This window comes from Tasmannia lanceolata, unplaced genomic scaffold (assembly GCF_043159265.1).
Source record: "Tasmannia lanceolata isolate RefF3 unplaced genomic scaffold, GAP_Taslan_0.1 ptg000004l, whole genome shotgun sequence".
Classification (NCBI taxonomy): domain Eukaryota; kingdom Viridiplantae; phylum Streptophyta; class Magnoliopsida; order Canellales; family Winteraceae; genus Tasmannia; species Tasmannia lanceolata.
In genome coordinates this window covers 3,699,585-3,771,673 of record NW_027518681.1, presented here as the reverse complement: position 1 = coordinate 3,771,673, position 72,089 = coordinate 3,699,585, and the positions used below count along the sequence as shown (strand labels likewise).

At 38.9% G+C, this 72,089-nt stretch overlaps 3 protein-coding genes across 5 annotated transcripts; 2 read left to right on the top strand and 1 right to left on the bottom strand.

Annotated features, from left to right (window-relative positions):
- The first annotated feature begins 8,076 nt into the window (after positions 1 to 8,076).
- On the top strand, positions 8,077 to 21,317 carry LOC143875727 (uncharacterized). The gene is made up of 3 exons (XM_077377330.1): positions 8,077 to 8,520; positions 20,710 to 20,771; positions 20,885 to 21,317. The coding sequence occupies exons 1-3, from the start codon at positions 8,433 to 8,435 to the stop codon at positions 21,077 to 21,079; spliced, it is 345 nt and encodes a 114-aa protein (XP_077233445.1). The 5' UTR covers positions 8,077 to 8,432; the 3' UTR covers positions 21,080 to 21,317.
- Positions 21,318 to 29,506: 8,189 nt separating this feature from the next.
- QWRF2 (QWRF motif protein (DUF566)) lies at positions 29,507 to 59,189 on the top strand. 3 transcript variants are annotated; one of them, XM_077377676.1, is made up of 7 exons: positions 29,507 to 29,658; positions 32,693 to 34,219; positions 41,072 to 41,191; positions 57,062 to 57,178; positions 57,272 to 57,361; positions 58,472 to 58,579; positions 58,803 to 59,189. In XM_077377676.1, the coding sequence occupies exons 2-7, from the start codon at positions 32,768 to 32,770 to the stop codon at positions 58,869 to 58,871; spliced, it is 1,956 nt and encodes a 651-aa protein (XP_077233791.1). In that variant the 5' UTR covers positions 29,507 to 29,658; positions 32,693 to 32,767; the 3' UTR covers positions 58,872 to 59,189. The 3 variants fall into 3 exon arrangements, with proteins under 3 accessions (XP_077233791.1, XP_077233792.1, XP_077233789.1); XM_077377677.1 differs by lacking the exon at positions 29,507 to 29,658 and adding an exon at positions 32,414 to 32,504; XM_077377674.1 differs by lacking the exon at positions 29,507 to 29,658 and having other exon boundaries at positions 32,436 to 34,219.
- Positions 59,190 to 69,372: 10,183 nt separating this feature from the next.
- LOC143875726 (LOB domain-containing protein 39-like) lies at positions 69,373 to 70,559 on the bottom strand. The gene is made up of 2 exons (XM_077377329.1): positions 70,220 to 70,559; positions 69,373 to 70,113 (listed from the first exon to the last, which is right to left on the bottom strand). The coding sequence occupies exons 1-2, from the start codon at positions 70,401 to 70,403 to the stop codon at positions 69,626 to 69,628; spliced, it is 672 nt and encodes a 223-aa protein (XP_077233444.1). The 5' UTR covers positions 70,404 to 70,559; the 3' UTR covers positions 69,373 to 69,625.
- Positions 70,560 to 72,089: the final 1,530 nt, after the last annotated feature.

Below are 72,089 nucleotides of genomic sequence, written 5' to 3'. Positions count from 1 at the left end.
TTGATTTTCCTATTCCTTGAGCTAGCAACTCAGGGTAGTAGTCTGTGTTGGCATCCAACTCTTTTTCCTGTACAATGGTAAAGAGAGAAGCTTCAATGACAGCATTTTTGTTTGACCATATGCCATGCTGCAGTTCACTGTATAAACTTTGGGATTTTCAGTGCTGCTTGGAAACAATGAACAAATGGAAACTTCATTATGTTTTAACATTAAGATTGTGAAAATAACATTACCGTGGTGTAACCCTTCAATTATGTAACATCCCCGAAGTCCAGAACATTCATCACAGGATTCACTTCTATATGACAAATTAGGGGTGATGTTACATGGGGATTGAGTTAGTTCAGGATTCGTCATGAAACTTATAGATCTCTTTTATCTGTTTTTTCCTCTAAATACTACCACAATTTTATAATTACAATATTAGGATGTAAAAAAGCTAAAATTTGACAATTGATTAAAATTTTTTGGCGAATCCATAGATCTTTCTATTTTAGGTTTGGCAAATCTGAAATGCGATATCCGTATCGGATTCTAACACTCAACCGATGCAACATAGAGTAAGGGTATCATATGGGCAATGAGGATAGCGATTGAATTGGTTTGTAGACTGTTCCTTTAAATATCATGATCTTATCTGAGCCCTATCCTCTGAATTGTGCCATTGATTTTTGCTGCTATGTCATTCTTTTGTTTGTGTTTGGCTTTGGTCCTTGGGACCAGCTCAGTCTTGCTGTTGTAGTTATTTCTGTTTTCATAATAAAGTTCCTCCATTCAAATATGGGTCTTATCAGACTTTGGCAGTGCAGTTTTAACTATGTATTCTAAGAACATCTATCAAACAGTTAAAGCTACACTTCCATGGTTCCATGCATCTCCTAAACATTTGATAATTCCTGTATGTGGGTTAAACTAAAGTTTATTCACCCCCATGACATGGTTTTAATATTCGACCAAAATCCAAAATTTCAGGTTTCGGTGGAGACCGAAATCGAAATTGGGTATACCTGAAATTTAAGAAATTTCACCCAAAAAATCTTGATTTTATTTATTATTTAATATTATCTGGAAATTTCGGCCGGCAATTTCGCCCAAAATTTTGTAGGAGATAAAATATTATTTTATTTGGTTTAGTTGGATTTTGACCGAAATTTCGAAATTTCAGTTTCGGTGAGGGCCGGAATGCATTCCGAAACCGAAATTTGAAACCAGCCCCATGATCAACCAAAGAAAAGAACATTCCGAAGTGTACTCCCACATTTTTGTCTTGTACCGGTGACTGACTCCTAAGTCCTATCTACAATGTGAGAATAGATTCCCCATCTATTCTCACATTGTAGATTTTGTAAAAAGTGAAGAACATCCTATAAGAGTTTGGTTAGGTATTTCACATTTCCCATGTCCTCGTGAGAACAAACAATTAGGGCCCGTTTGGATACCCCTTGGATTTGGATTTGGATTTCCAAAATTCATGGATTTGAAATCAAGGATTTTAAAATTCACAAATTTATAAATAATGCCGTTTGGATGACCACGTATAGATTTGGATTTCAAATCTAAATTAATTTTTTTTGTTTGGATGCTCTTTGGATTTGAATTTGAAATCTAACAAAACCAAAAAGCCCTAAAATACTTAATATAGGGGCATTTCAGCCATTTTCCATGATCCAGGGTATTTGGTCATTTTCATCCGGTATAGGTGTATTCCGGTCATTTTGCATGACCCGGGGGTATTTTAGTCATTTTACCTAATATGCCGTATTTTTATCATTTTTATCTCATGAGGGTATTTTTAGTCATTTTTCATGAGCTATAGGTCATTTTTATAAGGTTATTTTGACCATTTTGTCATAAGGGTATTTTAGTCATTTCGCATTACTCGGGGGTATTTTGTCATTTTTACCTAGTATAGGGGTATTTCTAGTCATTTTACCTAATATGGCATATTTTTATCATTTTTATCTCATGATTTATTTTTAGTCATTTTTATGAGCCATGGGTCATTTTTACTTGATCTAGGGGTATTTTAGTAATTTCCTATGATATTGGGGTATTCTAGTCATTTTACCCTGTATGGAGTTATTTTGATAATTTTTATGTCATAAGGGTATTTTAGTCATTTTGCATTACTCGGGGGTATTTCGGTCATTTTGCCTGAATCGGGGGTTTTCTAGTCATTTTACCTATTACGATGTATTTTGATCAGTTTTTAATGTCATGTGGGTAATTAAGTCATTTAACACTTTTTTGGTATATTTTGGTCATTTTAACCCCTTCTGGGTTAGATTTAGATTTATAAATAACCTCTCGCAGAAAGGATTTATAAATCCAAAAAATTACACTAACATGAGGAATTTGTAAATCTTGTGGATTTCACTCAAATCCAAATCCAAATGTCATAAAGGCTTGCCAAACGGCGAATTTGGATTTAAAAATCCAAATTCACCTCCAAATCCAAATCCAAGGAGTATCCAAACGGGCCCCTTAGGGCTCCAGGGTTAGTGAAACTGCTGCATTAGTAAGTGAAACTGCTGCAGTTTCTTTGGCTTTATCCAAAAAATTGAACCATTAGAATCCATAATTCCAAAGCACGACGTGAAATTTTTCCAAGATTCTAAAAACTCCTTGAGATACATTCTTTTTTTATTTTTACCGCAAACGTATTATGAAAATATCATTATAAATTCACAATATTATTTGTTGGCCTAATTTTGTTTTAAAATTTAAAATATTTATTTTCCTAATTCTTTATGATATAAACAGCATGATAATAAAATTTTGAAAATATCCCTAGATACACCATTCCAGAGAAATTCCCAAGAAAAAGATCCCAATAGTTCAAATCTTAATATACTCACACAAACGAAATGTTGACGTTGAGCTTCAAATGAATTTTAGTCACCTTCAAATGTAGCTTGTTTACAGGTTGCTTATTGTTGTTTTGCTTTGTTCCACCTATTCATGAAAAAAGACACTAAAATTAAGTGGGTTGGTTTTGTTAGAGATAGGGCATGGTCATCTCTTCATTCTTATGTTTAAGCTTAGGTTGAAATTTCAAAATCACCCCTTTAGTTAGTAAAAATACATGTCTTGACCCCTCTTCCAACTATAAAACTCATGATATACTTGTAAAGTAAAATATATTTGAAACCTATTGAAATAACCCAAAATGTCCCAACGTGGAAACAATTTGGGGAGAGGGTATTTTTGTCCCGAAAATATAAAATTATTAAATATTAATTACATAGTTCGTTTCCCAATTAGAGAGAGTTAGAGTTTCCAAAAGCCTGCAGAGTTAGGACTCTTAAAAGCAAGAGTCTATAAATAAACCCTTAGGCTTCAGATTTTGGAACTTTAACCCTAAAGAAATTGTGTAGAGCTTTTGGGAGAGGAGAACAAGAAAAGTGAGGAATCTATCTTCCAAGAGGTATGCAATTAAAATTAAAATATGTTTATGCTTTATTTTACTCTCTAAAGAGATTCAAATCTCTTAAGAATAAAGATTATAGTATATTTATGGTGATTAAATCCAGCCTTGTGTTCTTCAATTGAAGAACCATTGATTAGGGTGGAGGAGAATTAGTTTTTCCTCGAAGATCTTCGCGTTCTTTCGCGTTAGATGCCTTAATCAATTAAAGAGATTAATAAATAACTTGTTAAGATATTTAACATGTTTAAAGGAATAAGAAAGAAGGGTTTTCGAGTAGAAAATCCAGAAGAAAACTTGTGTTCTCGCGGGTTTTAGAAAAACCCAAATAGCAAGTTCGGACGCTCGAAGGGCAAGGGTCGAGCCCCCGAATACGAATACCTGAGAGGTATCCGAGAGGAGAAAAATCTCAGAGGCGCCAGAGGGGGTGGCTCAGACGCCCGAACACACCAGGAATGGTTGATTTTTGAAGATTTTTCCAATAAGTTTTGAGGGCACAGATCTGCCCCGGAGGACATAAATATTGATCCAAAACGTTAATTGATGATTAATATGGACTGTAGGTGATACTACGCACTGATTTAAAAATCTTGTTCGTGGGAAACGATTCACACGAGTACCACAGGTGAGTAGACTTGCTCTACCACAGTTATTCTACATAATGAATATGATTTCTTATGCAAGTTATGCATGCTCTTGATTGTTATTGGCTGTGTTGGTATACACAAGGGTCAATAGTCATAGTGTGGTATTGACTCCTAGTTCTGATCTACCATACGCACGTATGTGCCAGTTGGACTTCTTAGTCGCAGTTTTTGCATCAGGACATGGTGTTGTCCAAGTGAGGATGCAACAGTTAATGTCCGTTGAGACAAAGTGTTAGGCTTGATTACTAGTGTACGAGACTTTTTCTAGACCGTCGAAAAAAAGTCGCAAATCAAGCCGCAGTATCATCTTTCGCGGTATTTTCGAGGGTGAAATCCTGTACGGGATCGTTGGGATTTGGCTTCCAACGAGTTAGTAGGCATGTTCCGTTGACTACGTAGTCTAACAGTACTAGTCTCACTACACTAGGTGTCAGGCACAATTAAAAGATACAGTTATGCATGGTTATGCCAGTTGTACAGTTTTACTAGCTAGATTGCTATGCCAGTTACAGAATTACATACATTGCCAATTACTCCGTTTTTATTAATTGGTATTAAGTTATTAGTGTAGACATGTTTAATTTCACTGGGCATTAGCCCATTCCACGCATTCTATGTTACAGGTGGAGAACAATAGTCAGTAGATGCTTGATTTTGCAGGCTTGGGAGTGAGCAAGGGCGACAATTTAAGATTTATTATTTTTAGTTATTCAGACAGTAGCTGTAGTTGGAATGAACAATTAGTTATTTAATTTGGTTTAAAGTGATGTAGTCCGTTGGACAAAGATATTAAGTTTCCGCACTGATTACTCTGATAGATAATTAATTGGTTAATTTTAGTAGCTCTGTTTATTGCATGGTTCTAGTATGAATGCTTTACATATTCGTGGTTGATGAATATGTGGAGCTGTTGTGTGGCTAGATCGAAAACTCAGTTTGGGGCGTGACACCTATTAAAGGTTAGAGTCAGAATTAGATTAAGAGTTCTCTATTTTGTGAGTATGAACTCTAAAAAGGCACCCAAATATCCTGTAGTTAATAGAGAATTTTTTAATGAGGACCTTGGTGAAATTTTCTTTTGGTCAACAATGTCGATTGATCCTCATGTATTCTTATGTCATCGCTTATGAGAAGCACAAACTTTTGGATAATGTTTAGAATACAAGGAGTTATTGTGGAGAAAAGAAACGGAAAAATTTTCTTGGTCAAAAAGAGAGAGAAAAACATTTAGAAAGCAGGGGACATTGTATATAATATCTTACGTGCAAATAGAAAATTGCAATGCACATGAAGAGAGCATGGGCATTAAGGCTACCAACTTCCCATGATGCAATTCCTCTTGAATACACATTTCATGTTGTATTTCCTTGTATCCATCCATGTTTGGGGTGGATGTAAATGAAATATTGTAAATTTGAAGTAAAAATGCTAAAATGTGTGTAACTTACTAAATAAATTAGAGAGAGTAAATAAATTTGCAGTAAAAAAATGTTGAGAGAGTAAATTAGTAAGTAAAATTGAAATGAAAATACTGAAAAAAAGACACTAATATTAGGCTCTTTCCTGTTAACCACGCTATTTGGGCACCATATGGACGGGCATGCTTACACGCAAGTCCATTGTTATTGACCCGACTTGATCTGATGATCTCAGTTCTTTGATCCACAGGCCATGTTTAGGGTTCTGCTAAGAAAGGGATAAACCCTTGATTTTTATAGGGCTTGATCTTACTAATGGGATTTTTGTTACTATGGAATACTTCTTCGAGGCAGATCTTGGAAAAGCTAGGGAATGTTTGCCAAGAGTTAGGGAATTTTTTTTGGAAAAATACATGTATGTTTCTTATTACAACACAAATTTCATCTGTCAAATTCGCTTTTAACTTGGAAAATATGCTTGTAGTCCGACAAATATGCATGTAATTTGAAAATTTCGCAAGAATTATTGAATTATTTGGGCCGTTTTACAAGTTTAAACCGGGGCATAAGAAAAATTCGAGATATATTCGAGATTTTTCTTTTAGTTTTTCATAGACTGATATGTAAATATGCTAGGAAAATATGGATCACCTCATGATGGTCTATAAGATCATCGGTCTTGATTCCACATACATGTCCCCATGTGGGACCAAAGTTGTTAATCTAGGCGATATCACTCATTCTTAGTTAGTCTTTCATAAATTATTAATTTTAGAAGTTTCAGTGTAGTCCACTCACTCTAGATCATCCATCTGAAATGAATGCTTACATTTCAATTTTATTTTGATGCTCACATTTACCAAATTCATTGAGGCAAATCTATGTATTATGTCATTTATCTTAGGGGCCGTTTGGATACCTCATGCATTTGTATTTTGATTTGGATTTGAGTTTTGGATACAAAACACATCAATCATCTTCATGATCATGTTTTAAGAGAGAGAAATAAAGAGATTGAGGTAGGGAGGGATGTCTCGCTGCTGCCGGAGCAACGTCGAGGAGCAGCGATGGTGACGGAAGTTCCCACAAACGTTGATTTCCAAATAATGTGTCGCAGAAAAGATTTGAAAATCGGAATTTTTTGCACTGTTGTAACTAATTTGGAAATTCTAAGAATCTGATCTAGTTCAAAATATCAACTAAATCCAAATCTAAATCTTGCTGGTATCCAAACGTGGTCTTAATGTGTAATCACATCAACCTCTTTCCAATTAATTGGTATGAAGTTAATTATTATATATGAAAGAAAAAAAATGAAATTTCCAGCTCTTTTTGTATGCCTTTTCCGAAAAAAATGAAGGGATTGAATGCTATAGGAATACTGGAAAAGGGGTGGAAATATCATTACCCTATATAAATGAATAATTATAGGGAAGTGATAAATCGACCCCAATATATCTTAATTCGACCCTACATCTCTCTCCACTGTAACATATATGTGCAATTCCTTCAAGTTTTTCTGTGCATCAGCTTATTAAATATCACATGATTTATAGTTGTTGCGCGTGCCATTGTGCAGTGGGGGCCCCACAGTCTGAATAGGCCAAAGTTCAAATCAGAGATCTAGTTTAATAGTTTGCTTTCGTGCAAATTGTGGGGCCCGCATTATTCACGTGACCATGTGGGTCCAAGCTTCTTACAGTTACACCATTGTTCATATGTGGGCCCACTCCGATGATCGTACCCTTGATTTTATCAAGTGGTTCTTGGATTGGAAATGATATTTCCCCCCTTAAACGGATAAAATCCCCCCTCCACCAACGGTTTCTGTGAGAATGATTCACTGCTTGAGGATAAATTCACCCCCTTTAATGTTTTTCTTTGCATTTAAAACTTAATGGATCACGTTAGGGAGGGGGGGGTGGGTTATCAGTCCCCTAATCTAAACCATTTATTTAATGGAAATCCTTGGATTGGACGATCAGATTGATCCAAAATTTTGAAGTTTGGCCCACTAATAGTGGGCCCTCATATCATCCGTTACTGTGCCCGATCCCTTCCTTAAAAATCTCTTGGAAAATGATATATTTACCATGTTATCTTCCCAATCCCACCCCTTGTTGTGTAAAAAGAGTAGTCATAACTCATAAGTAGTAGGGTGCAACTCGGGCTAACAAATCACAGGTCGGGTTGTGTCTGAATTGAGTCGGGTTAGGGTTGAAGAAGTTGAAGTTGAAGTTGAACCCGAGTCGGGTCAGGTACCGGATGACAGTTCAGAGTTTTGGGTTGGGTCTCGTTGAAGAATTGGGAAATCAGGTTAGGTATGGGTTGAGATATTAATTTTTCAGGTTGGCTCGGATTAGCCTTCATCGGGTTGAGACTTGAGAGTCGAGCCGGGTCCGGGTTTAGAGTTTTGGGTTGGGTTCGGATTGGATTCAACCTGGGTTGGCTTCAACCCGACCAAACCCGACCCGAGTTGCAGCCGTATAATACACCATAAGGGGGTGGCCCAGTGAAGAAAATGGGGCGAATATATAACTTCCATATATTGTAGTTGTATTAAGTTGTTATGCAATATGAAAGCTCGAAATCCACGATATCTCTGCAACTTCAAAAGATGACGTGCCCAACGCCTGATCTCCTCACTCTGCTGGCTCGTTTTTCACAATAACCAGCATTTATTTCCCTTAAGAGAGAGAGAGAGAGAGAGAGAGAGAAATGGTAGAAAACCCACGACTCCTCCTTATGAAAATTCTTTGTAAACACTTCGCTGAGCTCTGCTCTACGGATTTTCTGGAGGACTTTGGAGTAACTGAGTGACGAAGGGTAACAGTTTTTTTTTCTTTATCATTTGTTCCATCATGGGTTGAGTTGCTTAAAGGAGCTTAGAGATTTGATTTCAAGGTGAATGAATTTGGGGTCTTTGGCGGTGGTTTTGAAATGTCTAAGGTTTTCGGTTTTTGGGTTTTGTTCATGACCTTGGGAACTGCTTTAATGGTCCTTAAATTCAGCAGCAGCTCTTTTCCAGGTATATTTTTCTCTCATTGCATTTTTAATAGATAATATGAAAAATTGAATATCTTTTAATATCTTGAATGTTTATTGATTGGTTTGGACTTATATTGCTGCCATTTGGTTTAGTTTGTTGATTTGATTGAATCTGTTTGGAATGTTTGTGGTTTGTGGGTTTATAGTGGTAGTTTGAAATTTTTTATTTTTAAGGGTTTAGTTAGCAATCAATATAGATAGACCATAAAATTTTCATTTTATCTATTATAAATGATTGGTTTGGGCTTACATTGCTCCCATTTGGTGTAATTTGTTTATTTGATTGAATCAGTTTGGAATGTTTTTGGTATGTGGGTTTATAGTGGAAGATTGAAATTTATTATTTTAGTCCAATTTGTGGTGTTGTATGTTGGACTTGTTTGTTATGTTGATTGGGATGATGGGATCCATTTGAAATGTTTTGGGTTTGTGGGTCTGTAGTTATAGATGGAAAACCTTTTAATTTTTTTCTGTTTTGGTTCTTGAGAGTAAGTGGCTGATGTGGAAGTCTGTGCTGCATTTTTAGTTCAATTTGTGATAATGGAGAGTTTTGTAGGCTGTTTGGATGCAGGGGAACCATGAAAAAATTATTGGAAATTTTTTTTCTATGCATCCAAGGAGACATTGGATTTTTTTTTTCAATGGGAAAAAATTTCATTTTGTTTTGTGATCCAAATGGACACATAAAGTCAATTAGGCCTTCTAAGATGCTTGGAATATTTAGAGTTGAGCTAGGGACATTCTAACTAGAGGGGATCTAACAGTACAAGTTAAAATTCTTTCGTATGATTTGCTTTAGGAAGCCAGTCCACCCACTTATGGCCATAGATTAGATCCCTCGGTCTCACTGGCCTTGAATTGTTGGAACTAACTTGTACTTGCTCTGCTCCCGTCCCTACTTTTGCTTTTGGCTTCTAAAGATTTGCTTCCCTCTCTTCCATTTTGACTAAGAGTGTGGGGTTCTGTGATTAAGGTTTTAAATTTCAGTTTCAGTTTTGATTTCGATCACCATGGAACCATAAGTGTTTCAGTGAAAATTCAGGTGAAAGTCCTGCAAAATCATAGAAACATATGCAAATGATTGGATTTTAAGATGAAATTTCTTATTAAAACTGACCCCACTTGTCTTATGAAGAAGCAACCCTTCTTTAGCCTTCTAACTACCAACTCAGAACAATTGGTGTCAAATACAATTGATTTAGGTATGCATCAATCAGGAGTTACACCTTCATCTCTCATGGCCTCAAATACAATAGTTCCAAGTTTGCATTGATTGCAAAGTCCCTGTAGGGAACTTAACCGGGTAGAACTCACCCCTAAAAGCTAGCCGTTAGAGGGAGGGTACCTATTCCCTTATAACCCATCCACATCCATTTTACTTATCCGATGTGGGACTATTGCTTTTACGTGGAACCCCAACAGTCCCTATCCCATTTTTATCATACCAGTGTGTGGAATTCTTTGTGGATGAAGTCCTCATTCTCTTTCCATGTTTTAATATAATCTGAATGAATTTGAGCATTTTTTTTTTGTGAATGAATTAGAGTATTTTGCAAGGTTGCGAGGGCAGGAATCGAAAGCGGGATTCGATTCGGGATTCGAAAGTAGGAATCGAAGGCTCCTGGGATGGTTGGAAGCGAGATTCGTCGGGGAATCGCCGGAGATTCGCCAGGAGTCGCTGGGGAGTTGGGATTCGCAGGGAATCGCCTGGGAATCGGGTTCCTATAAAGTGGGAATCAGGGTTTCCATAAATTGGGAATCGAGGTTCCCAAAATTGGGAATCGGGGTTCCAACGGAATCGATTCGGGATTCCCCAGAATCGGGGAATCGAATCGAATCACGATTCCGATTCGCGATTCGGGGAATCGCGAATCCCCACCCTCAGGTACGAATCCTGCTTCCCTAGTATTTTGGGCAAGAAAGACTTCAACACCCAACATTTTAAAATTGTCTTCAGGTCAATTGTTTCTCCAAGCTTAACCATCATTAAATTTCTGTAATGCTACTATGTTACATGTAGCTCCCCGTATATGCTCCGTCGCTGTCACTCTGCAAACCTCAATTTGTCATCAACCATCAATTGAGAATTAAGTGGTTCTAATGCTTAGACTGTTCCAGACTAAAGAGGTGAAATTCCTAGTTTTAGTTTGCTATTTACTACTATTATTAATTATTGTTAGGGAATGATAAGTCTGGTCCATTTTTCCCCTCATCCTCCTTTTACCAGTTTTGAGTTTCACAACTGGATTACTTTTCTCCATTTTGTCGAGCTGAGCTAGAGGCGGAGAAGAAAGAAAAAGACTTGGTTGGAGAGTCTTTTGGTGCTGTGGAAAAAGCCATATACCTCGGACCATTGTTCAGTACATCGGTAGTTTCATGCTGAAGCATACTAATGGGAGGAATTCATGGTGGACATATAAAGAAAAGGTTGGATACCAATAGCTTACAAAGCTAAGTTAGGCTAGGAAGAGGGGAAAATGACAATGCAGGAATTTTCAGGAGAGCCAATAAAAGTGAAGCTCAGTAAAACCTCAGAGGTTTGAGTGGAACAATCAAACATCATCCTAGAAGCTTCCAAAACCCATCTGTTTTACAGTACTAGGAGCTTGCTTCCGCAGGATCTATAAATCACTTTACTCTGTTTTTGTCTTTATGTTCTTGTATTCCCATTTAAAGCATATGCAGCCAAGAAAATGAGTGTAAAGCTCCGTCCTAGGTTGGATTTTACCTGTTGCGAACTTTACAACCATTGAAGGGGCAGAAGAGGGGGAAAAGGGAGTGAATTTATCATCTTTCGTATTGCTATTGCTATTGTTATTGTTTTTTATTTTTTTATTTTTTATGGGTAAGCTGGGGTTAGGCGGACCCCCACCAGATATATATTAATAAGAAACAAGATACAACAGGAAGATAAGAAACAACCCCTATCACATACGACGGGGAAACAAGGACATGAAACTAAGAGGCTGTAGGGAAGAGCCAAACAAACAAGAGGGTATTGTTATTGTTGTTGTTATTATTATTATTTCAAATAAGAAAAAAAAAGACACACCTTACTTATTGTTGAGTAGTGTGTTATCGTAGTTTAGTCATTACTTATAACATTAGGGATATTGTAGTCATTGTTGCCCTATTTGGGGCCTATATATATCATTTACATGAGGAGCTCCCTAGTGGAGACTCTCCATATCTTCACTCCTCTTCTTCTTCCTCTCTCTAACTGTAACTCCATTTCTAACATGGTATCAGAGCTAAGATCCTAAGGGAAAGAGGAAAGAAGAAGAGTCCCTCTCTTATCCATCTCTCATCCCACGCATCTCTTTCTATCTCTCACACGCCGTATCCCTCTTCCTCTTTTGTGTACTACCCCCACCCCAACCCCCTAGCTCCCATCTCTGTCCTCTCTCTTTTCCCTATCCCTCATCCTTTTCCATCTTCCCAAAACCCTCCAAAACGTGAATCCATAAACCCTAAACCTAAATCCATAACCCTAAACCTTCATCTCTAAACCCTAACCCTCAAACCCTAACCTCCATCTTCTGAATCCCTAAACCCAAAACCCAAAACATCTTTTTTGTAAATACCATTTGTGAATCCATCCATCCCAAAGAAAGAAAGAAAACCCAAAAGATCCCTACCTGTATATTCTTTTCCTTCTTTTTCTTCATCCATAACATTGTTTTTTGTTATTTTTTCTGGGTCCTAAATCCATAAATCTCATTTTCTTTTTTGGTTCTCCATCCCAAAATCTCATTCTTCTCAAAGTTCATACCCTTGTTCGGTCCTTTCTAGTTTCTTTCATCTTTCTTTATGTTTTAAATCCTTTTTTCTTTCATGTTTTGAGCAGTGATTAAAAACGCGGATGTGAATCAGAATCCAGCTAAGAAAAATCCTTGTCGACTCGCGTGGACGCGACCAAGAACGCGTTTGATGCGGTCATAACTCGGTAGAGGCAATGGTGTTTTTATTGACTCTGTAGGGCAAAATGCGGAATGCGGATGTGGTGCAACGTGGAATGCGGCCAAGGTAAAAGAGAGTCGACTCGGGCAAGTTCCGAGTCAAGTATTTTTAAACACTGGTTTTGTGTCTCTCCCCCCAATCCACTCCATCCTAATCTTTGTCCTTTCTCCATCCAAGAGGGTTATTGTGTGTTGAAGGTTATCTATTCTTTATTAAAATGTTCAAGAGGGTCATTGTGTGTTTAAGGTTATCTTTTTGTTAAGGTTATCTTTTAATTGCAAGTTGAAGGCCAACCTTCAGCCTCAACTTGAGGGGGAGTGTTGGAGCCCTCATGCAGTTTCATGGATGGAGTGTGTTGTATCATTATTTTGTTGTTGTCTTGTTTTCATATCTTTCTTCCCATAGTCTTCTATGTTTTTGTGTTTATGTCAAAGGCGCACACCAAGTGTTTAGTAAAATGTCTAAGAGAGGTTGTGTGCCTTGAAAGTTCTTTTTTTCTCATTGCATGTTGATTGCCTTCGGATTCAACTTGAGGGGGAGTGTTATCATGTAGTTGTGTTAGTATGTAGTTCTTCTTTTGTTATCTTTTCTTGGTATTGTTGGTGATTCTATTCTTTGTCTTCTTCATGTTGCCTGCTCCTTGATGTATTTCACCACTCTTCGACTGTTAGTTTTATTCTTCAGCTGTTTCTTCTCTTCGTGTTCTTAGCGTAGCTTTTACGCATTCATCTTATTTTTCCGACTTTATGCCTTATCTTCACCGGGCAATGGTTTCCCCATCGTTGGTCGGTTCACTGACGATGGTGTCCCCGCCGACCTAGTCTCACCGGGTGACGGTTCCCCATTGTTGGTTGGTTCTCCGGACGATGGTATCCCCATCGTTGGTCGGTTCTTCGAGCGATGGTTTCCCCATCGTTAGTCGGTGTGGACCCCGATCGGAGAGAAGCGGGGGACGAGCCCCCGAAAGTCTCTAGATCATCCCGTGAAAAGGAGAGGTCTACCAAGGAACTCTCAAAAGAGTGCCCCTCACAGCATGAGTGGCGATGTAAGGTGAGATACCTCTTGATTCGGGGACCAGCCCAGATTCGAGATGTACCTTAAACAAAGAAGAGTCGCCATCCAAGGAAGTGGGCCCTAGATCCCATACTATGCTCTGTTGCAACGGATAACCAGAGATATAAAAGAAGGTTCGTGTCTGGTTACGAATTTGGAAGGTCCGAAGAGCACCTCATCCGCCCAAGTGCAAACACATGGTCTCTTATGCCATTTACTTATTGATTTTGAAGAGTTTTGGGTGAAAGTCATGTGAAATGGGAACACCTATCTCCGAGAAGACGTCTACCTAATCATGCATGTCTCGGAGATGAAAAGTAAGCACACATAAAAGAAATGAAATAAGTGTCACCTAAGAATAGCTAGGTTATGAGTGTCATACCTAATTGGTGTCTAAGTTTTGGTGTGCAAGAACATGCATGCTACAGCTAAAGGTATAGGGTCTGTACATGAAAGTAAGAAAACACAGCAAAAACACACAACACAATTCAATTCTATACACGACTCGACAAGACGAATCCTAAAACTCTAATGCAATACTTGACTCGGACCAGAATGACCATCCACCCTGGCTGCTCTACGTATCCCGGCCTCGGGAAGAATCAGAATCAACGTAGTTCGATTACCTATTATAAACTACGATGCCTAACCATCTAGAACCGCTATCCTAGACTCGATCCACTAGACTCGACTGATTTTTAAAGTTTTTGCACGATTTACTTAAGTTCAAGTGAATTGTAATTTTTAGGACTCTCTATATGCCCTAACTAATGCAAGTTGATTAGCCTTAAGCTAATGCAGGTGGGCCCTACATCCTATGTGTAGCTAGGCTGTGCAACCTAATGAAAACCATGGGCTGACTATATGCTTCATAGTCTAGCCATCAGTTCGACTAAATGTCTAACCGATTAACTTGAGACTTCCTAACTCTAGGGACACTTACACGACAAGACACACCATATCAATACAAACAGGACAGACTCCTAACTCTAAAACACCCCAAATATCTAGGACGGATTCCTAACTCTAGGGGAAGATCTTTTTGAAAAGGGTTTTGAAGAAGTTTTAAATTTTTGGAAGGTTTGACAAGTTTATTTTTAAAGGTTTGGCTGGACTTGGGATATAGATCCCAAGCTGCACTACGTACCCTGTGGAAAGGGATCAAGCCAACGTAGTTCAGAACAGACTTTCCTAACTATTCCTAATGACTCAAGATTTTTGGTTTTTCAGATGTTTTTGATGTTTTTGACACAAGAGGACAGAATCCTATCATCATAAGGGTAGGACAGACTCCTGATATCCCGCAAAGGTTGGACAGCATCCTATGCTTTGCGGGGGGATTGAAAAGAATCACGAATCTGCAAGCGTTGGACAGCATCCTATACCTTGCAAGATTGGATAAAATCACATGACTTGATGAGAGGTTGGACAGAATCCTAATCCCTATGATGATAGGACAGACTCTTGAAAGACTGAAGAACTGACTCCTATGCTAAAGACTGACTCATATACGAAAGGACTGACTACTAGTGTACAACCCTAAGAGGGGAGTGTTAATGAGACTAAGCTAGTCTCCTAAAAGAAGAGGAGATAAAGAAGGGTGTTAGTGAGACTGGGCAAGTCTCCTAAACATCGAGGTGGGTTCCAAGTAACCTTATCATTGCCCTTGCAATGATAAGATAGAGATCAAGGCAACTATTAAACCAAGTCGGTCTCTATCTTAGAGATAAATTCTATAAATGAAGCTAAGGAAATCCCCTATGGCTGACTCACTATTGAGACAAAGCCTGTCTCTCAAAAGGATTTGACTTTTCTGCTGACATATAGCTTGTCTCTCTAAAGGTGGGCTCTAGATGACTCTTTCATTGCCCATGCAATGAATAGGGCTGACATTATTAAGAGAGTGAGGGCTGCTATTATCAAAGAGGTAGGGGCTGCCAATATTAAAAAAGGGGTATGGGCTATTATGGTGATTCGGATGGGTGGAGGTAAGTTACATCTGTCTCAAAATTGTTATATTCATTTGATCGAAAAAATATCAATATTTGACATCCTGCGCTATACTTTTACACCTGGACAAAATTCTTTTTAACAGTGTCACACCTACCTATTTAAATGTAGGCTTTATGAATATCATTATATGAATATCATTACATAGAAGTGAATCAACCATTAAATCTGATGAATGCAAAAATATACATGACTGAGCCATCATCATAACAAATAAACGTAAGCATCAATTCTTTAAGACAACTCAACCTTAAGTACAGTTCTCAAAAGCTACATTATTAAATTATTATAGTTCCAAAAGAGAACTCTAATAACTTGCTCCTCATAAAAAAAAATTAATTATATGCTTCGCAAAACAGGGAGTATATACTTTCATAACTTTCAAGGGGACAGCAGCTATATACTTCTAAACAAAGATAAATCATCACTAGAGAGTGTAAAAGAAAATCCTACAGGACATCAGTTATATACTTTTTTTAGCAAGCATAAAATAATATATGGCTATCTGAGGCATACAATCATGTACAGGAACAATCCAAAAGATTCAAGTCCTTCCCACCACTTTATTCAACGAAATAATTCCTTTATGTTCACTGTTGTCTGAACTTGTGCCACTATTAATATGTATAATGCTAATAATGAAGAGAGGGCTGAACTATCAACACAGAATATGGATAGAAATAGCAAGTGCAATTGAATGTGCTGATATTTGTACTACTACACTTTCACTCTGACAAATGTCTGGATGACAATCATTAAGAAAATACCCTTACTATTCATTGAAGATGACAGCTTAGATAAAAGAACCAAATGTTCAGATGCTAAAGAAATCTTTTGATAAAATCTTTGGACTATATATTTTATTGTACAATGAACACTATTCTGCTTACACTCCCATTTAAACAATATGTAATAATTTCCATTCCAATACAATTTTATGCAATGATTAATCTTCAACTAACCTGCTTCATCTATATACATATTTATCAACAGACTAAACAAATGAAAAAACAAAGTGAGCTTATATAACTTTATTACCACTACATCTGAAAACACAAAGACTTTGGCGCCCTATGATGAGATCCCTTATAGAATTAGCTACAAATATACCAAAATTAACCAAACAATAAATCTTGAACTTATCTTATTTCAGTGCAAAAATGTTCAAAACCTAAATACACTCGCTTAAACATTCACAGCTTACAAAAGCTTTACATGTCAGGGCTTCAAAGCAATTTACCCGTGATAACAAGAATAAAATTGTAACAGAAACGAAAAGTGTATGACCATAATCAAAATTTGAATCTAATAGAGCCTGGGATAAGACATACAAAAAGGATACAACATCTATGCTTATACAAATAACTTCACAAAAAAAATCATGAAAAATTAGAAACAACTCAAACACTACTTTGCTTAACATTTATACTAATTTGTCTCCTTTTTAAAGATTATCACCATCATGCAACATAAAGAAAAGACACATGTACTTATTCGAAAATGATGATGCACATATTCCTATGTTTAAGCCCAATGATATGTTATCACAATTTACCAAGGCTAGTAAATAAGCTAAAATCATTACCATAAGTGATATCTTAAAAGCACTGATTAGATGGCCATACAAAGATTTTTTTGTCATTTTACATACAAAGCTTCTTTTCTTTTTAGATAAGAACCAATATTCAAAAAATGATTATGCCTATCTATATGGAACCAAAAATCTAAAAGAAAGAATCCTATTAAAGACAAGGCATGCACAGACTCTATTTTATTATTATTATTATTATTTTAAATAAAAAAAATAAAAAAAATGGACCAAGAACTCTTCAAGTGATGAACGAAATTCACTGAGAGAGTAAATTATCTCACAGACTTAAGATTTGTCAACATGGTGGAACTCATATGCCAAGCTTATCTGAAAAGAACCAAGACGAGGAAATGAAATCATTTGGTACACATAAAAGTTATCAATTGACACTTGTCATTAACGGACTATAGTCATATGGATTATCCCAAATAACAATAATATGAAAATTAGAATCAGACATATGAAGCAAATCATGACATAAGAAGATCAAGATTTTTTTTTAATCCCTTATCTGATCCTTTGTCGAAAAAATAATCTCAAAATCAAACTTTGCTTATTAAATCAGCTTGACAAAAAGAATATCAGAATTTTGGACATTAACTCCATTCAAAATACATTTCTTCTTAATCTTATCTCAACATTAGTCTAGAGCAATGAAAATATTCAATCAAACTTCTCAAAAAAATGAAGAAAATCTAGAGATCGAACACTGACTCTCATCCAAAATGTCATACAAGACAAATCTTAGCATCAAACATTGCCACTGACAAATCACCATTTACAAAATCCTCTATTTCATAAAAATAACACAAAAGTGAAACAGATGCTACTGCAAATTAAGAAAATTTCCAGTAAACATCTAAGGTAAGCATAAAACAGATTTAGGGAATTAGAACAATTCTTACAAATTACACAGATCATTTAAACACTTTAACAACAAAAATAAAAAATAAAAAATCGAGGTTATTTAGAACAAATTAACAATTACAGAACATCTAGTCACTAAATCCATCAGAAAAAAATAAAATATTGAAAGTTAGGAATAAACTTACCTCAACCAGAAGATACTCTGATTTCCTTTCAAATCAACAACAATCGAAGCACAACGAAGCTTGTGTAATGCGAATCACCTCCTTCTCTTCTTCTCGATCTACTCTCATTCTTTGAGCTATACCTTTTTGCAACTTAATGATATTCGAGTTTGAAGTCAGCAACGGTGTTGTCTTCAAGATTTAGGAATATGTATGTATCCTCAAGAGAATTCACCAAATGCAGTTGACTTGAACAAATCTAGGTTAAAACAAATGAATCGGCACTAAAATAGCTAGATATCGAATTGTAACACTATAAGAACTTGGAGCTTCGAATCAAGAATTTAAAACTCTAAACTTAGGGCTTAAAAAAAAAAAAAGATATGATCTTGAAAAATAAAGAATCACGGTAGAAAATGAAGGTTCATGTGAGAAATAGGCATAAGAATGAAGAAATGAAGCCGGCCGGAGCTCGCAATCTCACCAGAGATCTTTACCAGAGAAAGAAATCATGGCCGGAGAAGAAGAAAGGACGAGGAAGATTAAGGTCAGGTTTTCTCTCTTCTCTCTCTCTCTGATTTGGTTTTTAAGAAAACCCTAGATCCCTACAAATGAAAGCTTAATTGGGTATTTATAGGAAAACAAGGGTTGCTGATATCTACACTCCAATTTGATAAAGCGCGCGGACAATCATGTCCCATATGCCCCATGATTCGCACATTCCAGGATAAATCGCCCCCCTTTTCTGCTTACACTGCGATACTTACTCGCTTCGTCTTATTTGGCAATTCTGCTCGGATTCTGACGAAATTTTGCGGGGACTTAGATGTGACCCTAACCTAGCCTAGGGTGTAGTTTGGGACCCTAATGGACTGATTTGGTAGGTTTTTGCACAAACACGGAAGGTTTAGGGCACGGTCAAAATGGGGTGTCTACAGTCGGTTATCTTTTTCCTTCAGGCAGCGATGTTCATGCCGTCGACCTTCTTTCCAGACGATGGTGACCCCATTTTTGGTCAGCTCTCTTTAGGCGACGGTGTCCCCGCCGACCTTTCTTCAAACGTCGATGTTCATTTTGTCAACCTTATTTCCAGACGATGGTTTCCCCATCGTTGGTTGGTTATCTTCCCCCTCATTTTCTTCCTATCTTCAGGTGACGATGTTCATGCCGTCGACCTTGTCTCCAGACGATGGTTTCCCCATCGTTGGTTGGTTATCCTCTTTCTCTTCTTCTTATCTTCATGCGACAGATTCCCCATCAACCTTGTCTCCGATGGTTTCCTCATCGGTAGTTATCTTCTAGTGGTGTGGTTCTGCTTAGCTAGTGCTCCTACTCGTGGTGCTTCACCGTTTCTCACGTGCGTGCCTCTGGTGTGCCTATTTTTTATTGCTGGACTGTTGCTGGTTCCTACCATGGCGCCTCTATTGCTCGTTGATACGCGGATTTGTTCGCCGTGCTCTCATTCAAGGGGAGGCCCTGTTTGATCGCTCTCGCCGTAGTGCTACTTCTGGGGGAGCTGCTCTTTTTTGGTGGTCGTTGATCTCACTGCTGTACTCATGTGGTCGATGTTATCTTTTATTATACTTTCATTATGTATGCACCACACTGGTTTGAGGAGTGTTATACCAAGCTGGATGTGTGTATGAGATTTTGTTATATTTAGTTGTTGTAGTTTTCTTTGTACCAAGCTGGAGTTCCATAGCATATACACTTTAGCTTGAGGGGGAGTGTTGAGTAGTGGAGACTCCCTAGTGGAGACTCTCCATATCTTCACTCCTCTTCTTCCTCTCTCTAAGCCTAACTCCATTTCTAACACTTATATTGCTTATATATGTATATCTTGTAACATGTTTGATGATGAACGGAAGCAATTGAGTTAAAACTCCCACATGTTTTTTCTCTACTCTTCTCTACTATTCATCCCATTCTCAATACAAAAGCAAAAGGAGCATAATCATCAAAAGTTATATATTTAGAGGATAGGAAAGTGGGTAGAAACCACTGTTTAAAAAAACTCCCCAAGTCAATCACCAGCTCAGCCAAATTGGCTCCCTTTTACCTTGGCTGAATTCTCGTTCGTGTCCGAGTTTTGCCCCACGTAGGCAATCAAAACTCCTTTAAGATGATACGAAGAAACTGTTCCTCCTTGGATTTTGAGGTTTTCACATAGCAGAGTAAGTCTTCTAATTTGTGATTCCATCAATCAACTGGGCAGTTCCTAGATGCAACTGATTTCTGGTTTGGGAAGTAGCAAGGCGCTGAACAATAACCTTGATTATAAAGTGATTGATTTAGCTGCACCAAGAAGTCCTCTGCATGGTGTGGGTGTCAAGGGTATATGGCTTGCTTCTTACTCATCCTTTATAGCCTGGAGTTTGTGCTTTAAACTTTGGTCCTGGCTATGAAAATTATAGTAATTCAGTTCTGATGGTTAAATAAATAAACTCAAGTTTGTTACCACTTGATCTCCGAGTAAGAGTTATTTCTTTTGATTACTGAAACTTACCACTTGCATTTAACACAGATTTGGTTTACCCTGTTCGTGGAGAAAGCATTACAACAATGACTACTCACAGGAAATTGAAGGTACAGAATGCAGTCTTCCACCAGAGTTCAATATAAGTTGGGCAAAAGGCCATGGTTCCATATATTTGCTTTTATTTTGAAAGAGAGAATAAACTTTTCTTGTTCTTTCTTAGGAGAGTGGCATCGCCGAGAAGAAGCCCGAGTTAGGCAATGTAAACTTGGAAGACTACCACAACATCGACCCGGTTCCAAGTTCAAAGGCATCGATAAAATCTGGACCAATCGAGCATGGCACTCCTCTCATGCCTTCCATTCCACAGCCAACACCTCCCGCCCCAACTCACCCCAGGCGTGGCGGGGTTCCTTAGCCAAACTGGATGGTTGTAGGTAAACTTTGTAAGCTTTGACTGACCAGTGAAACTGTTCTACTAGTGTGTTTATGCCAAACTGAATACTGTAATAATTTGGTTTGTACTCGGTAGGGGATGTTTACAAGCCTAGGATCCTGTTTTGAGTTTCTGTTTCTAGTACAAGCATGTATAAAATCTACCCACTGATGTTCATGCTTCTTGATCATCTTATCTATCATATTTATAGTCATCATCATACTCTTCATTTTCATCTCTTGATTTTCTTTCTAACAAGATTTTGAAAGGAAGAGTCTCGTAGAAATATCTCTTGATTTTCAATTTCTTTCGTTGCTAGATGGCCGGGTTTTTTGTTTTGAAGCTGGAACATGTCTTTAATAAATGAACAGGAATAGAACCTCAAGGATAGTGAAACTGCTCTAGCTTCATTGCAGATCCTTTATTTTCATTCTTGTTTTCCCTCAGTTTCCATTCACCCCTCAATTTTAAAATTATGCTATGTTTTTAACATAGAAAGGTAATTTACATACATTGTTTTAGCAGTTTATGTAATTTGCAGTTATTTTGTGTTTTTTTGAAGCTGAATGCACACTGTTATTGCCTCTCCCTTGCTCAATATTTACTACCCACATTAACAGACTAACAGAAATGCGTAAAAAAAAAACCCAATATACATAAATTTATGGTTGGACAGCCCACATCCTGCGTCTTCGTTGCATATATTCACAATTTAACAGGTTCTCCAAAGCCTATCAAACCTATACGCATAATCACTTCTATGCATATATTCCAAACAAATATGTTAGCAGATAAAAACCTGTAAAAGACCTGAAAATTAGATATGAAGTGTGGTTTATAACGAAAGAGAAAAGAAGGAATATAAACAGAAACTTACCAATATAAACATAAAAATGTCTATGGATGTTAAAAGGTAATGATAAAAGATAGTGACAAAGAGAAAGCGTTTAAATCCGATTAGATACTTAACGAACAAAGAGCTATGTTGTGTGGGTATTTACAGCAGTAAACTCTCCCAAATGTCATAGGCTTTTGTTAGAGAAAATCTGAGGCCACTTTTCCTAAATTTCCAATTTTCAGCTCCTTTTTTACTCATGAAAAAGTTAACTTGGACCAACTAGGTTCAATTGTTATTTAGAGGGACATTCAATTTAGGATGTCCCTCAAAATTATCGATAACCATGCAATTTTTTTTTTGGTTTTCTTGTGCAGAAAACATAAGCCCGCGTCTTTGCGTTTATGGCCTGTTTGGATTGCAAGAAAAACATTTTTAATGGATTTTTTTTCTCAAGAAACTTTTTCCTTTTCACAATTAAAAGGCAAATGATATGCTTATGGTTAATTTTTGAGGAAAAGGATTGTACGCTCGAGCGTACCATAAGCTTGGTACGCTCGAGTGCCCCAATCACATGGGTCCAACATATTTTGTGGTGATCCAAAGCATTCATTTGCAAGGCCCTATCATAGATAGGGTGTGTACCAAAACTCAGCTCCATTGAATCATCCTAATCCCTCCAAAAGTGGAAGGCAAAAATGGGCAGATTTGTGGACAAACAGTGTCTGTCCATTTTGACCTCCACAAATGGATGGGTTAGGATGATCCTATGGAGCTGATTTTTGGTACACATCCCATCTATGTATGGGCCATTCAAATGAATGCTTTGGATCATCCTAACAAAGTGGGCCCACATGTGATTGGGCACTCGAGCGTACCATAAGCTTGGTATGCTCGAGCGTACAATCCTTTTGCTCTAATTTTTGGGGATATTATTATAAATTGAAGGTCCTTCTAAGTAAAAATTGTGTAGTAAGATTTGGTTCAACTGCATATGAAAAAATGTTACGAATAATTTGGGAAAATATGTCTCATATTCAAACTAAAAAATTAAAAAAATAAGAAGGGAAATAATTATTTACCCAAAAATACATTAATTTTGGCAGCTTGTTATTCCTGTCTTACCATGGCTTGCTCTTGTTGGATAGTAGTCTCAAGGAGCTGTTCACTTTGGACCCAATGCACCGCACCAACCATGTGATTGCTCGTATCCTAAGTTCATCGGCCGCTGGTTTGGTCACTTGTCTAGATTAGACTATTACAGAGGTTTGAGTTTTCCCTCTATGGGCTCTCCTGTTTTAACAAAGTGAGTGGATTGATGGAGTGCAACGAGCGTAATCAGTCATTCTCCGAGTCCACTTGGTGGAGCTAAGATGACAATCAAGAAAGAGGGAATACAACCAATGTAAATTGTATTAAATTATAACAATCTTTAAAAGCTGATTAGAGAAGTATTGAATAAAGGGATTTGCTAGAGTCCATCCCAGAAGGCATTTCGCGGATGGCCTATTGCATGTGAGAGCATCCACGTCATGAATGAAGACAAAATCTGCTGAAATGTGAGCCATCCGCGAGATGCCTTCTGCGATGAACGCTAGCAATTCCCTTGAACAGAGGGTACAGTGCCATTAATGAATCAAGCTCATGGGAATATCATTTCCCATATTTGGGCCTCCATATGGGAAAATACAATCTTTTGAAAAATACTGGACCACATGGGCCCTCATCATGTTATAGCAACACTTTGTGCATAAAATCTTAAGAACTTATTATATGCACACCCTTGTTTAATGAGAGAGAGAGAGAGAGAGAGAGAGAGAGAGAGAGAGAGAGAGTTGGGAGTGCCCCCTCTAGCGTAAAATAGGAGTGATACATCACATCAGACTTGGGAGTGCCCCCTCTAGTGTAAAATAGGAGTGATATATCACATACCCTTTTCTTATTTTAAAGTTGGACATGTGCTAAGGAAGATGGGGTTGCGATTCATTAAAAAGAAAGGCAATTATCGTGTTACACATGGCTAAGAGCCCAAGAGGAGCAAAAATAAATAAAAAAGGCCACAATGAAATGACATTTGTTTTGTTGTCAATGATTAAAATTTCATCAAACACTATGGGTTCAATTTGGTATGGGAACCCAATATTTACAGGTGTAGGAATGTTCCACTATTTAGTGCGTCCCACACTTGATTAATCTTAACCACCTAATGAATGGGCCTTGCTTTAGATCTCATATACCTCAAAAATCAGGTCTAAAATGGTGGGCCCCCTTTTCATGGGCTTGGTTGGAGATCGTGGGATTCACCTTATAAAAAAATGGGGTAAAATGATAGATCCCACCTGATACATGGGTTTAAGTGGAGTTGGTAGGACCCACCATGTCAAAAGACTCAAAACATGGTATAAAATGGTGGGTCCACCCATGCTTGACTTGGCTGGAGATTGTGGGACCACCATGAGTGTAAAATAGTGGGGCTCAACATATGCAAGGATGTAAAATGATGGGCCGCACCTTATCAAAACATGTGTTGTAAAATGATGGCCCCACCCATACTATTCTCACTTTTCTATTATTCTCTAATCTGATACAGTAGAATTTGTTTATAGCATCACTCTCCACTGCCTGACACAAAAGAGAATATAAAGAGAGAGGAAGGAGGAAGAGAAGAAGAAGAAAGAAGGAAAGAGGAGGAGAAGGCTCTGCTGTGGCTGTACTCATGTACTATGTGGAAATCTTCTGAATGAGGACCCATTAAGCTTTCTACTTTTACCTACCACTGATATCCCAAAAACCGAACCAACCAACCAACCAAAAGAAGGCGCTTGCATTATCAACACCAACCCCATCTTTCACTACATCCACATCACTTGAACATCTCTTTCCCCTCAAGCTAATCTCATTACCTATCTTCATGTCCTTTCTACATCAACATTCCTTTCTAGAGTCCACAGTTGTTTCGAAAGACCATCAATAGAACTTACCATTGCAAATAGAATCTCTTTTAGCTCATTTCACCCCCTTTGCTTTAATTGTAGTGGGGGCAATGGAAAGCAATGCTGGCTTCTTTCCATCCTATTTCTTCTAATAGGCCATAGGCTTCCCCTTTTGAGTGGGAAAAAAAGGCTTTAGACAGACATGGGCCAACGACAAAATCATTTTCATGAGTTTCTAATTACTTCAAACATGAGCTACTTATTAGACTTTCAGTTAAGAGACATTAAAGAATATTTTTATATCATAATGAGTATGTTTTAAGTCTTAAAGAGCTTAGAAAACTCAATCATAATCATTTGCTAAGCTTAGAAGGCTCAATCGTAATCATTTGTTAATAAATCTATTGTTTAACACCTTTTGATAATGTTGTTTTGCGAATTGACCTGTAACCATAGTATTCGTCTGCTTGGACCCAAGTGCTTTTCTCTATCAATATGCATCCACTTGGACCTGAGTGCTTTCTTTTTTGTTGATTTGATGTTACTTTTCTTAGGAAAAATGCAAAAAAGAAAGTCACTTTTACCTCACTTCTGCCAAATTTAGGTGGCTAAATCCATTGATCCAATGGCAACCATAAGTCCACCCAAATACCGTTGAGAACATCTTTATTAGATGATCCCAGGTCCTTGATCCATCAAGCCTCGTTTAAGGCTTTGCTAACTGTAGGTCTAGGTAAGGCAACCGATAAATTTTTTGCTCAATTTAAACTATTTAGCATTGCAACTAAGAATTACAAGAATATAAAACTAGTTAATAAGAAACTAAAAATGAGAGATAAGAGTGCAATGATTTTATAGTGGTTTGGCCAATCTGGCCTACATTTACTCCCTCAAGGATATCCCCTCCTTGAGGCTTCACTAATCCCAATCTCCTTATGGGTGTAGATAAAACCGGTTGCAAAGCTTTTTCCATAAGCTTCAGTTCTAAAGTTGATTCGGTGCCTTCCTTACCAATTATAATGAATATAAAGATTTTGATGATGGATAACCTCTCACAAGGTGAACATACAAATATAATATCTTACAATACTCATAACAATATGATACAATCAGAGCTTAATCTAATCTCTCAAATATCTCACAAGTAATGAAACAAGAGATTATGTGTGAGAGTGTTTTTAACACTTAAGAATGATACTCAGTTGAAAACAAGGGGCTCTCGATGTCAAGATATGCCAAAAAGTGAGTTCTAAAGATAAGTCTTTTTTAAAAAAGAAGAAGAAGCAGAAGTTGGGGACAAAAACTAGCCGTTATAGTTGCTTAATGGTCAAAACGGATGAGCCATGGTCGACCATGCGCCTAGCCGTTAGGAATTAAAGGGCAGGTCAAACCAATTGTACGGTCATATAGAGCCACGGTCAACCATGCCTTCCTTACGGTAGTCCGTGAATCGCTTTCCTTCTGTAATTTCTTCAGCTTGCACCTAGTTACTGTTTGGTAGATCATGGAACCTCAGGGCGACCATCCGGCCTACATAATGTGTCCTGAACAGTTTAGACTCCACTTTAGCCTTCCAAACTTGTGTGCCATTTACTCACAAGCATATTGAAAGCCTAGTTTACAAGTAAAATTTAAGCAATATAACTTTTCTTCAATTCTTGAATAGGCCTTCAAGCTTTGCTTCAGCTCCAATGATCTTCACTCTTGGCTAAAGCTTCAGCTTTTGATCCATGCTTCAATGTACTTTGCTTTAACCTTAGAAGAGCATTCTTTAAAAATTCAAGCATTAGTTCATTAAGTTAAGATATCATATTGGGTTTGTTATTATCAAAACATGAATTTAAAGAGTGTCGAAGTTTGAACCCTTGGGCTAACACTAAGAACCCTTGGGCTAACACTAAGAAAAGCAAAACTATTGGTTTTTAGTCTTTTATCTTAGGCATGGGATGTCCTTTTGGGGTGGGACAGACCATGTGTGTAGCCTCATGATGTTCTATAAGATCAACATTCCTTGATTTCACATAACTCCTCCCCCCAAAACCCAAAAGTTGCCTTTTAACATGGATCATAAAAGTGACTTTCTGCGTAGAGATTCACATATAGGATAGTGGAAGAAGGCTCTGTTAATGTTATCAGGTGGATGGATGGGAGTCAAACTCATCCATGGAGATTCGAGGGTATGATTAAAGAATTTCAGGATTGTCTTGCGAGGTTCCTGCAGCATGTCAGAAAATCGGCTAATAGTGAAGCAGACCGGCTTACCCGTTCTAGAATTGATAGGGATCAATTTGAGATTTGCACTTTCTTGCCTGCTTAATATCTTATTGTATTTTCTGAGTTGTAGCTTCTATGCTTCTTGTTTTTCCTTGTACCCACCATCGCCGTCGTGTTTCTCCCCTCTTTTTCTTTTCTCTTTAATAAAAATGATTCATCATTAAAAAAAGTGACTTTGGTACACTCACTCTCTAATAGCTATAGAGAGATATGCATTTATAAGAATATATATATATAATATATAGTAAGGTACTTGTATCCACAGGACCATAACATGTTTTGATAATGAGCCAAACTCACCTTGTCTTACACTTCTCTAATTGGTTGCTGAGAGCTTTTTGGGAATTGTAATAATGCTTGAAGGTTAGTTAAAAACGTAAAACAGTGAGAGTTTGTCCCTTTATCTAACCATGGTGATGTGGATATCACTCTCCTACAGCTGACAAATTGGGTTCTTATTGAATTCATGGTCTAGAGAAGGAGTAACTCTGTTTGGTTGCCGGGTTTTTTTGGTTCCTGGGATTTATGTGGGAGAAAAAAAATCGCAGGAGATTGGTGGGAAAAAAAGAAGTCCTAGAAGTATCCTGGTAAAATAAAAATCCTATGTTTGGTTGACCGGATTATGGTGGGAAAAAAAAAACCTTTGTTTGGTTGCTTGAACTGTTGGGTAGAAAAAACTTCTTCTCAAGCTTATTTTTGGTTCCTGAGCTTATTTTTGTTCCTGGGGTTATTTTAGGATGGGATGAAAAGGCAATCATTACAAAAGTGGGATTAAAAAATTCGCCACACAAGCAATCATTACAAGAGTGGGATTAAAAAAAACCTAGTGCTAAAAGGCAACCAAACATGGGATGGGACTAAAATTTTACTAAATCTTCCTGGGACAAAAATTTAACCGGCAACCAAACGGAGCCGATTTACACAAAATAATCTTTATAGTATTAAGAGCAAACAATAGTCAATTATTACAACTCTAAAGAAGTCTACACCTATCGAATTGGGTTCATATGCAAGTTGAGACACAAAATAATTTCGCTTGCTCTGATTAAAAAAAAAACCTGTAAGATGCATGAATATAAAAAAACAATGTGTAAAAGGACATACATTTTGGAAGAAAATAAGAAAAGTGAAAAATAGATTTGAGAAATTCTTAATCAGTATGTCCCCCTATATTCAAGCATTTTGCGCGGGCTGAAACCGATTGCCCTCTCTTCTCATCGCCATTTCGCGTAGAGGTTGGCATTCTAAATTTCCAAGATACACAAAAGATCAAATAAAAAATGGCTATTCAAACACCTTCCTTTGATTATATCTCAAACCCAATTGCCAAAATATCTTGGCCCCCCAAAGAAATATAGGTAGCTTGTCAAACAACCCAGTTAATTGGATAAAAATTTAGAGAATATGTTGCTTTTCTTTTGGAGATCTAGCCATAGTTGTCTAACCCAAAGCTGAAAGAAACTTCATTGTAGAAATAGAGATGAAGAAATTTCACAATGTTATTTTTATCTTTTGAACTGTATGACACCTTTACTAGGTGAATACTTTCCAAATGGTCTATTATTGAATAATTTCAGCAACTTTATTTAATTATCTCTTCAAAAGCCCTTTTCTTTTATTTTCGATAAATTTGTGTTACTTTGGATAAATTTGAGCTAGAAGTTGCCTATATCTTAGGTTTGCACCCGATTTGGCTTGCAAGAAAAATATTTCTGACGGAAATTATTTCTTGAATTTTTTAACTTTCCACGGAGGAAAATGATATGATTATTGTTAATTTAGAGGTATACTATCAAATACCCATCTAAGTAAAAATTGATTAAGGTTGGTTCAAGTTATCATTTTTTGTGCGTAAAAAAAGTAGGTTGTTTTAGAATTGTACAGCCCACACCCTAGGATGATCCAAACCATCCATTTGATGGGTCACAACGTTAAACGGTTATGCCCCAAAAATCATTTCGAAATCTCTATAGATCGGAAGGTTGGGATCATCCTATGGAAATGGATTTTTGGCCATAATCTATTTATTTTGTGGCCCCTCAAATGGACAATTTGGGCTTACACTATATAAAATCTCTTTTTACTTTCCAAACTTTTCCCGAAAATTCCTGCAATCCACAGAGGGATTAATTCCTTTGGTAGGCAAGTAATTGTGAATAGAATAAAGAGGGGGGCGGGACCCAAAAGGCCAAAAAGGCGGAGGAATTGGAAAAAAAAGGAGCAAAACCTCGTTGAAAGCAAGAGAGCGAGTGTGAGAAATGAGAAATGAGAAATGAGAAATAAGAATGGTGACGGGGCATCCTAGAAAAGCAAGCTTGGCGTGCAAAATTATAACGAGAGAGAGAGAGAGAGAGAGAGCTTTTTTGGGTTCTTTTGTGGCCTTCCTCACCACTCACGCATTTGCATTTTTTCTCTCTCTCTTTTTTTTCCTGCTACATCAAGACTCTAACGCTTGCTATTAGATGGTTTTTTTCCAAGGAGATTATGGTGGATCATCTCTCTTCCTCTCTACTCTTTAGGTAATACTCTTTCATCCTCTGATTTTATTTTAAAAGCTCTCTCTCTCTCTCTCTCATGAAATGATTGCTCATAGTTTTAGGACTGTAAAAAACTTAAAATCCTACATGGGTTTCTTCTCTTTTAGCTCAAATTGGACAATTTTTTTTTTTTTTTGAAATTTCAAGTTGAATGGAAGATCAATGAAATGGGTTTTCATTGGGAATTGTGGGTTCTTTTCGATTTCTTTCTTGCTGAAGGAAATTGCAGAGGTGGTGAAATTCAAGTTTTTTCAGGCACCCTTTTTATATATTTCATCAGTGTGGAGAAAAGTTCTAATCTTTTTTAATAGAAAAGAAGTGCATAGATTAAATCAAGGGAATTCAAATGTCAGCCCAAAATTCTGGTTACACTCTATGGAAATATGATTGCTTTGAGTTACAAATGCAATGTCTGGATAATTAGAAGAAAATGTTTGCATGAAAGAGACAAATGCAACATTTCTTTGCACAACAATCTTAGGAAGGTGTTTTGCATATTGAAATTAGCATATCATAGGGACCAAAGACATTGCCTGAAGTTTGTGTAGTATTCCCTCAAGAAGAATTTCAATTTTAAGTTTTTAATTAGATTTATGGCTTGTTTGTAGTGCAATCTAGTCGAATTTTCGTGCAATGTGTTCAAACTTGTAATATAAATGCACCCAAAACCCCGTTAAATTGTGCACCCAAACTAGCTCTTAAGGTTCTACAATAGACTTAGGTCCATTTTGTTAGGAATTTTGAGAACCAATTGTGAGTCCAAAAATAGATTATTGGACTCAAATTTAGATTCATCTTGTTTAAGCCCTGTTCGTTTTATATTTTGACCACCGATTGTGATTCGAAAACCGATTATTGGATTCAAAATTAAATGTGATTTTGAGTCCAATAATAGGTTATGGGCTCACAATAGGTCGTCAAAATCTCATACGAACCGGGCATTGGGATTTTGAGAACCAATTGAGTCCAAAACTGATTATTGGACTCAAGTTTACGTTTAATTTTGAGTCCTATAGTCAGTTTTGGACTCAATGGTTCACAAAATCCAAGACAGACAGGGACTTAATTTTGAGTCCAATAATCAATTTTGGACTCGCAAACTGTTCTCAAATCCAAAACTAACAAGGCCAGAGGCGCTGTATAGATGTGGGGAGTTTCTTTTGGATTTCTTTTTGCATGTAAAATGAATTTTACCGCGGTAAACTCATTTTGCATCTTTTTGTTTTCAAAATCGAAAATATTCCCTGTTTTTTTTATGGAAAATTGCAAACTTCCTAGACACTGAAATTTCATTTTCTATGGAATATTTTTTCCATAATTTTATTTTCCCTAGATCCAAACACGCCCTTTAGGTCTATTAAAAGGTATAGTAACAAGTAAATATAAAAGTAGAAAGTCTTAGAAAGAGAAATTTTATGGTGATAGAAATTGTTTAATTTTAGATTCTCTCCAGCCTAATATTTTAAAATATTTAATAAATATTAATGTTAGGGTGGTTAAAAGGCTTGAGTAAGCATTGTGGGGATTATTGAAAGAAAAAACAGGTCTCTTTTAGAAGCCGAAACAAAAGAATAACTTATAATTTTTTGTTATTTTAGGAATTGAGTGAATAGAAAAGAAATTAAATTTGGTTTCTATTGGTAGGCTAAGAAAGTGAGGGGTTTAACAAGGACTTCCCACGGTCTCTCATTATATTATTACTCTTGCTCAAGTATGCTTATCTAAGTACTTATACATTCAGTGCATTTGTGTTGGTATGATTACACCCTAAATAAAGGAAATTAAGGGTCGCAAATTAAGGGTGAGAGAGGGAGAGATTTTGGGATGCAAGGAGTGAGGAGATGGTGCTAAGTGACTGAAAAAATTCGGAAAAATAAAACTCTATTTTGAGTAGAGTTTTTCTTTTCCCTGTTTTTCAACCACTTCTCACCCTTTCCTCACTCAAGTCCTCTCAATCCCTCCCCTTCCCACCCTCTTTACCCCTCTCCCACCACTGGATAAACCCAATATTTCCATGGAAAAAACAAATTCCATGGCTGCCCATCTTTCATAACTAGCCCCATTAATATTCCATGAGATATTTTTTTCATGGTTGCCAAACATGCCCCTGATTTCTTCAACTGGTAGGATCCAACAAATGATAACTCAAAGTCTCAACTGCTTTAAAGTCGTTGCTTTCTAACAACTTTATGATATAAGCTTGTAGGTGTGGGGACTCAACCAGCACAAACAAGAGAATGTCAATCCGAAACAAAGCTATCCATTATTTTTTTAAGCTGCAAGAAATTGATTGAACAACATCTAACAACAATTTGTATCTTCAAAAGTGTAATTAGTTTTTTAACCCTTCATAATGAGATTGAGCATGTTTACCTTAAAACAAGAAATTTTAAACTTGTTTATAAATCTTAACGTACATCACCCACAACAAAGATCTGTTCTGCCACTCTCAACCATTCGATTATGGATCTTAGTGTGGTCAAATGATCCAAACCATCCATATGGTGGGTAATGAGGGGTTTTGATAGAAACTGGTGCAATACATTACAATGCCCACCATATAAACGGTCAAGATCAGCCAAAGAGAAGCTCAAATGGGTTCCTTATTTTCTAAACTTATTCTCTAAAAGAAGATTAGAATTACCTTATTTTCTAATGTTGTTCTCTAAAATAAGATTAGTTAAGAAGCAAAGAAAAGTTATGTGCCGTGTAAGGCTTGAAGGTTATATACTTAAATGACTTGTTTTTGAAGGGACAAAACGCATGTATTTTCTAGGCTAAGAAGCCTCCCTTTCCATATCTCAAGCATATTTCTCTGCCAGAAAACCGTAACCGACTCTCTCCCCCTAACTGTTCTCCTTTCCTTAATTTTTCCTCTCATCTCAACACTCTAAGATTTCTATCTCTCACTCTCACTACTAAGACTTAGAGTACACAAATGGGTTTTTACCAACAAGTCCAAAAATCCTAATGTGGGTTTTTGTTAGTGATCTTCCATTTTATTTTTCCAATGCAGGGAAGGAGAAAGATTGGTGGGTTTTTTGCTCTGAAATCAGCATTGTAAGGGAGATGTGAACAAAGATCTGATAACATGGTGGCTGCATTTGCCACACCTTCAACACCAAACCCTAAAAACCCAAGAGTAGAGAACAATCAAAACCCAATTAGAACTCCTCTACTTCCATCAGAGAAAGACAATGGGATTAATTCTAGAAGACCCAAAGGCAGAGAAATCACTTCAAGGTATATGTCTTCTTCTTCTTCTTCATCATCATCCTCCTTTTCTTCTAGAAGATGCCCTTCTCCTCTTGTTACAAGAGACCATTCTCATTCTAACCCTAACCCTACCCCTAACCCTAACCCTAAGCGCGCACAATCTGTGGAGCGAAGGCGGCCAACGACACCCCGTCCGGTCACGCCGTTGCCGGATTCACGACATAGTAATGCCGGAGCTCCGGCTGAGGTTTCGGCCGCGTCTAAGCTGTTAAGGACTTCTACAAGGAGTCTCTCTGTTTCGTTTCAGGGTGAAACATTTTCGCTCCCGGTTAGGAAGGCGGCTGCGGCGGCCCCGCCGCCGGCTAGTAATGTGAGGAAAGGGGCCACGCCGGAGCGCCGGAGGGCGACTCCGGTGAGAGGGAAAATGGATGGAGGTGGAGATCAGGTGGAGAATTCGAAGCCTCCGGTGGATCAGCACCGGTGGCCGGCGGCGAGAACGAGAGATTCGAATCCGCTTTCGCGGAGTTTGGATTGTACTAATGAGAGGAATGAGAGGAATAGAATTGTTGGAAATCGGGCTTTGATTCGGCCTTTGCAGCAGTCTATGATTGATGAGGGGAGGCGGGTTTCGTTTGATGGGAGATTGAGGGCTGATTTAGGCAATGCCGAGGCCGTGAAGAGCTTATCCGGTCAGGGGACGGTGTTTGATGGTGACTCTGATAATGGGTCTGCTGTTGTTTCATGTGATCATATGGCTTCTGATACAGAGAGTGTTTCTTCTGGGAGTAATTCAGGGATACATGAATTTGTTGGGATAACAAAAGGGCGGCGTGAAATTAGTGTTCCTGCGAGGTTTTGGCAGGAGACTAATAGTAGGTTGCGTAGATTGCAAGAACCAGGACTGCCATTGTCAACAACTGGTTCAAGAATGGCATCAAAGAAGGGTTTACCAGATAATAGCCCTTTATCTTCTCCTCGCACTCTCACAGCGACTCCAGCATTGTCATCACCTCTACGAGGACCTGTTAGGCCGCCTTCTCCGAGTAAGCTTATGGGGTCATTGGCATCTTCTTCTCCATCAAGGGGAATGCCAAGTCCAACACGGATGAGGGGTACATCTGTGAGTTCTGTGAGTTCTGTGAGTAGTCATTCAAGCAGCACACCTTCAATTCTGAGTTTTGTGGCGGATGTTCGGAGAGGGAAGATTGGGGAGAATAAGATTGAAGATGTGCACCTGTTTAGGCTGCTGTATAATCGGCACTTACAGTGGCGGTTCGTAAATGCTAGAGCAAATGCTGTCATTTCAGTGCAAAGACTGGTTGCGGAGGTATGGGTCTATGAATTTATACCATTTGGATTGTATTATCATGTTCTAGATTTTCTACTGCAAGTTGTTATTTGCTGGAAACTATTCTGCTAGTTCTGTTGTGGATGCTATCTAATTGTATTGATTCAGTGTGTTTATCTCACTGTTTCAAAACTCCCGTGTGTCATCGTTGACTGCCCTGAGTTGACTCCCTTTTGCCTTGGTAGCGTTCCTGTCTGAGTCCGCTTTTTGTTCTACAAAGTCAATCAAAACTCCTTTTGACACTCCCAATTTATGACCGGTCAATCGAGTACTCAGCTGTGTCAATCGAGTACTTGATCGCGTTGTGCTGAGTCGACTATGATTTGCTTTGGCCGCATTTTCACCCGCATTCGCGTTTTGAAACACTGGTTTATTTATGCAACCTCGCAATTTGTTGTCTCTTTTGTGAAATCGCTACTGTTGATTTAAGTTTCACCCTTCTAAGAGAATATACATTATAAACAATGATAAAATCTTCTCTAGAGAAGTGTCTTTTGGTTGGAAGGAAACTTGCAAGAACTGAAGTATCTGCAAATGATGAGTTATTTCTAAATTTCTTGCAGCAACATTTGTATTGATTCCAAAGTGTTTCATCTATTTAATATCTCATGTCTTGTTCTCAAATCTTTGTATGCGTGGTATGTAGTAGCAGGGTGCTTGTTGTTTTTGGCTTTTTTGTTTTGATTTACACTTCATCTGGGTACTGTCAATCCTTTTCATTTTCCCAATAAAATTGTTGAATCACCAAAACTGATTATAGAATGTTTCCCCAGAACAATAAAATTAATGCATCTTTCTGAAGACATGTATATTGTATGATGTGGTATAGAGAACATCTGATCTCTACTTGGTGGGTGGGCAGCGGGGCCCTATGATTATGAAAATTGTGTGAAAGTTTGCATTGTTGTCCTCATGTTCCTTTCAAGATGCATTTTGCTTCGGTATTTTGAGTGATAATAAGGGTCTGTTTGGTTGCACAAACATAAGGAAAATCAAATTAAACAGACATATTCCTTTTCCCAGCATTGGTTGGTTGCCAAATATTATTCTCATGGCAGTCCTCGTTGGCTGTGAGTTTTCTAAATGCAAGCCATTTTTTACCGTTTGACTTTCCTCTCAAATCAAGAGGAAAAGTAAAGGAATGGCCCCCCACAAGATAACAGCATAAGTTAACTTTCTATAATGCCTAAGCCAAATTAAAAGAAAAATACTTTGGCTTAAATTGCTTCTTTCCTAACAAATAGTAAAATACACACATTGCTGATAAGGCTCACATGAACCCATCACTTGAGTGACTTATAAATAAGATGGCCTCACTTAAGTAACTTATAATAATAAATCAGATGGGTTTTTTTTTTCCAATGGTAATCAGATGGCTTTTGTGTCTCTTATCATTTATTAAGTGGCTTATAATAATACATCATATGTCCTTTGCATCTTCTATCGTTTATTCCTTCATTTATTTTTAGTCAATTGAGCATAGGGATGCTCTTGGATCAATTCTCCCTTGCTCCCTTGCGGGGAGAAATTTGACCTTTTTTGACTTTTCTGAACTCATGGGTCATGCATCGCAATCTTTTCGTGTTGAATTAACTTCTTCATTATAGTTGCCTTTCTTATCCTCAGCTTTGTTGCAAATAGGTGGTCACGACGATTTAAGAACAAAATTCTTGCCCCATGATTTGAAATTATACCATTTTAGAATGAGTGTCCTTGTCAAATAGCAATGGCCTTCCCTAAAGGATCTGGCTGCGTCCATTGGTAGGATGTTACACCACATCTCATCCTTGCTTTTCTTTCCGATTAAGAATTGTATAACACAATGGGAGTCCTTCCGATTTCCACCGCTAGAAAAGCCACGCAATCCTATGTGGTTGAGGATGACACACATTCTTCATTCCATCCTTTTGACAAGTTTGAACTAGGTCATGTTTTATGTGCTTCATCCATTGTCTGCCAATTAACAAACTTTTCGTCCACATAGTACTCGTGTATGGATGATATTGCCTTCCCCAATCTTCATGTCTATCCAGTGTTTGAAAACGTGGATGCGGGTCAAAATGCGGCCAAGAAAAATCCTTGTCGATGGTGTGGATGCGGTCGAGTACTCGATTGACGCGGTCATAACTCGGAAGAGTCAAAGGAGTTTTTATTGACTCTGTAGGGCAAAATGAGGAACGCAGCAGAGGGAAAAGGGAGTCCAAGATGACACGGGGGAGTTTTTAAACTAAATGTCTATCCCTGCGGCATTTAGTAATCTCTCTATAAGTAGACACTCCCTATTCCTTGTGGACTTCCATTTCCTCCTCGTTTTCTTCGTCTGAGGTCATTGTTGTCTGTGGGCATTCATTTCCCATCTTTGTTGTTTTCCAGCCGTTGTAGCACTTAGGAGCATCCCATACTTCCTTTTTTTTTGAATGGCAAAAAAATTCATTAAAATGGACCAAGATGGTCAAATGCAAAGAGAAAGGGAAAAGATATGGTACAATAAAAACAAGGGATTTGCTAGGGTCCATCGCAAAAGGCATTTCACAGCTGGTCTGTCGCATGTCAGACCAGCCACCTCCTGGATGAAGACAACAACTTTTGTCTCCATTCACGAGGTGGGTGGTTTGACATGCGACAGACCAGCCGCGAAATGCCTTTTGTGATAGACGCTAGCAATTCCCTAAAAACAATAAATGAGTCAGGGGGTAAAAAATCGAAAAGCTCCAAATCTTCCTTCTCCACCCCTTCTCTACCTAGCCTATCAGCATCACATACTTTCTTTGGTTTGTCATTTCCTAATTTGCCTCGCTTCACTCCATCCTTAGATATTCCACTGGATGTGTTAGCTTGTGTTTGAATCTTTGATGCAAACCTCGGGTTCGCAAATCAGATTCGGGAACTTTCGGGGCAATAATAGGGTTACTAGTCCAATTAGAACAGCAAGCATACATTCTCAATCAGTTTAAACACAACATGGTAATCATTCACAACTAGAACATTCATAGAAAATGTACCATTCAAAAAAAAGAAGAAGAACATTCATAGAAAATTATAATCTATTCAATCAAAGTTCCATACAATAGATCCTAATCAATCGAACCGGCTAATAAAGAAATCAGATCACAAAATTGCCTATAACAAAAAAAGGTATCGGATCTATAATAAAACTAAAATGGTTTGATCAATCTTTAAATGGTATCCAAGGGTAGGACAATGTGAATGATTCAAGATCTGATGGTGATGGGTAGTAATGGGGTTTAGGAGAATGATTGGGGAATAAAGGGTGAAAAGAAAAGAGTGGAAAAGGTTTGAGAAGGAAAAGGGAGGAGAAGAAAGGAAGGGGAATCATAAGGAAAAAAAAGTGGAGAGAGAGGGCGTGGGCATACTTGGGGGCATGGTTTTAAATTTCGGTTTCGGCTAAAATTTCAGACTTATCCGAATCCGAAATTTTAGCCAAAATGCCGAAATTTCGGGCGAAATTCCATACGGCTAACGGAATACTGTTTTTTTTTTTGGGACGAAATTTCGACGTAATTTCGTTTGAAACACTTTGACGGAATAAAAAAAAAACTATTTTATTTCGGGAATTTCGATGAAATTCCCGAAATTTGGTAAATTTCGGTTTCGGTCCTCACCGAAATTTCAGATTTCGGAAACCATGCTTGGGGGTGCTTGGTCGTTTACCCAGGTGGGGGGGTTGAGTTTATATTAGAGGGGGACTTAGAGGGTTTTGTGGTGGGCGATTTGGAAGGGCAAATGGGTAGGGCTTTGGGTATAATGTTATGGGTCATCAGTAGTGGCCTTGGGTAGAGGGGTAAGGGTAGTGCGCCACGGGTAGTAATGTGGGTAGTGCGCCACGGGTAGTAATGTGGTCATCCCCCACATCTAGGTGGAATCAAATGTTACCAATAACCAAAATATGGTGTACAAACGAAATAAAATAAACACATCCTAAATAAAGAGATAATCCCAAGTTCCTAACCCATGTGGGAAGAACTTGATTCTGCCGAGTAAACATCTGAAATGCAATCATATAATTCCTCATGAAATCGTCATAACACGGCCTCATCCATCCACCAACAATCAATTAAAGTGTGTTCCCGCCAAGGAACTAAATATCTCTTGTGAGGTCCTCCGTTGGTTTCCATCATCCTAACATTCATGATCTCCTCTATATGATCCTCTACTGTTGAACTCACTCCGAAAGGTAATGAAGTGATGTCATTGGGCTCTAGAGGGTCTCCAAGGTACTGATAAAGATAGGCCTCAGTCTAGAATCACTCATGTCAAAGAAATGGCATAATTAGATCTCCAACGTGAAAGGGCGGATCTCTTGCATTAGACCCAGTGAGAAAAGTTCAAATACCAGGGAGGATATGTCTAGTCATACTTTTAGTAGCCCCATTTATTGGGGAGCTTGAGGGCAGCTCTAATGGGATAACTGGATAAGATATCCTTCTTGTATAACAGTTGTTGGAAGCCATGAGACAGGTATTCTCACCTTGAATCAGATATCGGAACCTTAATCCTTGATTGACATTGTGTTTGCACGATCTTGAGAAAGGTACCGAATACCATTATCACTTTAGATTTTCTGCATATAAGAAATATCCTTGTATTTATATTTTGATTGCAAGAATTTGTTTCAGAAAATCCAAGATCTAGGTTTTGCTTTTAAACAGAAGTAGAGGAAAATGAAGAGAAAAAAAATAAGAGAACTTTTTTTTTTTTTTGGGTGAGAAAATGTACCACGAACTCACTCTTTTTAAATTGTTCATATGATATTTACTCAATGACAAAAACCCCTGAATACATATACCAATTTACTCATGTCCATTCTCTAGCTACCCTAAGTTAGCAGATTATAATTGTTACCATCCTTTCTAAGAGGTATCCAATGGGTTTTCATTCATTACGGTGGTTTTGAAAAGGAAATTATTGTTTAGGTCATGTCAAGGTGCTTGCCACTAGCATTGTGTATTTCTCCGATCACATTATTTTTTATTTGTTTTCCTTCGATTTTTTCTTTTGATACGCCTTGACAGGGGGAATCTCCAGTTTTACTTCCTCTCCCATATGTTTGATAGAACTGACCACAACCGCTGCCATGCCCTCAATGTTTTGTCTACTCCATCTCCATATATTATTGCCTTGCAGTTTACAGATTGTACTGCTCACAGTACTGCTGCTCATCCTTTTAGGGCATGTGCAAAATTAAGAGCTCTTGAAGGCCTATGTCACTTTTGACATTCTTAAGAATCTCACAACTGGTCAGCCTTCTCAGTCGACAGCTGCTATAGAAGGCGAGTTGATACTCAACTCGATCACCGTAACCATACTTCATCCTCGGGTTCCTCGAATTCCTGGGATGAATGTCATTGGCCTTGATTTTGATGAAATAGTCTGGATAATGCGACTTTTATAGAATGTTCAGCCCAAGTGTCAAAACAGTCACACTTACCATTGTTCTTTCTGTTGTTATTTTCTTATGGATGGTCTGTTCAAAGTCAAAAATGTTTTTCAACATGGTTTCGATATGATATGTACACCAGTCCAGGCTTTTAAAAACCTGGAAGCAAAGGGCTTGTTTGTAAGATTCACAAAGCAATTTATGCTGTTAAGCAGACCCTTTTGATTGTGGTTTCAACACTTCAGCTTTTCCCTTTCGGAATTTGTCTTCGTTACAATAAAGTGGATTCTTTGTTGTTGATTATTTTCCCTGGTAACATTGGCATCTTTATTCTATTATTGTTTGTGGATGGTAGTTTTCTACAACAGATTGGGTGTCTTCTTCTTCTTCTTCTTCTTTAAATGGTTCAGCAGATTGGGTGTCTCTTGTCTCTTTGACTTATATTCAACATCTTCTTTTTAAAAGATATCTATATATGAAAGTTCTAGGCCTTTTACATTAATTTCTTGGCTTTGAAGCTGCTAAGTTGACAAGGGTATTTTAAATTTCTCAATATTAGTATGACAAGGAACTTCAGCACATGTTGACACGGTTGACTATTGCCCCATCACCTTAGCTTGCAATGATTTTTCTTGGTTGAGGCAACACTTTTAGGTCATGATCTTTTACTTTAGAATTATGTTTTTCATACAGTATTTGACATGGATTCTCCCTGCATTTCTCACATGGTCAACCCTTCTACTAGTTCGTTGGTGATCCAAGTGATATTCAAATTTGTAGCTGTTCATAGACCCATATTCTTTTAAGGGCATTTTTTTTTCACTTGTTGTTCTTATTCATCCTACATGGTTCTTTGGTTCGCGTGCACACATTGATGCAGAGTTTGTTGATTGTCTCATATGGTCACCCCACCTTGGGATTTGATGTTTTCCTCGTGATAATTTAGTCTTCTGCAGTTTCAAAGAAACGGCTCATTGAGATTGATAGTCACTTTATTCAGGAAAAAGTTGCATTTGGTGATGTACAGATTATTTTTGTTCTACTCTTCAAGTATCTGATGTTGTCATGAAAGAATTTTCTAAAAAACAGTTCTAATGGTCTCGTAGCAAGTTGGCATTTCTTATGCTTCACCTCACTTGTTGGGGAGTATTACGAGAAAAAATGTATATTATTTTGTCTTTGGTTTTTTATTTTATGTAGAATCCCCCTTTTGCCCTCTTAAGTTACTCTTGTTTTGTGTTTCAATTTAGGCTCACATGGAATTTCATGCATTTGATTATTTATTATCAATGTTTCTTTGCTCCACCCACAATTTTTGTGCGAGTATTTTCCTGTTTTTTCATTAACGTCAAATGGACTATTGAGATCCAACATGTATTATACAAAAATTCCATTATAATGTATTTAGCTAAGAATGTATTTCTCTCTACCAGAAAAATCTGTATAATGCATGGGTAACTGCCTCAGAACTTCGTGATTCTGTCACGGTTAAAAGGGTCCAACTGCAACGATTGAGGCAAATTTTGAAGCTAATTACCATTCTTAAAGGACAAGTAAGATTCACGTCTTCATCTTTTTTTTTTTTTTGAATGGTATTCATTGCTTCATCTTGGTTATATTTCTCATCTTTGTAGAACCTGCAAGATTTTCTGTTAGAACTCTTGGTGTGAGATCACTTCTAACTCGTAGTTAATTTGGTGATACATCATACATCTCTATTCTTCAATAGGTATTTTTGCTTCTTTTACTAGTAGAAGAAGTGACTTTACTAATGAAACAATCAGAAGAGTTTTTAGAGAATAATTTGTATGAAAATATATATGTAATCATCATTAATGAGAGATTACATGAATACACCTCACAAAATAGGAAAGGAAAAAAATCGAAATGAAATAAAAGAGCCCATGAAAAATCACTAACTCTTAACACTCATGTTGTTGCGAAGATATCTATCATGCCCAAAGAATCTCACCAAGACGATTTGCCCTAAATCATAACACTTAACTCTCAACGTTCATATTGTACCGAAGATATCTATCATGCCCAAAGAATCTCACCAAGACATCAATAGAGGGAATTTGTATCACCGCTTGACTTAATCGTAACACGACTTAATGTGTTTTTCCCTATCTTGTAATACATCAATAGAGGGTATTTGTATCACCGCTTAGGTTGCGTTCGACGACCATTCTCTTGATTCTAATCTGGAATCGAGAACATAATGTATTTTTTGAGTGTTCTTGGCAAAATAATCGTGTTCGGAAAACTCACGACCATGAATCCATTGTTTTGTTTTTTGAGCAGAATGATGTTCGGCTGTGATAAAAGAATTGATTCCGATTTTTTAGAATATATATGGATCAAATCAATCAAATGTTGGTCCCTCTATGGCACATTACTGTAACATAATGAAGCAAAAATGTAACTAGCATGATTTAAATAGGTAACAGCCCATGTGAACTGGACTCCATTTATACTGAGGACATGGATCACTTTCACATTTATAACCGAACAAGAAAAGACAGATCAATAACCAATAATGACAAAAACAAGATCTCAACGTTGAACCAGGATTGATCAGTTTTGTATTTTAGGTGTTTTTCCTACTTGAGAGAGAAAGAGAGGGAGGGAGGGAGGGAGGGATGGAGCTTTTCCGTCTCGTGCTGGCAGGAGTGTTGATTGAGGAAGGTAAGGAGGGTGAGATATCTGTTACTCACTGCCCAACCCCCCGATAAACTCATTAATAAGATTCCATCGCTATATTACTCCTAGCCCACGTTCTTCGCTCTTGATAGTGTGGAGCTTACCAACCCATCCTATATTCTGTTCGTTTGGGGGGATATCCTTTCAGGATAAGATCTTGACGATTGATCGTTTGCGCACTAAGAAGATCATCATTATCGATCATTGCTCCTTATATGTAGATGCAGGTGATTCAGTACACTCAACTCAACTCAACTCAACTAAGCCCTTGTCCCAAACTAGTTGGGGTCAGCTAATGACTCCTTTAGAAAATTTTTCATGAAGACCATGTTTTTGTTTTGTTTTGTTTTTTTTTTTTTTTGTGAATGGCAGCAGGAATATATTAAATCAAACAACGACCAAGATGGTCAGTGCAGAGGAACCCATGAAGAAAAACAAGACAGAGGAAAATACACGCCTTGGATTACACCCAAAGCAACAAGAAAAGAGAAAGAACTCAAGGGGTGAGGTAGTCAAACAACTCAAAAACATCCATGGATACCCCAGTTCTAGCCAGCTTATCCGCTACTTCATTCGTCGATCTTTTAACATGCTGGAATGAAATCGAAAAGTCACCTACTCGATCCTCATTCTCATCAAAGAAATGTGCAAAATGCCAGTGAAAAGAGTGAGATCCCTTTAGGTTTGCTAGGGAGGTGTGAATCCGGATTCTTCAGAAGTTTGGGGTGGTTTGGGTATTCCCTCACCGCTTAATTGATCTGTTCGATAGTTGTTCATACTCTCCTTGGCTTAGGAAAGGGAGGATTCTTTGGAGCGTAGCGCTTCTTGCTACTATATAGACCCTCTGGAAGGAGAGAAATGCATGGACCTTCAAAAACTCGCAAAAAGACCTTTCTTTATCTACATGAAATTCATTTCGCTTATCATATCTTGGGCCAGAATTCTTCCTTGCTTCAGTTTCTCCTCTAGCACAGACCTAAGACAGTGTTTGAGGGAGATCTTTACAAGCAGGGAAGGGATTGAGAAGATCGCTCCAGATGGACCCCTCTCACTTATGTTGGTTGCTCAGAACCCATGGATGCCTACGAAGCTACGACTATGGGGATTATTATCTGTAGAATAACATTTGATGGCACTCTTTTTAGATTCAATAAAGAGCTGATTACCTAGACCAGGTTATGCTGTCAGAGACGATCGATGTAATGTATCCAATGGTTCATGTGTATTTGATATTATCCCCGAACAATGGAACCAGGCATGGTCAGAATTCGGTTTATGACTTGCAAGTAACTTACCATGTTCCTCACATCAGATTTAGCTTGTGTTGTTTGAGGTCTTGGCATTTCTCAAATGTGCTAAATGAGAATTAGCCTGCAATCTGAATGGAAGAGCACACATTAATCACACCAATTTTGGTTGCAAGGATTGCCCAATTTCAAGGTACAAGTTCGCCATATTAGGTTCAGTCAACACGGCATGCAATATCTCACTAATCGAGTGATTCTGCTACCATCTTACCATACGAACGTTCTTCTTAAGCTGAGCTGCATCTCAGGAAGTCTGAGTTTTTTTTCATAAAACCTAGATTATACATATGAAATGGATTGAGTTTTCTCCTGGGCATACCGTACAAAAAGAGGAATCCCCCAAAGACATTTTTTGAAGTGGCGCTCACTAAAATCCTGCTATAATATGTTATTTACCTATACTATCTGAAGTATTAAATTCCAAAATTTATATGCATATCTATGACATGTATAAGAAATGCAATGTAAAAATGTGGTATGCTGTTATAGCCAAATAGTTGAATATGGTTGTAGATGATACTGGTTAATCTACATCATATTGGGTATAGTGGACAAAACCAAACTGAATTAATGATTCAAACTATTTTAAAATGAACCGGCTAGCTTATGCGATAGACTGTGATCATCTCATTGATAGAGTACCATGAACTGCAAATTCGAACCCCAAGTGTAATAATGTACCTACTAGCTATGGTTCCATCCACTACTTCTGGACTGGATTGGGCCAACCAAAGCCCATCCTAGCCTTTTTGATATCTGCAGCCTGCCATGCTTGCACTTTTGTTTGGTCTCATTGGCTCGGGCGGAGGCCTGAAATGTGTCCTTTTGAGCCTCCTTCCACCTTAGGGTGTATTTTGAAGGTGTTTTAACTTCTAACACTCCAATAGTTCCTCGTTGCCTCTCAATGCGTGTCTTATGCAGGCAACCTTGTCAAGTAATATCTTGTCTCTCTTTTTTCTGTAAATGGCCCAAACCGAGGTTTTTGGTTTTGATTTTGATATGTGTTTCTGTCGTGATGGAAATGGAAACATGTCGGTTTCGGATGCAAAATTTCAGTAGAAATACTGTAAAATCATATTGAAACGAAGACCTTTAGAATAAAATGAAACTTCCAAAAGTGCTAGAATAAACACAAATACACATCCAACAGCCATCACATAGCCATAAAAAACCGTCCATAATGGTTTGACGACATTTAACACCTAGTGACATGCATTCTTGCACATGTCTGATAATTCAATACAAATCAGATTTCACATGTAATTCATAGAAATATTTATACATAATACATATACCACATTTTACAACATCAACACCTCGTAACATGCGCTGTTCGATAATTCAATACATATTAGATTCCATGTTTAATTCATCGAAATATTTTTTTTTGGTAGGTAAGCTGGGATCGAACCTGCGACCTCAAGGTTGAGAATCAAAGCCTCAACCATTGAGCTACAGGCCCAAACCCAATTCATAGAAATATTTATACACAATACATACGCCACTTTTCACATGCAATTCCTAAAAATATAATGATGTAACACATACTTGTATAGTATGCCACTAATACATTTACGGTTTTGGCTTCGGTATGCATTTCGGTATGTATATCTGTGGGGATGGAGACAGACAAATCTCAGTCGTTTCGTGTCGATTTCAGTGGAAGTTTAAAACCATGGCCTAAATAGGCTGAATTAATGAGAATAATAGCATGAGATAGTTCCTAATCAAGATAAGGGGTTATTATTTGGGTCGTAGCTAGGAAAGAATAATTGGGCTTATCAATTCAACACGTCCATGAAGTCAATGTATCGTCTTGGAAGCCATTTCAGATAGAGAAAAACAGAAGGGCTATATAGAGTACTTCTTTGCACAATGACATGAAACTCAACTTTGTAGGTAGTTTTTTGGGGAAGCCATGCGAGCTGAGGGAGTGCTTAGTAATGATAAGAGGGAGGTCTTGAAGTCGTTTTTTTAGGCCTATTGGTGTCAAAGATTCGAATGAGGTGGAAGCGAGTGCCTGCTGTTAGGCCTTTGTATCTACACCAATGTGATTCTGGGTAGACATTTGGTGGAGGTCTATTTGCCAAACCAACTTGATCAAGTGGGCAACCATTTATAGCCTTGGGTTACCTTATAAGACTTGCACATTTATGTATTAAATGTGGGGATTGCAGTTTAATTTTTTTGTTAGTATTTTAATAGACGCTAATGAAATTACGGCTAGATACAAATTAAAAAATTAAAAGAAAATAAGAAATTACGGATAGATAAGCGAGAAGATGTAAGTAGATTATCATTATATGTGGTGCAATATCTCCACCCTGCTGTAGTTTCTTGCATTCTAAACATATATTCCATTTATCATCTCAAAAATGAATAAATAAAACATAACACAAATTATTTTTTTGAATGGTTACCACACAACATTGTTACACCACTTTTTATTTCTTCTTTTGACAAGTACATTCTCATATAGGTAGTGTAATTTGTTCTTTGATACATTTGGGATTTTTACTGTACGATACTAGGGTATGTTTAGCTTTTTGTCGAAATAGTGATATATTGAATTAAAGGGAACCGAGATGGTCCACAAACATTATAGAAGGATTAAACACAAGAAAAAGAAAAATACAATTTACGGCGGGAGGTAATCAAACCACTCCAAGCCCAGCCTGCTAACCCCTGATTTGGCTAGAGAATCGGCTTCACCATTAGCCGATCTTCTAACATGCCTAAAGATAATAGAGGACCCGGACACCCAGTTTGAGATCTCCTCAATAAAACTTAGGAATCTCCAAGGCGGAGGCACCGAACCCGATAGCCATCTAACAACATTAGAGGAGTCTCCTTCTACAATCACCTTGTCCAAGAGATTTTTATCTAAATGTAATATACCATTATAAGCTGCTCTGACTTCCGCCTCACTTGAATCGCTTCTTCCACTTGGGCCAGAGAAAGCCCACACCACCTCACCAACTTCATTTCTAAATAGACGTCCAATACCCAACGACCCGGATTTCCAAAACAAGCTCCATCAAAGTTTAATTTGAAAAAACCAATAGGGGGCGGAACCCACTTCTGAATCACCCGAGGTCTTCTTTCCACCTCATTGCAAACTATTTGCCAACCCTTCCATAGGTCAAAAGCCGAAACAAATCTAAACAACGGAAGACTTCTCGCCCACTGAATAGGTAAATCAATAATTCTAAGAAACACCCAGTAGGACGATTTGGTTCTCTCTTCAAAGACCCTCTCATTTCTTTCTTTCCATAATGACCACCACATAGCCAATAGACGAATTCTCCATAACACCTTCCCCTTCTTCTTCCAAGGCACAAAGTCCTAACATTAAAGAAGATGCGATATTGATCTTGGGAACACCCATTGAATTCCAAACCTCACTAAAATCAGTCCCCATATTTCTCTCGCTACCCTGCAATGAATAAATATGTGATCTATAGATTCCCCATCCTCCAAGCGAAGAGGGCAATGGTCCACCAACCACATACCCCTTTTTCTCAAGAAATCTATAGTTTGGATACGCCCACAACTGCCCATGCAAAGAAGCACACTCTAGGGGACAATAAACTTTCCATACCTTGGCCGAGAGAGAATCCTCATTACTTGGCCCGAGTCGAGAATATAAAGACTTGACCGAGAAGGTACCCGATGAATTCCAAATCCAAAGTCTTCTATCTGCCCCGCACCTCTTAATATAACACTAACACCCTTCAATAAGCTCCAATAATTGCGAAATAGAATTCAACACTCTATCAAAAAAATTCCTCCAAAGTCTTCGACTCCAAATCACCTTATGATCAACTCGATCAAAGCATTCGCACACTAGAGCTTCCTTTTCTGTAGCTACCAGCAATAGATCTTGAAATAAATTTCCCAAAGGCTCCTTTGTACACCACGCATCTAAACAAAATCTAATACGATCTCCTAAATATACTTTGAAACGAATTCCCTTTCTGAACTCATGCCTCATCTCTAAAATATCTCGCCAAATTGTTAATCTCTTCTTCGCATAGGAATCATCTGATTCCCACTTTCCTGAGAGAAAACCATACTTACTACCAATCACCTTCACCCACAAAGAAGTTTCCTCCTCCCCAAAGCGCCAAAGCCATTTAAGTAGGAGAGCATAATTAAAACCTTTGATTCTTCTAATGCCCAAACCTCCATTCTTAATCGGGAAGCAAACCTTCTCCCATCTAACCAAAGGAATACATTTCTTATCATTCGATCCCCCCCAGGGAATCTTCGCTGAATCTTTTCAATTCTCAAAACCACACTCAATGGGCACTTGAATAAGGACATATAGTAAACTTGAATATTAGCCAAAATCGACTTAACCAAAGTCAGTCTCCCCCCTTTTGAAACTAGATTTCTCTTCCAAGTCTCCAATCTTTTCTCTATCCTTTCAACAATTGGGTCCCAAAGAGATTTGCTCGGTCTACCCACTCCCAGCGGTAAACCAAGGTAAGATTCATAACATTCCCTATTCCTAAGTTACCTAATTGTGTTCACTTAGTCCTTGCATATTTACCTAGCCTAGTTCACCAAATCTCAGCCTAATACCTAAAGTTTCCCCATTCTCTTGGCTGCTCTACATCAATTGGTATCAGAGTTGCACTATTTATCTTCCCTTTTGGTCCAGCATCAATTTGGTATCAGAGCTTAGGTTCGGATGACTACTCGAAGTAGGAAGAATTTTAAGTGAAGATCTGAGCCTATGGATCATATGAGATACGCCAAAAGAAGTATTACATTGCCATATTTTTATGGAAGTAATGGTGAACAAGAATGTATATTTTGAACTTGGGTCCAATGACAGGAGAATAAACATTGCCAGGTTGGCATTGGTTGGGCGTGCCAAGTAGTGGTGGATGAAGCTGGATAATCATTAATCAACGACACCCGTTTGGAAATACTCGTTGAGAGCCTTTCTGAGAGAAGAGTTAATGCCTAGATGTATTGCAATGATAAAATGTTGGGAGATCCAAGCAAAAAATTTGAGAAGACCAAAAACAACCCCACAATGACGGCAGAAGAAGACACCAAGCGAACCCACCACTTAGGATCAATCCTAAGGTTTCCAATGTCGGACCAAATCTACAATAGAATGGATTGGAGCATGAGAAGTCCAACAAAGAGAAGGCCTGTGCTATGGATCTTTCTAAAAGCTTGTGAAGACTAGGAGCCACCTGTTTGAGGAACTGAAAGGCTTTGTGAATGTATTTTGCCAAGAAAGCATACACAAGGTTGCTTGCTTCATTCGGCATTACGCAGTCCTGTGTGTGTGGGATGACTTTCCGTAAAATGCTTAATTTTAAGTGACAAACCATGTGAAAATTGTTATCCAAGGTAAGTTCTGTTAATACTCGGACCACATTCATTAGTCACGGATAAGGAAAGCAACCATAACTATTCAATGTTCATGGAAAGGAGTAGTTGCTAGAAGGCATCCGTGTAAACTTCAGATGGCAGCAAAGGGAGCCCAACATGTTACAAAGAATAAATTCGAAATGCAAGTTGAAGAATTTACATGGCAGCTACAACAAGAGAAAATGAGAATCGACATGGAGAAACACTTGACACAAGAAAATGCACGATTGCACTCTGCATTATAAGAGATGCAATGTCAATTCATGGTATCTATGTTACTATTCATAAAAGAGAAAGGAACCGCAAAAAGAGGAGCATTATAGGCCCGAAATGCCAATCATTTTGTGCAGAATATATATTCAAAGGAGCTACCAATAATATTGTTTGTCAAATTGAAAGGGCCACGGCTGAATCTCTACTACTAGGTCGAGAAGGACATGAATCAAGCCGGTGATGCTGCGTAGACAGATGGACCTACTTTTTGTCTATCATCAATGCCGAAGTATAAAGAATACATTGAAGGCACACTTAACGACAAGATCATATCTACTGAATGAATCGGTTGCCAACAGTATCTTGTTCTGTGAAAATACTTTGTTTGATGGAAAGGACAGCCATTCTCTTCTTGCATGTGGATAAATGTCAACCCTGATATCTAATACTTGACGGTGTCGAGTCTTTTTAATTAACTTTTAGAGCGTCTTTTAAGTTTGTGGATGATGTGGCTATGGGCATATCCGTCTTTTGTATATTTATCATTATATATAAATACATAAGTGAGGGGAGGCTCCCTAACGCACAATCTCTTTCTTTCATTCTCCTCCTCAACATGGTCTTAGAGCCCTAGGGTTTTGAATCCCTAGGGACCCCCATTGAAACGCCTCCCCTCTTCCTTCTTCACCCAACCTTAACCCATCCCCGCCCCACGCTCCTCCTTCTTCTTCTTCTCCTTCCCTCCTACCCTAACCCATCCCGTCCCACGTTCCTGCACCCCCCCCCCCCCCCCTTTTCTCTCTCCAGTACCCCTCGTCCTCTCTCCCTCACCCGCCCCCCCACCCCGGCCAACACCTCTCTCCATACTCCCGCCCATAGTTGCCGGAAACTCCTTGAACGGGTGGGAAACCCGTTTTCCCTAAAATGCGTTTCTCGAGGTTGGGAAACTTGTTTCCCCTAAAATGAGGGAAACACGTTTCGGAAACGTTTCAAAATATGATACAAAATTGGAGAAATGTTCCTGAAACACATGGGAAACATATGGAAAACTTATGTAAATATTGTGTAAACGTGTGATAAACGTAGACAACACTAAACGCATATGAAACGTGTAGGAAACATGTGTGGAACTTACGAACATCATTTTGGAAAAAACACATGATTTCCTAAGATGTTTCTCGTACGATTTTCTATTGTTTCTCGTTTCCCGTGTATTTTTTTTCACCTGTTTTCCGTTTCCATTTCACGTTTCGTTTCTCGAATTCGTTTCCCACCCTGGTAACTATGCTCCCGCCCCCACGCCACCTATCCAGTACCCCCACCCCCTGCCCCATCCTTCTTATTCTTGACCCCATTCCGAGCCTTGTCCAGTACCCAACCCTCTCTCCAACCCCCTATCCCCCTTTCGTCTAACCTCACCTCTCGTTTCCTCACTTCCACAACCCTCGTACGCCTCTATCCCCTTCTCCCTTCTCCCTCATGCACCACCTACGCTCTATTTTTGACCTATTTTGTTGATTGTACAACCCTAATCTATCTCCCTTCCCAAATGGCTTAAATCTCTAAAAATATTCTCCGCGGTTCCGATCTCATATCTTTATATCCGTTGTCTTCTTCATGTCATCAAGGGTTTCTCTCATGCCGTATTTATCATTTCTCTCTATCCGGAGACGCGATCTCCATTATTGATTTCTCTGATCTACGCCAAGGCATCGTTTCTTTTTCATCTGTTATTTTTCTCTCTTTGATTATTTCTTCATGGATAGCCCAGTGATTGAGGATCCCGCTCTCGTGTAGCCCACTGTGGCTATTGCTCCTCCGACTCGTCCATCATCTTCCTCATATATTCCCTCGTCTTCTTCGATGGATGATTCTTTTCCTCCCATGACCACAGTCCGGCTTGATGGTTCCTATTACCTGAATTGGAAAGTGGTTGTGGAGACCTATCTCATTGCTGGGGAGAAGATTTCTATTCTTCGTTGTGACCCTCCTCCTTCCGGTGATCCCACTTATGAAAAGTGGGAGCAGGATGATGCCCTTATCCGTACGCTCCTCTGGCAGAGTATGTCCCCTGAGATTTCTGAGACCATGATACACCTTCCCACTGCTCGCCCGGTTTGGGATCATACTACTACTACCTTCTCCGGGAAAGGTAACCTCTCTTGAATCTGTTCCACATATTTTCAGTGGATGAACCTTCGCCGCGGAGAAACTCCTCTCTCGACCTACTACAGTCAGTTTGTTTCCCATTGCCAGCAGTTAGATGTTCTTATGCCTCTTACCACTGATTTGACTACGGCTGCGCAGCAGCGTGATCAGATACGTGTGGTTCAGTTTCTCAAGACTTTGGGTCCTGAGTACATGCATCTCCGTCAGTAGATATTTGGATATGGCACGATGCCCTCTCTTCAGGAGGTTTACTTGTGTGCCCAGCAGTGTACTCTTGGTGACTCTGTGTCGGCCCCTTCGGTTGATACTACTGTCATTGATGCCTATGGCGTCGGTGACCGTGCTACTCGGGGTGGAGGCACCTTTGGTCGTGGCCGTGGCCGTGGCCGTGATCTTCCTGCAGGGCGTGGTGGCCGACCACGTCCATATTGCTCGCATTGTCGTCGTGAGGGACACTATATGGAGACTTGCTATGTTTTGCATCCTGAGCTTCGTCATTTCTCTGAGGCTCGTTTTGGCCGCTCCGCACACCTCGCTGCACCAGATTCTTCTGAGCCCTCATCTGCTTTCGTTCCGCCTAGCACTGGGCCTCAGGCTGATTTAGTTTTTATGTCTCGTGCCGATTATGATGAGTTACATCGTCTCATTTCTACCGGCCATCCCCCGACTGCGACTTTTGCTCAGCCAGGTAGCTCCATTGCATCTCTTCTTACTAGCTCCGACTCCTGGATCATTGATTCCGAAGCCTCTAATCATATGACAGGTACTTCTTCCACACTTAGTTAATTTCGTCCACTTTCTTATCAGTCCATCACACTGACTGATGGGAGCTCCACTCCTATCTCTAGTGTCAGTGATATTTCTCCCCGTGTTGGACTTACATTGTCCTCTGTTCTATGTGTGCCTAAGTCACCCTTTAGTTTACTCTCAGTTAGTCATATTACTAAAAATCTCAATTGTTCTGTCTCATTTTATCCTTCGTACTGTTTGTTTCAGGATCTCTTGACTGGGAGGACGATTGGCTCTGGTCGTGAGATTGATGGGCTTAATCGTCTGGACTGTAGCCCATCTCGTACCATTTTACACAGCTCTAGCGACGCATATCAGTGGCACCGCTGTCTTGGACATCCCAGCCTTGATCGTTTGCGACGGACATCTATAACTTCTTCTTCAGTTACCCCTTTTTCGTGCAAGGCCTGTGAACTTGGGAAACACCATAGGTTGTCCTTCCTGTCTATGCCTATTAGTCGGGCCTCGCACCCTTTTGATTTAGTGTATTCCGATGTATGGGGTCCCGTGCGGACTACCTCTGTTTTTGGACATCGTTATTTTGTCATTTTTATTGATGATTATTCACGTATGTGTTGGCTTTATTTACTAAAAGATCGCTTAGAAGTATTTCTGTTTTTCGTACTTTTCATTCAGAAAATTACTACGCAATTTAATTGCACTCTTAAATGCCTCTGCACTGATAATGCCAGGGAATATTTCTCAAAATCCAATGGTTTTGAGGAATTCCTTTCCACTCGTGGTATACTACATCAATCTTCCTGTGCTCACACCTCTCAACAGAATGGTGTCACTGAACAGAAAATGTGATCATTATTGGATGTAGCTCGCACTCTTCTCTTCTAGATGCGAGTTCCCAAATCTTATTGGGGCAATGTAGTTCTTACTGCTAACTATCTGGCCAATCGGCTTCCTTCCTCGGTTCTAGACTACTCATCCCCTTTCTCAATTTTACGTCCTCACCATGAGCCATTTCCTTTTCCTCCCGGGTATTCGGGTGTATTTGCTTTGTCCACAATCTTAGGCCTGGTTTGGATAAATTAGACCTTAAATCTGAACGATGCATTTTCCTCGGCCACTCACGCACCCAGAAAGGTTATTGCTACTATAGCCCTCGGTTTCGTCGATCCTATGTCTCGGCGGATGTTTCATTCTTTGAGACTCGTCCTTCTTTCAGAGCTCTCCGGATACGAGCCCTCTCTTATTCTTCAGATCTTCTTCTACCGATTCTTGTTCTTCCTGACCCGGTAGTATGTCCTTCTCCATCGTGTCTCTTACCTTCCCCTTCTGTGGTTCCTATTCCAGAGACCTCTCTTCCCTTACAGGTTCCTGCACGGCCTCCGGTTCCAGTTATTTGGAAGACCTATCAGCGCCGCCATCCCTCTGCAGCTCATCCGTCTCCGGCAGCGCCATCGCCAGCCCATTAGATGCTCCCTCCTTCCACATCTGAGGTATCCATCGACTCTCCTATTGCTTCCCGCACTCGGTCTCATAGTATTGCTCATCCTATTTCGTCTTTTGTTTCATATGATGCTCTTACGCCTGCTTTCCACAGTTTTGTGTCCTCTTTATCTTCTTTCTTTGCCATAGTCCTTGGCTGCAACAGTTGATCACCCGGGGTAGCGTGCTGCTATGGAGACCTTGATATGGATGCCCTTCAGGCCAATCAGACTTGGGATTTAGTTCCTCTGCCTCTTGGTGCACGACCCGTTGGGTGTCGTTTGGTCTATACCGTGAAATATTTTCTTGATGGCTCTGTTGAGCGCCTTAAGGCGTGCTTGGTTGCCAAAGGGTATACTCAGACATTTGGGGTGGACTATGGGAAGACATTTTCTCCTGTGGCGAAGATTTCTTCAGTGCGTGTTCTACTTTCTCTTGCTGTCAATCATAGCTGGCCTCTACATCAGTTGGATGTCTAAAATGCTTTTCTTCATGGTGATCTCACAAAGGAAGTTTACATGGAGCAACATTCTGGGTATGTTGCTCAGGGGGAGATGTCATCCTCTGTATGTCGATTAAAGAAAGCCATTTACGGTCTCAAGCAGTCTCCTAGAGCATGGTTTGGAAGGTTCAGTGATGCCATTATGCGCTTTGGTATGAAGCAATGTGCAGTTGATCATTCTGCCTTCAGCTGTCAGTTTACAGTTGGGTGTGTACTCTTGTAGTCTATGTCGATGACATCATCATCACTGGCAGTGATACAGCTGGGATCCAGAAATTGAAAACATTGTTGCAAAATGAGTTCTCTACCAAGGATTTGGGTCGTCTTAGATACTTCTTGGGTATTGAAGTTGCATATTCGACAAAGGGGATTTCTCTTTCATAGAGAAAATATGTCTTAGACTTGCTTGGGGAGACAGGTTATCTTGGAGTGAAACCTGCTTCAATTCCCATGGACGCAAATGTGAAGTTACTACCTGAAGAGGGAGACTTGTTAGATGACCCAGGCAGATACATAAGGCTGGTTGGTAAACTTATCTACCTTACAGTCACACGCTCAGATATCTCCTTTGTTGTTGGTGCTGTCAGCCAACATACGAGTTCACCTCGTACTTCACACTAGGCAGCAGTTCTTCAGATTCTTCGGTATTTAAAAAGTGCTCCAGGTAGAGGGTTACTATTCAAGAAACATGGACATCAGAAGATAGAAGGGTACACAGATGCAGATCGGGCAGGATCTCCAGCTGATAGGAGATCTACCACAGGATACTGCACATTTGTGGGAGGTAATCTTGTGTCATGGCGGAGTAAGAATCAGGACTTTATCTCCAAATCTAGTGCAGAGGCGGGGTATAGAGCTATGGCATACACAAGTGGAGAGCTCATTTGGTTACGCTCTCTCTTGTCAGAGATCGGTTTCTCCCCATCATCTCCTTCTTAGTTATATTGTGACAACAAGGCAACGATTCACATTGCCACAAATCCAGTTTTTGATGAGAGAACTAAACATATCGAGGTTGATTGCCACTTCATCCGGCATCGGATTCAAAAAGGAGAAATATGCATAAGGAGAAATATGCAGAGTGTTCACTAGATCGGTGGACCAATTAGCGGATATGTTTACCAAGCCATTAAACAAAGCCAAATTGAGTGATAATATTAGCAAGTTAGGAATGTTTGACATATACATTCCAGCTTGAGGGGGAGTGTTAGTGTATGTATATGCCTATGGGCATATCCGTCTTTTGTATAGTTCTCATTATATATAAATACATAAGTGAGAGGGAGACTCCCTAACTCACAATCTCTTTCTTTCATTCTCCTCGTCAACATGGATTATAGTGGGGGTAGTAGAGTCTTTTCCTACCTAAATACATAAGTCCCTTAAGTTATTGATGTGATCCAAGTCATCCAATCCACTTGAGACCGGGTCGTCTTTATTTTATTTTTGAGACTTGATTAGATTAGGTTTATTTCTGTTTTAGATAGGATTTATTTAAATTTTTATGGACATTTTGTTATCCTAGATGTGAGGTTTGTCCGCATCACCCAGGACCCGCACACCACTAGGTCAAAATATAAACTTGCTATTTTTTGTAAATATGGACTTAAACTTTTTTTTTTTGCAACCGTATTTTTTGTAAATATGGACCCACACATAGTAACTATGGACTTACTATTTTTAGTAAATTCAAACCTTGTCAAATGACACCTCAACACCAGCATAAAAGACAGGAAACCCTGGTGGACTTTTTTGAGAATTGGAGATTTTCCCCTAGTAGCCGCCCTCCTTCCCTCTCTCTACGGTTTGCTCTTCTTCTCTTTGCTCTCCCTTTTCTCTTCCCTTTCCGCCTCTCTTTAATTCCAGCCTCTTCATTTCTTCCTCTCTTCCTCCCATCCTCTTCCTTTTCTCTTCTTTCCCTCTCTCTTCATTCTTTTCCCCTTTTCCTCTGGTCGGCCACCTTACCGGCACCTCTTGTGCAGCCACCAGCTCGTTACCACACTTCCATCTTCCCTGCCCTCTTTCCTTGGCTGGTCGCCCTTCTCCTTGCACATTGGTACACCCGACAACCTCTATCTTTCACCTCTACTGTCTCCGAACAGCAACATGTCATTTGCAGGTTTGGGCTTTAGTTTCCCCTCCTAATAGCTCCTTCTTTCCTGCGAACAGCCGGCTGTTGTAGCTGTGGTTCTACCTCTCTGTGTTTGCTGTTTTCTCATCAGATTCTGTCTTGCACCCATTTACCTCCCTCCTTAAGCTTCTGCTTGACTTTCTGCTTGACCACTTGCCACTTCCTCCTTTTTCCCAAGTTATCTCTTCATTACTTGTGGCTGGTAAAACCCTTGGAGGGACTGTGTGGCTCCTGCTATTGATCCATCCCTTCTTGAGAGCTTGTCCTAAACAGGTTTCTAGGCCGAGACACACATGATCGGGTGAGATCCAATTTGCGGCCCTATTTCATTGACTAGCACTTTCCTTACGCATATCTTAGACCTCTTGAGCCCTAGACACTTTTTTGCTTGAAGTTCTCTAAAAATAACCTGTGAATCCTAGGTTTTAACCACTTATGTGATGGTTTCTAATTGTGTGTTTTTACTTATTCTATCATGTTTTAAAGTTTCATCTTAAAATGTTATCATTTGCATATAGTTCCATATGTTTCCATAAGTTTATTAGGATTTTCACTGAAATTGAACCGTTTCCATTTTCATTGCAACTGAAATCAAAATTTAAAACCTTGTCTTCTTTGTGATGGTGGTAATAGATATTTATGCCTGATGGTTGAAGTATATGATATTTGTAAGAAAGGGATCTTTGATTTTGTTCCATTATACATGTTTATTTTTGTAATCTTGTCCTAATTACATCTCAAGTTCTTGCACACCATTAACAATTGATTGATGCAGATGCCCTACCTTGAAGATTGGGCTTTTCTTGACAGAGACCATTCCAGTTCTTTATCGGGAGCTATAGAAGCTTTGAAGGCTAGCACTCTACGCCTTCCAGTCATTGGGGGAGCAAGGGTATGCATGTGCTTTCAGATATTTTTCAATTGGCGGTGGCATCCCAAAAAGTGTATTGTTTGGTAAAATTGCTGTTTGTTCTTTCATGAACAGGCGGATATCCAAAAAGTGAAGGATGCTGTTAGCTCTGCTGTTGATGTGATGCAAGCAATGGGATCTTCAATTTGCTATTTAGTCTCCAAGGTGATAGATAGCACCACCATTCTTCTAAGTTTAATTTCACTGCAATTATTTTTCACATATACTAATTTTGTGGTTTTGTTCTTACTCTTCCAGTGTTCTCCATTATTGTGAATGTTGTAATATGAGCAGGTCTATGCCTTTGTGCACAGGTCATTTTTTCATTGTAGATGTATGTGATTTCAATTTTGAACAGTAGATCGAACTCTTAGAATATGTGGAAAGCTGCAAGCATTAATTTGATGAAAGGTCCCTTATTAGGTTGTTTGGATTAAGACTTGTAACATCTGTGTTTACTCAGGAACCAGTCCTCCGGTTTTTTACCATAGATATCAAGTGCATTTGTGTGATTTGGGTTTGTCTTGACTATATTGAAAAGGCCCCAAACCAAAATAATTTGTCCAACAATTTGATTCCTATACAGTACGATTATGGAGAGGATGATATCAGATACCATCAAAATTAGATGCCAATAGGGGATAATTTCCCTCTTTACCTTGTAATGTAAATTCAGTTTTTGGGGTGCTTTTTTTGGTGTACTGTGACCACTTGCCCCTTGTAATTTTTGCCTTTTTCTGTGGAATAAATCATTATCGCTCAAAAGAATCACAGGAGAGGTATCCGTAATTGCTTTTATCACCTCAATTGATTGCATCTGATTTGGTTCATTTGTTTTTTTACTGCCTTTTGAAGTCACAATGTGGATAATACCTGGTTATATTGTTGCTCTATGTTATAAAGTACTGCCATTTTCCATTATAGAAACAACACAAACTTAATAATTCTTAATGTCAAGTAAAAAAAATGGCCCAAGTGGGTATTTTTTTCATCATCTTGTTTTTGAAAAATTAGTTTCTACCAATTTATTTTAGGGACTGATATTGCTACCTGATTTCCTACCTTCTGGTCAATTTCCTTAATCTACCCAACCAAGATTTTATGTATGTGCCCCATGCCCCTTCTTTGATCTCCAACCTTCCTTGATCATATGTATTTTCTGTTGGTTAAATGAGTTTATGAAATTGAAGTTCTTTTTCTGATTGTCATTGCTAGCTCACCTTCCCCTCTTCTCTTTCTTAGTCTGATGATCTAAAACCAAGTGTCACTTATCAGGTAGAAGGGATGAATTCATTGACGGCTGAACTTGCAAACGTGGCTAAAGTAGAGCGGTCTCTTCTAACTCAATGCAAAGATCTCTTGTCAACAGTTGCAGCAATGCAGGTAAGGGTAATCAATACGGGTATGTTTCAAAAAAAAAATTTGGGATTTTGGGTTGAGCTTTTATCATAAAATGAAGTTGGGTTCGGGTTGATTCCAATTCATTTTTTCCGTAAAAGCTCAACCCGACCCGACCCGACCCAAGTTGCAGCCGTAGTAATAAACCGCCTATTTTAGTCTCTCTGGATTTCACATTTCTATTATTGATACAATCACATTATAACAGGTTGAGGAATGTAGCTTGATAACGCATATATTACAACAAAAACGTGTACGAAAGCTGACACAACTGTAGAACTGATCTTATGACTACCATTTCTAAATGCTAACACGGCGTCAACCTTTTGTTTTCTAACCGGACACCACCGGAGGTAATAAGAAGTACGGTCTGTAGTTGAGGCGCAAAGCAAGCATTGATTGGGCCTCTTGGAATTGCGGGGTCGGGTGTATGATTTGATTTTGTATGCAGAGAGAGAGAGAGAGAGAGAGAGAGAGAGAGTACAGAAATGGCCATTTTCCTCTCAAGAATTGTATTAGTTGTTGTATACACGTTACTTTCCATAGGGCAAAGGAAAGCTGAATGTATATAGATGATGCTTTCAATTTTCTCTAATGGCTCTTATATTGGCAAAAGTAGCTTGTCTGGGCACCCATTGTCATTCTGTATGGTATCATTTGAGGGTTTGCAGGACATGCTTCTCATTTCAAGTGGCCACCAAAGGGTTTGCTTGGAATATTCTTATTTTTACCTGCTGCTGTTGAAATCAAGCGTTAACGCTCTGTTTCTTTCGATGTAAAATAGCCGGCAAAACAAATTTATGCCCGTTTTAAGATGTTAAATAGGCAAAAGTTTGTTTTACTCCCATTTTCTGAGACTAAGGCTCGTCTCTTTTGACGTAAAATGGGCATAAAACAAAATTTTGACCATTTTTACACTTTAAAAATAAGCCTAAAATTTTTTTATACCCATTTTACATCAAAATAAATGGAGCCTATTTGGGATCCATGGAAAAAAAATAAAAATAAAAATTTCCATGCAATATTTGAGGGGCTAGTTGTAAGCATCGCTTTAAATTTTCTTGAAATTTCCCCAAAACTATTGAAATGTTTCCATTTTCATACCCACAGAAATGAAATCTACAAGATTTCCTTTCCTGAAATTCGACCAAAAGTCTAGAAATTTGACCGAAATCCTCAAAATTCAACCGAAATGGTCGGAACTATAAAAAAAATAAATGGAAAGATATTATTTTCATTTTATTTCATTAATGTAGAGAATGATATTTGGCAGACAACATCATTGAACCGTACAACAAAGTAACCATATCTTACGCACGGGATGTCATCTAGGTGTTCGATGCGATTAAGCCCTTATATGTGGTTTTATTGCTTATGTGATGATTTCTAAGTATTCAGTTATGCTTATTATAGCATTTCCTAAAGTTTTTTATTAAAATATCATCATTTGCATATGTTTTTTTAAAAGATTAACAAATTTCATTATTTGCATATGTTTACATGCGCTTCCGTGATTTTATAAGTTCTCCACCGAAATTTACGCATGGGATGTCAGATCTGCATGAGACCAATAATACCTCATAACTCATTATGGTATTGGCATGGCATAGTTTTTATATGATGAAAGGCCTTATAGTCCATTATTTTTCAAAAAGTACCGTACGGCCAACACCATAGGATGATCCAAACTGTCTATTAGATGGGCCACAACCTAAATAGGTCGTGCCCCATAAACCATTTCCATAGGTTGATCCTAAATCTCCGATCAATAGAGGGTTAGGATCAATCCTCTAATGTGCACAACCTATATAGATCAGAGGTTTAGGATCGACCTATGTAAATGATTTTTGGGGCACGACCTATTTAGGTGGTGGCCCATCTAATAGATGGTTTGGATCATCCTACGGTGTTGGCCGTACGGTACTTTTTGAAAAATAATGGACTATAAGGCCTTTCATCATATAAAAACTATGTTTACACGCGCTTCCGTGATTTCTAAGTATTCAGTTATGTTTACACGCGCTTCCGTGATTTTATTAGTTCTCCACCGAAATTTCCACCGAAACTGAAACTGAACCTAAAACCGAAACTTAAAAACCTTGGTTGTAAGAGATGGATGGAGAGGGAGAGACTTAAGAGGGTGGGAGTGAGGTTGTAACTTGGAGATCATCTTCATAGGATGATCCTAACCCTCCGATCTGTAGAGGTTTCTATAATGTGCAATTTCTATGCTGAATGGAAGGTTACGATCATCCTACGGAGATGATCTACAATGTACGGCTTATTTATGTTGCGGCTTATTTATTGTTTCTTAATTTTACCAATAAGACTTCGTGCATTTTGTTGCACACAGAAATTGTACCATCGTTGCCATCTGGCCTATATAAGATTGTAGTTGTGTAGTGCAATAAGAACATGGCTAAATTGCATCCGAACTGCAACTTAGGTGTAATCCAAACTCATTCTTTATTGAAACAAAATATTATAAGTCTATTACATTGTATTTTTACTTTCATGTCATGTATCATTCAATGGACTGAGGTCAAATGTTAATGTATTTCTTGTACTATTGTTTGTGAAATTCATTAAAGGGTTCATACGATCAAAATATTGTGTTGGAATTGGAAATCTAATGTGTAAAATGCAACAAATCATTGTTTGGGGCTCTACCTTATATCTACCTTAAACCCATATGTGCTATGATTGGATGATCTTTTTCACTCCCCCGTCCAACTGGCATAGTCTTTGATCTATAAGGGTGTGTTTGAATGCAGGTAGAGTAGTCGGATAAGTGGTCAAAAGGGAGGAGACACAGGAATTGGAGTTGCCTGAGTTTTCTGTTGTTTGATTACTGAGAGAGAATTAAAAATAGAAAAAAAAAATGAGAAATTTTAAAAGATAATCGGAATGTGACTCGCCTCGTGATGGTCCCAAGATCTATACTCCCAATTACATGTGTCCTATGTGAGACCGTGTGAAGTACCTAACCAATAGATCAAAAGCCCCATATGAAACATGTTGGATCAAGTACTTTAAACATGACCTTCTGTGACTCGAACATGTGACATGGTGCCTGCTTTGATACCAAATGTTAGGTACCTAAACAATTCAATAAAAGCCCAGGGCAGATGGAACACTTTGGGTTAAGCCTTTTAAACCTGTTCTATACTTAGCTGGGTCTCACCTGGTCCCATACTTGGACAGACCCCTACTTAAGACCATAACAGACTGAGCATTGATCAATACAATTCAATTCTAATCAGGGAGCATCTCTACAGTTGAACTCATTTAATATATTTGTACTTCATATTAGTTGACTTTATTAGTTAATATTTTTTTTTTTGGGGGGGGGGGGGGGGGGGGGGTGGGTTGCAATTTTGAGATTTACAGTGGTTTCATGTAATTTCTTCAAATTTATGGATTCAAATGATGTCTATTGGGGCATTGAAGGGTGAGGGAAGCATCAAGTACTGACCTTTTATCCACACCCATCTTTTAATTTCCATCACTTTCTCTTTCTGCTCACTTTGGATTCAACTTGCATTCAAAATCTTTTAAGAATCTCTTTGATTTGGTATATTTCATGGTCATCTTTTGTCCTGTGATGAATATCATGTGGGGATATCTTTTGAGAAATGTTGATTCCTTCACTCTCCTTTTTGAAGATGTAATGATTCCATTTCCTTCTAAATATGAGAACAGTTTGGAGGTTTTGGAGATTTTACCTTTCCCATTTTGCATTGATACATCAGCCAGTTACTCTCTCTGATTTTCTTTTTTAAGTTTAGATCAATAGGTCAAAGACCCTTTTCACTTTTGTTGTCTACATAAATGTGGAGCAAACAAGGTGCATCTTCTTTTTAAAGCTTGAATCTGAGCACTGAGAGTTTTCAGAATTCTTTTCAGTCATGGGTTGAATTCATTTGTGAGGAGGAAGGCTGATGTCCATTAGGTTTGATGGCTATCAGCCGCAGATTTCAGATTTTATACCGTCGATAACCAGCCTCATAGGTTCACAACTGGCCATACAGATGAATGGTTTAGATCATTGAACAAGGGTGTTCTTACTGGTACATTGGGATGATCCTAGCCCTAAATCAAGAAAACACCCTTTCAAGGTTTTGTAAAGATTAATCATTGATTGCTTGTAGAACTTGATCTTGTGGATGGGATCTATTGTAGTCCATGATTGGGCGGCTACCATCATTCAACACTGCGGTGTTTATCAGCGTCAACAACTCATAATCTAAGATGGTCATCTTAGGTTAACCAATATGTTTTTTGGTTGAAATTGAACTTGACAAGTTATTATTGGTTTCAGATGATTGCTAAGGGGCTCTTCGGATACTCCTTCTTTGTGGATAAGTTATATTGCAAATTGGGATTTTCTAGCGACCATCGCGGCAGGCATTTCACGGATGGGCTGTTGCATGTGAGAGCAGCCACACATGCTCACTTTTCAGCAGATTTTGTCTTATTTATTTATTTCATATGATGTGGCTGTTCTTTTTGATTTTTCCTCTGAAATTATAAATATGGCGTACATTTTCGATGCGGCGGGACGAAGCGCGGCTATGCCGCCTCTTTAAGGTGAATTTGTACCTCTGCGGAAACTCATTCTGATGCAGTAGATTACTGGCCACAATCACCCACAGGATACCACACGAAGACTCCAAGTGCCCAGCAAAATATGTGAAGTAGGAAAAAGAAGCAAAATGTGAAAGAACAATGTTTGCAAAGAAAATAGAGAACAAAAGAGAAAATGGAAGGGTTTCTGTTTAGTTTTTGTGTATTTCAAAAATATAGATAGGTCTGACATTTCATATGCGAAAGGTCGCATTCCAAAAGTCACGACGCGCAAAAACGACGAAGTTCTTCACTGGGAACTTCAAAGTTATTCACCCAATCACTTCGAAGTTACGTGTCAACTATCCGAGAACGGCGAAGGTCAAAAACAAAATTATAATTTAGGAAAAGGGAAAAAACCTTAGATCACACGCGTCGGGAGGCGCACGTATGTGGTATAGCTAAAAGCCCACCGGGTCCAGTTGGTGGCTCATGCATATAGGCTCTATTTCTCCTCTTTTCATTCACAAAGCTAGAGAAATGAATAGCTATATAAGCCCATGAACCTTTCCTCCACTTTCCAATAGTCTATTCTCTTTTGTGAAGGAAGAGAGAAAACTCATGTTTCAAACCAATGTGGCTATTTTGTAGACAAAACAAACTTTTAGAAATACAAAAGAATGCCACTTTTTGTATTAAAATACCAACAACACATGCAACAGCCCATCTGCGAAATGCCTTCAAAAATGGTCGCTGGCAAATCCCATTATAACCATCATTAGCATATAAGATTATATTCAAATGTTGATAATTGAACGAATACTCTCTCTATATGCAGAGGGACTGTACATTGTAGAAACCTCTATAGATCGGAGGGTTAGGATCATCTTGCCGAGATGGTCAATGGGGTGGAGCCTATGTTGGAGGGGAGGATCATATTACTACAATTCTTAAGGTTGTTGGAACTGATAATATAAAGATAGACTGCTCTGTGGCCTAATCGAACCCAAAAATAAATAGGTCGGACCTTACTTGGTTACTCGGACCCAAAACTAGTAACTCGAACCCAAGCAGGTTACTTGGCCCCGAATTGGTGCAACTCAGACCCAAAATTTGTGTAATTCAAAAAATTCCAAAATTAAAATGAAGCTTGGAAAAAGCATATTGCACTTATCGTTTTGACGAAAAACCTTTTTTGAAAAATTAGATTGTTGATCATGGAGGAAGGAAGACTGAATCGTGCCCCATGGTCACTCTCCTTAAGAATCGTATCCACCCTCTATGGTGCAGTCAAGATCCGTGAATCGACGCTCAAAGATAAAACAGTCCAAACAAGGCTCCAGTCCACGTGCATTCGCTGACTGGTCCGCAGTTCAAAAGGATGAGGAAGGAGAGAAATCTTGATTTCTATGTGTAAAACTGTATCTTTCTGTAGGAAAAGAGTTTGTATTCTCTGTGTAAATCTATGCATAGAGTGCTGCCACCTCTCTCTTTTATAGAGAGAAATATAACTGATGAGGAGAATTTAGTGTAAATCTATACATAAAAAACGTTTCTCTCTCAACAGTCACATGGACCTCTGACCACACAATCCACGGGCGTCACCCAACAAAATTTCAATGCCCCCTGAAAGGCTCAAGCCTTTCCTCCCACTCCACCTCTTATATGAAGGTGAAACTCTCTCAAAAGCTCCAATGTGGGACTAAAGTTTTTGCATTTGAGTTGAGAACCCTCTCCACACAACCTTGGGTCTTGGGTTCAAATCACACTATAATACAAAAGACGAGCTTTTTGAAAATAAGAGGGTTATTTTAAACTTGAATCTTCCCTCCAAAATTAAAAGTACAAAAGTAGTTTTGTGACTTTAAATTTCTAACAGCCTATCTATGTTTTGGCCCAACAAATGAACGGTTTGGATCATCCTAGAATGTGGGCCCCTTGTACGTTTCAAAAAATACCAGACTTCACACGCACACTACATATAAAGATATGAGAGAGAGAGAGAGAGAGAGAGAGAGAAGGTTTAAGAAAAACAATTTGGTGTTAGGAAAAAAGATAATCTAACTAATCCAGAGATGGTTTATGAAAAACAATTTGTGTTAGGAAAAAAAGATAATCTAAGTAATCCAAAGTTAAAGACATGGACAAAATGCCTTTGGAGTCTTTCATTGTTACTAAATTCAAAACCTTCATAGAATAGAATACAAGGGAAATGGGTGGTGGAAGGTGGGTTGACATAAGTCTCCCCATCCCCACGCTTACACTCTGATGGTATTTTGACATCTAATTGTTCTTAATTTCCTCATCTGGATTATAATATGTTAAAGAAAGGCAGAGATGCGTCTCACATACTCCTCGGCTGGTTCGGACCATCTTATCACGGTCCATATATTGATCAAACATGGAGCCCACCCATGGAATGCAAGTGGGTGCCACCTTAACACAATGTTCACAATTCCATACCCATTCATGACTGGGATGGACCCACAAAACTTCTATATGTTTCGGGAAATGATATCCCGCACCCCCTAAACGGATAAAATCCCCGCTTAACGGTTTCTGTGAGAATGGTTCACCGCTTTAGGATAAATTCACACCCTTTAACGATTTTCTTTGCCACCGTTAGGGGTCATTTCCCTATGTTTCCACAATTTTTTTAGGGAAATGATATCCCCCAGGGATAAAATCCACCCCCTGCCCTCTTCAACGTTATTCGTTAAGTTTTAAAGGCAAAGAAAAAGTTTAAGGGAGTGATTTTATCTGTTTTGGGGGGTATCAATTCCCTTTTTTTTCCTTGATTCGTACATTTGACGGTGTCCGTTCAAATGGCTATGACTGTTGAATTAGAGTGAAATGAGCGTTCCAGATTTTTGTGACGTCACAGGTGTGGAGTCCAGTGGGTCCCTCTCATGGAAAAACTTTGATTATTGCATCTGTTTTTGGGAGATGATTTTTTGGCCTCCTGTAGGATTATGCGCCCCACTTTTAACACCATTTGTGGGCAAACTTTAACGCCTTTTGACGTGAAATCCCGTTAAAGAGGGGCTCATACTCCTGCAGGGGGCGAAAAAATCTTTGCCCTATTTTATTTTTATTCTGAAGAGTTGAATATATATAGAATAGAAAAAAGGAGAGCGTGTCGTTATTAAATAAAGGGGGAGAAAATTTGTGGTTAGGAGGAGTTGGCAGTCGTATTTGTCCACCAAGAAGCTTGGAATTTGTCCTTCTTCCTAAATTCAATGTAAAAGGCATTGTGGAATCCGCGTCAGAGGCCTAACCTTTTCTGTGGGTCCATGAGAACAGACAAAAAATAATACCCAAAAATTCATTTGCTTTCTACACCCTATCTTATGCTGCATTTTTTAATCTTTGTCAAGCGTCAATAATTGGGTTGCTACTTGGGTTGGGCTCAACCTGACCCCGGGAAGTTCAACCCCATTTTGGCCTGGGTTGGGTTGGCATTTTCTTGACTTGGGTTTTCTTTTATGGGTTTGGATTGGGAAAAGCCAATCTGATTTGATTTTGGCTTGGGTTAGGGTTGAGGTCCGGGGCAATCCGTCTCGATCCGAATTCAGCCCCATCCTCTAATTTTATTGCGATTTTTCAAAATCTTAATGTGATTTTTTCTTGTAGGGAAATGGTATCAGCACAACCATAATTTGATATTTGCACAAACCCAGCTGTGTTTTTTTCTTTAATGGGCTCCGAGAGCTTTTTGGGAAATGTAATAACCTTTTTGATAGCTTGTTAAATACTAATAGGATTGTGGTGCTACCATCTATCCCAAAACTAATGGGTGATGGGAAAGGCACAACCAGTTTCTTTATTAAGTAGCACCATCCTGGTGTTGGGGCTGCACACTGGCTTAGGACCACGTGGCCAACCTTCGATAGGGCCCGAGCAAGCCCAAGCTTGGGACCATGTGGCCAACCTCCAATCTGGGTCCTAGCAAGCCCAAGCCAGGAACCATGTGGCCAAACTCCGATCTGGGCATCTGGGTCCCATGGGGCATTGCTGGAACACTAGCCTACACCAGACCACTCAACCAACCTCCGATCTAGGTCTAGCGCCCAAGCAAACAAAAATATCAAATTATGGTTGCGCTGATATCATTTCCTTTTGTTTATTTTATTTGTATTTTTCTTTTCTTGACCCAGCTCAACTGGAAACCCAACCCACTCAAGCTGGCCTAATTTGGAAAAGAAGTACTAGAAGGGTTGAGAGATTCAGACTGTTCTTTTATGCTCTGTATGGTTGCCGGGTTTTTTTTGTTCCTAGGAGTTATGTGGGAGAAAAAAATACCCTGGGAGATAGGTGGGGAAAAAAAAAGTTCTAGAAGTTTCCTGGTAAAATAAAAATCCCATGTTTGGTTATGTGGGAGAAAAAAATACCCGGGGAGATATGGTGGGGAAAAAAAAAACCTTTGTTTGGTTGCTTGAACGGTTGGATAGAAAAAAATTCTTCTCAAGCTTATTTTTGGTTCCTGAGTTTATTTTTGTTCCTGGGGTTATCTTGGGATGGGATGAAAAGGCAATCATTACAAAAGTGGGATTAAAAAATTCACCCCACAAGTAATCATTACAAGAGTGGGATTAAAAAAAACCTAGTGCTAAAAGGCAACCAAACATGGGATGGGACCAAAATTTAACTTACTCTCCCACATAACTCCCAGGAACAAAAAAAACCTGGCAACCAAACAGGGCATTAGGGAGGCTCGACCCGAGGCTCAGGTTAGGTCAGATAAAGGTTGAGGGAATGCTACCTTGGGTTCAGCTAGGGTAAGCCTCAATCTTACTAAAGTTGGCCTGACCTGCACCCCTGATGAAAAAGACTAGCTGCAAGGTTATTAACCCCATGCTCAAATTTTTTGCTCACACGTGCCAATTGACTGATTCAGGTCTGTTGATCCAATCGTAAACGGTTAAGATCATACATCAGGTGAGAGCTTTTCAGCATAGTTAATCTTAGTACCTGAAATTTAACGGCCCAGATTGATGGGCAAGTGGCAATCTCTATGGTTGAGAAGAACCATAGCGTCCAAATTATATACAGGTGAAACGTTCTTTTCGTCTAGTCGTCTAGACAGTAATATATTAGCCCCCATTCCTTGCCTAGGCCAGCCCCATCGTGTGTATTTACCACGATATTTAATATGACGTTATAGGATGATACAAACCGCATTTGATGGCCCACAAATCATTTCCATAGGATGCTATACAGTTCCTCTTTAGAATGGAGGGCTATGATCAACCTATCAAATGGACGGTTTGGATCATCCTACACTGTGACCGTATATTACCGTATCTTACCTTACACCATATAAAAAAACTCATTTATGACTACGCTTTTACAGGGTAGACTGGTGGCCCAAGAAAGAAAAAGGGGCTAATATATATATATCATGTCACTACCAAAAGTTAGAAGGTTCTGACGTGGGCCCCACATCAAATGCGGCGAAGGGGAGGCGGAATTAATGAAGCGAGCTTTTAAGTGGGACCCACTCTCCCCTAGGAGGAAGGAACAGCCGAAATCGCCGCTGACATGATACCGCACACTTCCCTTCTCTGATGGGACTCGAATTGTATGTGGGTCCCACCAAACCCTAATTCTTTTCATGTGGGTCCCACCGAAACCCTAATTCTTTTTTTTTTTTTTCTTCTCACCTACTCATTATTACTCTTTTCATTTCCCAAGAGTCCTCTCTTCTTTTCCTTCTACCCCTATTCGTCCCTCACAAACCGCCAAAAATCTCCCCCAACTTGGTAGGCCCCACTCTCCACCGACTTCCCTTTACAATTACTATTATTATAACCAATGATCTCTTTCTTTTTTTTATTTAACGCGGTTTCGGATAATCACAAAGCAAACCCCACTAGCTTCCAAATTACAAAAATACCCCTCTATGTTTGGAACTATTGAGGGTATTATAGTCAGATTGGAAATTCAGTACAAAGTACCATTGTCGGCTTGTATTTATCATATCTCCGTCATTTCATCTTTCTTATCCGGCTTTCTTTGTAAATTGACAATTCTGTCCTCGTATGTAGGGTTTTATTACAAAACATGAGAGGGTATTATGGTAAAAAGAGTGCGAGAGGAAGATAGACACCGTTCGCCCAAACAACTGGGGGAATCTACAAAGGACCACAACTAGGCCGTGAGAAAAATGTTAAAAATATTCGTTCTGACGTGGAAATATGATGAAGCGATAATTCTAAATAAATAAATATTCCTTTTTTTATTCATGAACACGTCATAATTATATTAGAAAATAGAAAATCTCCGGCGAGATCATTTTTCCTTAGAAGGAAATCTCCGGCCGGAAAATTACAAACACCTCGCCGGAATTTCAATCGTAACGTTGAAAAACCCGGGGTAAGGAAAATCCTACATATAGCAGCCTCTCTCTCATTACACAAGATTGAGGAACTTCCGGTACAGGAGATCTGATTCAAAAAAAGGGTCTTAAACGAACAAATTCAGAAGCTTCCGATCACCGGAACCTTGATCTCCACCGCTCTCTATGCTCGTCGTCACCGATCCCTCCGATATCATCGACGGAGTCCCCGGCCGGCGTTTCTCCGATCGTGCCGGAGTCTTAGTCGTTGTTTCCTCCGGCGAAGGATTTGCCAGAAATCCGGACATCAGGCAGAGATCGAGATCGCAATCCGGTAATCTCAGAGCTTCTGGAGCCTTTCTCTTCAAAGATCTGGACCGTGCGTATGGATCTCGATTCAGATTCTGCATCATCTTGTCCGTACACGTCACTTCCTCGTCGGATTCCGGCATGCCAATCGGAATCTCCGATAACGGCCGGAGAGTGCCACCTCGGAGTACGGTCTCCACCGCAGCCTGGCACACGTGCCAGTTTCCCGTCCAGAGAAGTCCGACCGCTCCGTTCACCGGATTTACAGTCCGGCCACATGCTTCAAAGAGAAGAGACTGAAATAAAGCTAAAATCCACACAAAGACAAAAAAATATATCAGATCTAACGAAAAAGACAAAAAAAAAAGAAAAAAGAATAAGTTCGTAACGTATCGGAGATATTAATTAATTACCTGGCCGCTGGATTTCGGGAACGGAGGAGATGAAGGACATGAGACCGGCACGGCCGAAAAATTTGGCGACAAAAACAGTAGCATGGCCTTGCGCTTCAGCCGATTCGATTCGTTGAAGACATGGCCTAAGAATGCAAGACTCGCTACATCCTTTTCGTAAAACTCGGCATCCATTGCAACTCATCTTCGTCTAGATCTAGCTTTCAAAACGATCATGTAACTCAGATTCAGGAAAAAGAAGGAAGAATTAGGGTTTGATTTTTTAGGAGGATTTTGTTTCTTGGAGAAGAAGAAAGAAAGGGAGAGAGGGGGCGCGGGGGTGAGAGAATGGTAGGAGGGGTGGATATATCATATATATATATAGGAGTGGGATGGGTTTAGAGTTAACCATGGTTAAGTTCCAAACTACTGGGTACGGGCGGTTCCGTGTTTCCGCGAATCGTGTCGCTGCGTTGTGTGGATATGTATGGACTCTATTTCCTTTTTTTGGTCACTTGCTTTTTATGCTGGTGTTCCTTTATCAAAACTTTGTCGCGCGGATATCAATCTTCTGTTCAGCGTAGTTCTATAGTTGGTAGTTTGGTACTTGAAAGCTCCGTAGGATCGTATCTAGGAAGTAGAAGTTTGTTTAGTGCTACTGACCTTCGCAAGTGCTTATTCGTGTGGGTGTGTGTGGGCCACGTCAGGACGTCTCTAATTTTTGTGACTCTATGTAGGGGGCATAGTTGTCATTTACCCCACATAGAGGTATACTTGTCATTTGTTGAAATATGTTGATTTAGGGCGGGGGCGTAATTGTCATTTACGCGGTCCAGGTTAAAGATTTTGATGGATATATGGGAAAATAGATAGGGGCTATTAGGAAGCTCCTGACAAAACATTTCGGACAATTTTTTTCTCCCAAATTTTTTGGGAAAATTACATTTACACCCCCTCTAGTTTTTTACACATCCACTTCCATCCCTATAGTTTAAAACGTGACAAATACACCCCTGTAGTTTCAATTTGTTTAAGGTAGGCCCCCTCAGTTGAAGGTTCGTACATAGATTGGAGGGTTAGGATGATCTGATGGAGCTGATTTTTTGGGCACACCCTATCTATGTCAGGGCCCATCAAATGAACGCTTTGGATCATCCAAACAATGTGGGCCCACATTATTTGGATGATTTTTTGGTAGTGTTTGGATTCGGGTATGGGCCCATATCTTGTAGTATTGTTCTTTCTATCATATATCGAATGACATGTTGTTGGTGTTTGTTCTTCTTCTACTGAGGTTGTAGATCTTAAGCTAGTATAAACTTCGGTTTCACTATTTGAGAAACGGATATTTCGGTATTACGAAATCTGTCTTTCTCTTTAGCCGGTGCCATTTCATCGTCGACAAGGGTCACATTTCTCACGGAACTACAGGAGCACATCTAAAACAACTAGAAAAAAATAGAACAAACCCTAAACCCCTATATCCGAAGCCGGAATTTTAGAGATTTCGAACTGTAGAAGAAGAGATTTTCATAAACCCTACCCAAAATTTTTGACATACGTAACAAGAAAAAGAGATTTACGTTCATTCCATTTCAAGCTTCTAGGTTTTTATTGTAGGTTGTTCTTGACACAAGGGGAGGGAGGGAGAGAGAGAGAAATTTTACTTTTCCCTTAAATCCGTTGGATTTAGAGGGAAATTAAATGGATGGCTTTGGTTGACACGTCGAATGACATCGATGGGACAAGCAAATCTCTTTATTTTGAAAAATTTCCTTTCGTGAGTACCCAAACACAATTTTAATAGGGTTTAACCGGGAAAAGTACACATTTTAATTTTACTTTCCCGTTTTATTATGGGCATCCAAACAGACCCTAGGGACGAAACGGA

Bases quoted from the DNA above. Each gene is read 5' to 3' on its own strand.
- QWRF2 (XM_077377676.1), top strand. From the start codon at position 32,768: ATGGTGGCTGCATTTGCCACACCTTCAACACCAAACCCTAAAAACCCA. The intron at 57,179-57,271 runs GTATGCATGTGC...TTTCATGAACAG, and splicing joins CAGTCATTGGGGGAGCAAGG to GCGGATATCCAAAAAGTGAA. The intron at 57,362-58,471 runs GTGATAGATAGC...GTCACTTATCAG, and splicing joins TTTGCTATTTAGTCTCCAAG to GTAGAAGGGATGAATTCATT.
- LOC143875726 (XM_077377329.1), bottom strand. From the start codon at position 70,403: ATGAGTTGCAATGGATGCCGAGTTTTACGAAAAGGATGTAGCGAGTCT. The intron at 70,114-70,219 runs GTAATTAATTAA...TGTGGATTTTAG, and splicing joins TCCCGAAATCCAGCGGCCAG to CTTTATTTCAGTCTCTTCTC.
- LOC143875727 (XM_077377330.1), top strand. From the start codon at position 8,433: ATGTCTAAGGTTTTCGGTTTTTGGGTTTTGTTCATGACCTTGGGAACT. The intron at 8,521-20,709 runs GTATATTTTTCT...CATTTAACACAG, and splicing joins CAGCAGCAGCTCTTTTCCAG to ATTTGGTTTACCCTGTTCGT. The intron at 20,772-20,884 runs GTACAGAATGCA...GTTCTTTCTTAG, and splicing joins CTACTCACAGGAAATTGAAG to GAGAGTGGCATCGCCGAGAA.